General features: G+C 36.4%; 1 protein-coding gene across 1 annotated transcript; it reads right to left on the minus strand.

Moving 5' to 3' along the window:
- Positions 1 to 948: 948 nt before the first annotated feature.
- On the minus strand, positions 949 to 50,253 carry MDFIC (MyoD family inhibitor domain containing). The gene is made up of 5 exons (XM_039726653.1): positions 49,698 to 50,253; positions 49,303 to 49,458; positions 38,015 to 38,146; positions 17,272 to 17,547; positions 949 to 4,470 (listed from the first exon to the last, which is right to left on the minus strand). Exons 1-5 carry the CDS (start codon positions 50,236 to 50,238, stop codon positions 4,223 to 4,225), a joined length of 1,353 nt encoding a protein of 450 aa, XP_039582587.1. The 5' UTR covers positions 50,239 to 50,253; the 3' UTR covers positions 949 to 4,222.
- Positions 50,254 to 72,089: the final 21,836 nt, after the last annotated feature.

A 72,089-nucleotide genomic window follows, 5' to 3' on the forward strand; every position in this document is an offset into this window, starting at 1 on the left:
TATATCAATACAACTGGCACTGCTCTCCAAGAATATACATCAAATATTGCAACCATTAAAATAATATGAAAAAAAGCCTAAGTGTGTGAAGAGCTCAGAAAATTTTCTCATTTAAAATATTATAAAATCAGTGATTCATCCAAGTCATCACACAGTTCTTATTAAGAGAACTATGACTGAAATAGAGCCATTATTCAATAGCAAAGCTCCTGAATGATCCTGATCCTTCTTCACAGCAGCCATTTTTTTCTAGAAATCTTATGTATTAAGGATGCTGGCTAGAGCAACTAAAACAGGTGTCAAATGATGCTGTATTTCTATGCATTTATCAGTTCTTTTACCAAAACAATTATTTTGGTGCACAGTCTCAATGCAAAACTTCATTATACACACTCAAACACAATTTCTGCCAGTTTTATCATCTTTCCTCTGCAATGGCCAAGAAGCAAGTTTTTTTGACCCTCTATGGCAATACAGATGTAGAAAAATTAGTGCAAAAGACTGCAGACATACAGTTTCTGTAGTTTTAAAGTAGTATAAGGATGTTCACCCTTGGCTTAAGCCAACATGAAAAAAAACATATGAATACTAAGAGCTGATTACACTCTTGGTTCAGCTTGTTTTTAGTAAACTGAAGACTTGATGTGGATGTATTAAAATAACTTTTATTTTGATAGAATGTAATAATTACTGTAATTTTACCTAATTAATCCAATTTTACCAAGGAATTAATTTTCCCTCTTAATGACAAACTTTTTTACTACTAGAGGTTCATGCTAGCATAGCTTCTAGTGTCTGAGTTGGCTGAGCTCCACTTGTAAGACAACGTGTACACTGGTTCACCCTCTGTGCAAGTCACCCAAAGGACAACACCTCTAGGAAGGGTTAAAGTAGAAGAAAAAACACACAAAGAGTAACAAGGCAAGACTAGAAAAAAGTTACATCCAATAGTTTCAAAATAAAGATCTTTATTTCAAAATAGTGTTTGCAAGTAGCACATCCAATTGATATAAAATACAAACAGCATGTCTTTCAAATGGGCCAGTTTGCAGAATTATAAACTGAAACACTGTACAAGTTCACAAGAACTATTATAAAATAGACAAATTCTAATGTTTTCATTTTATTTAAACTCTATTTTCACATTTGACTTCTTATTCTGCTTTTTTTTATTACACAAGGTGTTTACAAAACTAATTATAGAGTGAAAATTACAAAAGAGAATTTAAGGATGTAAATATAGAAAGGAATTCCTTAAACTACATGTTAATATTCTCTGCTACAAAGATACATTTTTCAAAAGTGCTAATATCTCTATGACAAACAGTAGCAGATTACATTTAAATGTCAAACAAAATACATGATTTTTTAATTTTTTCAACTGTCTGTAATACTTTGATACTTCTAATCATTATGAGGTTTAATAACACTATTTTTATTTCCTAGTATTTCACAAATGAAGTGGGAAAAGACATATCTGTGTGTGTATGTCCATGTGTGTGAGAAAAACTATATACACATATACATGAACAAAGTTCTCGTAATTATTGTTTTTATAATTACAATAAATCAAAAACCCACTAAGTTCCAGTAAGTAGAAACAAGGGCTTGTGCAGGACAAACTCTGTAGAAAACTTTTACACAGGAAAATAACTCCCTAGATTGGTATTTTTAAATTTGTTTTTTAAAACCATATTAACCTGTGGTAAAAGTAATTTTTAGTAAGATCTAGCATTTACTAAAAGCAAATGTGCATTTTCCAAGCACAGTATTGGATCTGTTCCAGCAGGGCATGGATATTGGGGCAGGACAAGTGACTGGAAGTCCTCTTCCCTGTCCCAAAAGCACAATCAGACAAGAAACAGCCATAATTCACCTCTCTGTGACCAGAAGGACATGAGGAAAGACAGTTCATGGTGCTGTCTAGCCCCAGAGAACATGTTCCCACAACCACGGTGTCAACCACACACCTACAATGGACAAAGTACTGTCTAGACTTTTTCCAAGGTGCATTGAGTCCCAATGCTCACTGTGATGCCCCCAATTTCCCCAGAGGCATTATGCCTTACAAAGACAAAATGCCTCCAGGCAATGCCACTCAACCAAGGCACCTCTTCCCCCTTCCCAATGTGGTTCAGCCTTTTAGGAGTCATAATTGAGCCCCATGAGCCTGATTCTGAGCACTGGGAATTTATCAATTTAACTATATTATTCCTTATTAGCCTGCCTATTACCATAATATTTTTGTGCTCTCTAACTGGAATTTAACCAATAGAAAATTCTGACATGAATGGAAATGCACTTAGTTTACGGAATACAGATCAGAATCTGGCCCAATATATGGAAAGAATAAAAACCATAATAAGAATAATACTTGTAGTAACTATCAAAAAACAGATTAGGAAAACCTCTGAGGATGAATCTGCATTGCATCAGAATACACCACAGTATTGCATATGTTAAGGCAAAATGTAACACTTCCCAGCTCCCTAGCATAGTTAAGGATTTGGCTTCAGTGATAACTTGCAGTAGTAGGCACTACTAGTCAGTGTTCACAAGAAGAAGCTTTGGTTAATATCAGACCATTTGTCGACTTAGCTTCACACTCCTGTGATCTTTAGCTTGTCACATTTGCATAAATTGAATTCACTATAGTATAAAGTGACATTTATGGCCAATTCACTCAACACATGCTATTGGCTATTGATGACTCCTGTAACAAGAACTGAAATTAGGAGATCTACAAATCTATGCTCTACAAATGGAATACCTGGAGTGTAAACAGGAAAGTTTCTGTATGTGAGATCAACATGTGTGGGAGGTTTACAAAGAACATTTTGTGAGCTACAGACATGGAGGGTAGAAATTAGCAGATGGTAAAGAAAATGGGTAGGCTGATTTCCTAAATCTGGGAATGCCACACACCTCTTTACGTGTTCCACAATTACAATTACAAAAGAGAGATATTTCTTGGAGAACCTTAATGGTGTAATAGGGAATATACAGTTAGGTCCAACAGATCCTAACTGTATTTTTCAGATATTTTAAATACCAGTCCTTTTATTTTTAAAGCATATATGTTTTTTTTAAATATCTTTTTCTACACAGTTATTTAAAAATAACATTTAAAATTTATCTGAGAATAAACATTTTTTAATTTGCTTTTTGCATTTAATGACAGAATTCCTTGATCAAGTCAATTTAAATTTGTTTTTATACCCTTTTTAAATTCTACTACCCTCTGCAGATATTTCTTACACCATAAAGAAATAAATAGTAAGTTATATGACACTGGCTCCAAAGCCACAAACACTGACCAGGCCACTTCATGTACTAGCTTAGATTCTTGAGTTAACGTCTAATAATTTTCCTCTTACAGCCAAGTTTTGAAGTATCGTTAGTCTATCAGTTTGTTAATCTGAGGATATATTTCATGTATTTCCAAAGTCTCTTTTAAGAGAAAGCATTTCAAGTAATAATAGTACTGAACTAAAATGATATGGTGTCTATTCTGTCTTGATTGATGACAAAGAAATCCTGGTATTCTTCTAGCCCAGGGGAAAACTTATAATTTATTTTAGATTCTCAGATATGGAAAATACCATAGATTCTCAGCAATGGAAAATACCAGGAACTGCTCTCTAATCAATGAGATATTCAAAACAAAAGACATATTGCTGACACGACCATTGTAGCAAAACCAATGGAAGATTTCTAGATTTCTGATGCTAGTTTTTTAATTGAGTTTAAAACAATAGAGCAAAGTTGCTTTCAACCCAAAGAGAGAGAAATAGAAATATCTTGATTTTCAGAATGCCTGTAAAGGCATGTTATGCATGGATGCTTTTGAGTGTTGAAACATTAAAGTAGGTAAAGGCAAATACTTAAGGTTTGCCTGGCAGTCTGTTCTCTGACCAAAACCTATCACTCAATTCAAATGGGAATTTTGCCTTCATATGGCCTGCAGTATCAGGCCTATAATTCACTTTCAATAAACTCTTCCATTTGCAAAGCCAAAAGGAAGGTGGAATGTAGCTTTAGTTTCACATAAAAAACTATACAATTTGTGTTAGAATACAGATCTGAGGATTGCTTTTAAAAAAATATTTATATAAAGGGAATTAACAGTGCAAGTGTGAAAATCTTACCTTGTCTTTCTTCAAATGTATTTAAAGAAAAGCTCTCCAGTTTTACAGAGATAAAATAGAAAGGGATAAATATTTCATGATGGGAAGCAGATCCCACAGCATTCCATGCAGATCTCCAAGCAATCTGCAGATTCACAACAGGCATCCATTATGCCACAGTCCATGTCACAGGGGCAGTTACAGTCATCCCCCATCTCGTCCCCGCAGCAACAGCAGCATGCTTCCGACGTGCAGATGCCACAGGATGCTTGTCCCAGAACAATGTTACAGAGGGTGAGAAATTCACAGAACAAGCAAGCCAGGATACAGTGAACACAGCAATCTTCATAATTGTTCAGAAGCATGTCAGGAACAAACAAAACAATAAAAAAAAAGGCAAAGAAGAAAAGAGAAAATCATTAATATGTAATTCTAAATCCAGATACATCACAATGTCAAATAAGTAGCTGAATGAAAATGGTTCAGAGTAGACAAAATCTATGGCAAAAAACCCCATTTTGTATCTTCATGGTCACTTCTACAGTATCTACATTCTACTTCTGAAGTATCTACATTCTACTTCTACATCTCATCTCCAACTCCGTGCAAATTTCCTGTCACCACTTCACTTCATACAAATCTCAAGTACTAAACTGCTCGGAGCTGCTTAGAAAAATCTCACTAGTCATTTATTACGTAAGTATCCATATCTATTATCTTCAGTTATACATTCCTATAAAAACTGATAAAAAATAATTTTAGAAACAACGAATGAGGGAAACTAACTAATTTCCAGCCCTTCCCAGTTCATCTTGCCTTTCTGAAACTATTTTGTTTGCTTGATACATGTGAAGAAAAATGAAGAAGTTGCCTAAACATTGTTGCTTTCTTTATTGTTTTTTGGACAAATTAAAACCAGCATAACTGCATGTCATATGCATTTTTTACTTTCAACAATATATAAAATATTCAGTCAAAACACAGATTCTTCTCTTGCTTTAATATACAAATCTACTAAATAATTGCCATTCTTTTAATGTACTACTTCAATCTTCAAGAAGTCTTAACTATACCTGAACATCAATATCCAGCTTTTAGAAGTATTACTAAATTATATAGATAATTAAGGTGTCCCCCAAACTATCTGCAAAAAATACACCACCCAAAGAATAAATATATGGAATAACTTCAAACAATAATACATCCATGAGACAAGACAGGAAAACAAGGATTGGAACTAAACATGTGCCAGTGAGAATGAAACTGCAGGGATATACTCTATTTACATAATGTGTATAAATTCATATGTATGAACATATTTAATTTGTAAGAGGCAGTGAATAGTCATTCAGAAACAAAACAAAAAATTAAAAATACAAGATCTGTTCAGGATAGAGAAATACATTTCTTTCTTAACCTCAGTTTTTGTTCTTTTTACTGCCTGAAAACTTTGAACTCTTCAGCCACAGACAGGTGAAGATTGCAAAAATGTTCTGGGGAAAACATCCTGCACAACCTCACCCTATCTCTTGTCCCTACAGTCGAGTCCTGCAAGTCCCCGCAAGTATCCTCTACCAGGGTCTGTTAGGAACAACAGGATATTGAGCTATGTGGATGGCTGGTCTGAGCACCTACAGACACTCCGTTCTGTAGAGGTTAAGTTCTTACAGTTCACAGGCAAAGACTGCTGTCATAGGGGAAAATGCGCAATTACTTGCAAAAGTAATACTATATATGTAGACCTTCTAACCAAATTTCTAAATGTAAAAAATTGTGCAGTAGTCATGACAGGTGTGTTGATTGATTCCAAATACCACTAACATTGCAGAAACTCTGACTGCATGATCCTGCAGTGATAACTTACACAAGCAAGCATGAATACTTACAGCAATGCAGCAACAGAAGCTCACACTAGCCAAATCTGTCCCAAGAAGCAAAGGAACTACTTGAACCCTTAGCCCACTCCCAGTAACTATACTACTTCGATGCAAACTTAGCTTGGACATTTCTGTAGTGCAATGTGGCCACAGTAATAATGCACTACTGAACCCTTTTGCACAAAAGGAAAAAAATGGAAATTTCAGAAAAAGCAAGAAGAGGGGGAAATAACCCCGTAACTCTAACCTTAAGATCTCCCCACTACTGCGCAGGAAGCAAAACTGAGAGGAAACCACAGGTACATTTAAAGTGCTTTAAAGAAAATTGTTTCTTGTATTAAAAAGCTTCTATTCCCAAAGACATAATGTCACTAAATAAATGACCTTCATAGAAAACACAGAATATATGTGAAAAAAAGCTGGAGAGTATCAGTTCACTGAAGAGGACCAAAGCCAGACTGATAGCGATTAATTAGCTGGTTGTCATGGAGATGGTGTTAAATATACTCAGGTAAAATCTCCTTTCAGATTTTCTTTTAATATGAAGGAAAAAGATAAAGAAGCCAAGAGTTCTATCTAAGAAACCTTCATATTTGAGGAACTAAGGTTTTAGTATATCACGTCTTTAAAATACAGCTTGAAGAAGCTAATATAACAACAAATGTTGTTCTAAAAAATTTTTTTAGTACAACATAATGAAACTCTGAGTGTATACATATTGTAAATAAGATGTCTAAAAAAATCTTGCCTGCTTCATGCATGGATATGTAAAATTGTAGGAAGAGGAATACACATTCACAGACATTATAATATGTTTCTATTGATGGGCAAGGAATAGAGTTCATAGGTTATAAAACAGAGACTGTACTCAGAAAGCATTTTCTGGACCCACAAAAGAACTTTTCCCTCCTAATCTACAAAACCCATCAAATGAAGACTTAGAAGAAGAGGCCATGTTGATTGAAATGAACGTATTTCAAAGGTAAAAGGTATGAAAAATGGTCCAAGACACAGTAAAAAATTTTGTCCAGCAGTACTATTACAGAAACTCCACAGAGGGTCTTTTTTCCCATCTCTTCTTCAATGACTGAAACACTAAAAGTATTTATTTACCTCCTCTTTATTTTTATTTCCTTCTCCCCAGATGGCAAACCTAATATTCGATTCAAAAAATCTTTTATATAACAATTTTACTTAACCTCCACAAACAATTGAGGAAAAGTAGAGATACCCTTTAGTGCTCTCTTCATTCTTGCAATGACTCATTTGTACAATGAACATAAACTTTGATCCACATTTCAAGGACAAACCTGAAATAATCATGCTTTTATGTTCTTCATGTTATTGACTTTTAATAGCTATCCAGGTAGCAATTATTTAACACATGACAAAGCATGCTGTTACCTAGTCCTACCTAACTTGGTGAATTCAGAATCATGACTCTAAAGGGCTGTAATACAGTTGGATAAAATGGGTGGAAGAATAATTTCTTCCATGTATGACCTTTATTTCTTGGCTTCTGATCTACAGATGCAATTATAGAAAAAAGATACAGATACACTGTATTTTTGTAGTAATAACAAATGACCATGCCACACAAAACTCCTTCTTCTCTATTACCTACATTCCTACAGCAACCTGTCAGTTCCACAGAAGACCTCATACAGCTAAAACCGACTGCGGTTATGATCTGCGGAATCACAGCTGTGAAATACAGCCATGAAGGTACTATACAAAGTTCACTCCAAAAGAGATGATCACAGGTTTTTCATTACCATGTTGGAGACCACTGCAATATATTTCAATGCTTGCACAAGACGCTCCAGTAATTTTTTCCTGCTTATAAGACCAAGGAGACTATTTAAAATTATATATTATTCTAAACTTCAAAACTTATTAAGAATAACATTAGATTAACATTAATTAGATGTTAAGATTAACATTAAGAATAAAGATTATACTTAACTTTCACTCTTTAACCTCACCCATCAAAATTTGATTTTTTTTTTTCAGGTGACTGAGGAGTGGATCACTTTAATCAAACTAGAACTAAACATATTTTAAGTATTTGCAAACTTGGTTACTTTAATGTCTCAGAACGTTTTTCCTGGAAACTTTGAGTATATTCTAGTCTTTTCTAATAAGGAAATTATACAGCATTACCAGTTACGACACTGGTGCCGGCTTAAAATTATCCATTTCTTTAAGCTCTTTTTTGTTTGTTTGAGAATTAGAGGGTCTCATTCTTCTTTTCCCATTAGATATAGTAACACAATCAAGAGGGCACATCTTTATTATGGACAGAACTCCATTAGCCTTGACATTCTTGATGCACTATGATTGATAGTAAGTTAACTCTGAAGTTTCTGAAGTTTAAGTTTCCATTAAACCAATTTCCCTTTCTGTGGAAGTATTTAAGTTTCATCACATCACACAGGCAAATCATTAACGAAGATAAACTTTTTCTTAGGACTTCCACACTACATTCACACCAGTCTCAAATTTCCATTGTTTTTCAATTCTTACATTACACTTTTCTTTAATTGAGAAATGCTGCACTAGAGGCTATCACTACATAAAAGTGAGGATGTGGGGTGTGAACACTGTCTAGAGGCATACTTAAAAAAAATAAAATTCCAAACCACTATATCTATCTTAGTTGTTTTACCAAATGCTTCTGATTTCATCCAAACACTCTATCACATTTGTTGATCCAAGCTCTCATAAATTATGCTAATAAATTAGAACAGTCTTGATCTGTAGGCAGTGCTAGTACATTTTATTAGACCAACTTATGTTTGGGGAAAAACAGTGAGCTTTCAGACACTCAAGCTTATCTTCAATTATTTTTTCATTCTGTCTGGGATGAAAATTAGACCTGAAGTTAAAAGGGTCATCCCATCTGACATTTTTTAAAACCAACGTAAGTGAAGGTGTTTCCTTAATCCTTTGGCACATCCCCAAAAGGCACAGATTTGTTAGGGAACTTCATCAAAACGTTAAACAATGCCAAGGCAAATAGAACCCAACCAACATGTTCGAGTTTTTGCTGCTTTATATCATATACACACCCCCAACCATATGCTGATTTAACCAAAAAGTGGATATAATACATGTAACATCTACATTAACTGGGTTTTAAATGTTACCACAGACAAGATCCAGACAAGAAATAGGCCTAAGATCCCTTCAAACTGTTTACACAGTTAAAAAAGCCCAGAAGGCTCCATTTCTAACTTACCCCAGTTATAACAGCTAGACTCATTTAAGGAAAAGAAACAATATCAAAATAAAACTATTTTAATGTTTGTCCATTTCTTTAAACATTGGCATGTGCACACCACTTTTTACTTCTAAAACTTCTGCATACAGATATTACCATGGTATGCAATTTCTTTCAAATACTGAAATATAGAGTAAATTTTTTTATTTCAATTTCTCTTGTATTATCTCCTCTTCATTTTTAGGAAAAGATGCAGTTCCACTTAAAAAAAAAAAGATTTTTGAAGAGAACTATCAACCATCAAAACTGTACAGGAAATGCAGAAGGTAAAGTGAAAAATGCACAGAGAAATGCATGTGCAGGCTGCTATGTGCTGCTTTTGTAATGTTTGACATTACCCTGTCACAAACTGCCTCAAAAAGCTTTCATACCAAGCAGGCAGGTCACATATGATAAAAGTTTTTCATGTCTACAGTGATAAATAAGCTCACTTACAGGATGGTGACCTTGGTCAGCTTCTTACTAACTATATTCACCAAGTTCAGACCACTCAAAACAAATCTCCAGGCACTCTGCTGTCTCACAGAGAGAATCAAAAAGGGCAAACCCACAATCAAAGTGACAGCTGAGGTCTTCAGCAGGGGTTTAGTGCAGAGGGCCCCCGCAGAGCCCTGAACAGAAGCCCCAGCAGGCGCTACAGGCGTCCCGCAGTCCGGCAGCGCGGGCTGGCAGCGGCTGCCATGAGCACGCAGCCGGAGCGGCACAGCACCAGCCAGAAACCACCCCGGCACAAGGCTCCCAAAGGGCTGCAGAGGCACACAGCAAAATTCCCGAGCAGCAGCACACGCACTGTCACACCTCCCACTGCTCCTGGAATGGGGCTCCTGCACAGGGCTCATAGGCAGCCTCTGCGACCCACTGTCTATCTTTAGAAAAAAATCACTACACCCAGGAAAATGTTCACAGGAAAATAAGAAAAGGCTGAAAGAACAAACTGACATGTTGTATGGAGTATGGTTACTTCTAGATGAAAGACTGACATTTATTAAGACAGTGGAAAACATAGTTACAATGCCTAGCATACATTTCTATATGATATTTCACAATTTAAAATAAAAAACTATTACCTCTATTGAGCAAGAAAATTAATGTTACCTGAACAAGCAAATTACACTGAACACATGGAAACTTTCATCAAAGCTTATATTCTAAGCCCTCAGTACAGATATAACCTCAGAAGTAAAATGAGCCATTTCAAACATATAGGTATACTAAGAAATCTGCTAATTTCCAATACCTAAGACTGAGAATATGAAGTCTTCATTGCCACTGCTCACCACTGCAACAACCAAGACAAGTTAGGTCTAGCTAGACTATGCCCTGAGGTGCTAGCTAGACTATGTCCTTATAAAATAGATGCTGTTGAAAGACCCTTTTTCTGTTACAGGCCCTGTTTTCCACTCAGTCCTGTTAAAAAACAGGTAAATTACCTTTCAAGACTTCTGTGCAAAAAAACTGATGTAAACCATACTTAAAACACATCACTCCAAAATGCATTCTTATAAAACACACATTTGACCACATGATAATGTTATTTGCCCACTGCTTGACAACTGTGTTCTGATACAACCTTTTCTAACAAAAACCCACGTTTAGCACCTTATGCTCAGATACAAATCCACTTGGAACCAATTTCTAAAACACAACAAACAAAATTTTGGCTAAAGTAGAGAGATTGCAGGATACTGACAAGTAGCTGCCTAAATACTACTTAACGCTTCAGGATGGATTTCAGAAGTGTATGTATGTTTAAAAAAAAGCCAGGTTGAGAGATGGCCAACAGATACTTCTGCAATGTTAGGCTATTGATGCACACTTTTACTGAATTTCAGTAAACAATACCAATCAAACGACTGAACAGTATATAAAAGAAAACTTAGTGCTGCTCTGGTGTCACTCAAGAGGAAAAAAAACCAACACAATCTCCTACTGCAAATCATGCGCACTAAAGGGAAGTTTCCTGGAAACCATTTTTCCTTTATAAAGTTATAGAAACCAAAGTAAAACACTCCCACTTCAAACAGAAGTCTGCTAGCATGCTAAGACTCATGACTTTCCATGTACATGCACCTACTGGCTCTTAAGACCCTGGCTTAACACAAAAGCTATTTGTTGGACTTGCTTCATCTTCAGTTAAGCCATCAGTATCACTTGGGATATTACAGTACATTAATGTGGTCAGCAGCACGAGTTAAATAGTGTCCACCAACCCCATGCTTTGATTCAAAATCTAGAACAGATTAAGTTGCATAGGGGGAGGGGGAGAGTGATGTCTCCTTCAAATGTACCCTGAAATGTTGAATTTTATACACTGGATTTAAAAAAAAACACCCACACTTTCTTTCGGTGAAATAGTTCATTGCATCTCTAAGCTCAGCACCACAAGAAGCACAGTCTAGAAAGCTGAGGAAGGTTGCTTCAGGCTTTGCTTCTGGGAAAGCATGAGTGGTAACTTCAATGCGGTGGCAAGTCTGCACTGGCTGTCCTTCCCCATGCTGCGGGCTTTCCTTATTAGCTCACTTCCACATCTAGCCTTATTACACTTCCTAAAGACCTCTCCTGAAAGATACTCATTGCAAGGAAGATGCCTTCTAGTGCTTTTCTGATTTAGACAGCCTGGGAAGGAAAGAATAGAGTAGATCTCACTGCCCATACAGGAGGCAGGCTCATGATCTGTTCAGCATAGTTTAACAATCTACTGTTTTCAAATTAATACAGCAATTGTGTATGCTCAAAATCTTGTCTTTTGAGTACCACATTTAACTCACATTATTGAGTCACTGGAGTTGTGGGAATTTCCCTGCCAAACACAGTAACTTCTGAGGCTCTTGACCAGAAGCAAGAGCTTCATGTCAAAAACAAATTATAATCACAAGAACTTGACCAGAAGCAAGAGCTTCATGTCAAAAACAAATTATAACCTGTATTCCCTTTCTCCATCCTTAACTTTTCATAAATGATTGCTTTGATTCAAAAAAATGTATAACATCAAGCTTCCTAAGGACTTGGTGGGAAAACATGGTTTGGTTTTTAGAAAATAATAAGCACCTACTTTGGCCCCTCACTCCCTTAATTAGATTGCTCTTCCATGCTTCCCCCTGCCCAACTTCTTTCCTTTCCTCCTCCAACTCTGCATGTCATTATTACTTCTCTTCCACCACTCTGATACACATATGTATGTATTCAGTCACTCATCTGTCTTCATTTCCTGACATCTAGATCTACAGTTCTGCTGCCTCACTGCTGTCTTCTTTAGACCTCCTCTCTTCTTTGAGTTTCTCTGGACAAGTCTGTGTCTGGATCTGCATCAGGGCTCTGGATGGTCTGCATCTGAACACAGCAGCTAGGCTGCCTTCCATTTTACTCACAATTGCTTTTTCATGTTTCCAAGGTGTTTTTCTCCGCTGCTCATAACAAACTGGTGCAAAACAGTGCTAGTGGCCTACCAGCCAGAATTTTTGGAAGTACTGTGACACCTCTGGCATCAATAATTCAAAATGTTATTAAAATTTCTTTGAGCTAAATTTTTTTTTTATTCCCAATATTCACTGAAATGTATCCAGTCCCTTTGAAAAATCTTTAGAACTGAAACAGTGTTTAAAAACTGCTTTTTAGGAGTGACACTCCAACTATTTCGTAATTCCTTTGGTTTTTCTGTAGTGTAAGTTATGGAGCTGAGTAAGATTTCTTCAGGGACAATATGGATTAATAATAGATGTGGAGGAAAAGCAGAACTGGTGACTGCACGCACAACCTCCTAAGTCTCACTGGATGTGAAAGTGTTTCTAACCAGCATATTCTGGAATGCTGACATGGCCACATACACTACAGACTTATTTAAAAAAGTAGTTTTTAAAGCTTTTATACTATTGCTACTAAAATATCTGTTATATTTTAAGCCTTTCCTACACAAATTCAGTTCCAAAAGCTCACAAGATATGACCCACAGCACAAGTGGAGCTTTCAGTAGGAGCAATTATTAAAAGAGTTCTTAATTGTGGTGGGTGACTTTTTGAGGGGTGTCAGACTGGGAGGTTTCATAGCTTGTGTTAGGACTGCCTAGTACTTTGGAGATCAACAGGAGTAGCACCAATCTTCACAGGCAGATGTGCTAGCCAGGGTAAAGTAATACTGAACTTCATTTAGCTTTCTAGCATATATACTGAAATCTGCAGCACGAAGCAGCATGCTACATTTCAAATAAGCATGAGCCCAAATATTCTCCTGTGCAGGATGGGGGTCAAGCCCATCATGTTTCTTGATTCTATCCTGCTTCAAGCCCTTCCAGGCTTTCTGTTCTGTCAACAGATACAATATTCTAGAGCAAAGTACCAGATCTGGAGAAACTTTGCATTACAACCAAGTGTGGTGCTCCAGAAATATTAATATACTGTCTTTTAAGAAGAATCAAGAAGAATGCAGCTTTTAGGAAGGATAAAAATATTTTCTCTTTCCTATAAGCTAAGTTTAAACTCAGCTTGACAGACAAAATTTTTGCTTCTCTTCCTTCTGAGGACATAATCTACTCTGAATCAAGAAGAATGCCGCTTTTAGGAAGGATAAAAATAGTTTCTCTTTCCTATAGTTTAAACTCAGCTTGACAGACAAAATTTTTGCTTCTCTTCCTTCTGAGGACATAATCTACTCCTTTTCTCTGGCCACTTTCCTTCACTTAATTCTGCTAGTCTCCTGACTGACAACAGATCAAAACACTCAAGGAGGAAGACGAGGCAGATGAAATAAAAATACAGGGTGTGTATTTTCAGGTTTAAAAAAAACCAAACAAGGCTAGCAATTAAGAGTATAAAATCCAAAGTACTACATAAGGAATAGCAAAATTAAAGTGAATTGAAATATCTGAAAGTGTACAAGTTTACCTTACTTCTTTCTACTAGAACTTTCTGGATGCTATAGTAAACTAAGCAGGTGAGTTAATCCAGGTGATTTCTTACTTAAAAAGTAAATATAGTTTGTCTCTTTTTCTGTAAGACCATTTAACAAACAGCCTAGAAGTTCTATTATTATACTATACATATATGTGCCTGAATACAAATATACACCTTCAAGTAAATTCAAACCCAGCAACTCTTCAGCACTAACCAGTGGCTTATGAGGTTAACACGGTACAAGCTAAAGCAAGGCCAAGTAGTTCAGCAATGTCACAAATAATTTTCAATAGCTTTGTATCTTTTCTATCTTCCTGGAAGCTGTGTCAATAGCCTCTACAGAAATTCATCAAATCAGAAGAGGCAACTATTCAGAAAAAATGCCTCTTTGCCCAAAAATTATACAAAGAAGCTGCAGAAGTTAGGTTCAAATTAAATTGTCTACATCATTTTGAAAGAATGTCTATGCAATCCTCAGTCACTGAACTTGATAATATACTCTTTTGGCTTAGTATAATTAGATTTATTTATCAAGCATATCTATATCTATATATGCACATATATATTTATATGCATATATTCCTGATTTAAATACAATTACAGTCCTTTAAACAAGTAACTGGGCTAATTATATCCAGAAGTAGTCATAAGGGGTTAACATGACTTGTATTAATAACACAATCATTTTTAAGCTATCAATAAATAATTTTTCCTTTAAATAGTGTTAATTTTATTTAGATATTTAATGTTAATTTAGATATTTCAATTGACTGTTGTCAGACTTTCTGATTGTGCATCTTCTAAAAAATTGGGATGATCATTTTTCCTTTAAATAGTGTTAATTTGATTTAGATATTTAATGTTAATTGACTGTTGTCAGACTTTCTGATTGTGCATCTTCTAAAAAATTGGGATGATAGAATAAATGAAGTATATATTGATACTTCCTGAGAGGCAACAGCTTGATAAGCTGTACTTAAACACTACTTATAGTTTATAGTTCTGTCATGTAGCCCCATAGGGTACCTTACTGAGAAGCTGAAGAAGCTGTCAGAAAGCTCATACATGTGTGCATGCAGATGTGTTTACACAAATATAAAACATGCCTGTCAGAGAACTGTAAAGGAAAATAAATTTCAAAACCAGAAAATCACTTTTAAAAACAAATATTCCCTTATGGACATATTCCAATACACCAGACATACTTTAATCATTGCACGATAAAATCTGTGCTGTGCTCAGACTGAGTAACAGAAAAGTTAGAGCTGCAGACATTTGCAGAATGGGACAAGCTACTCAGAGCATATATCTAAGTTCTTACATTCAAAAGGAGAACATTAAAATGCCAGATGTACAGTGTTGACTTTATTTAACCTCAGCTTTCAGGTGACTTGTGAAATTGCCTGTGAAAATAAGGACTATCCTGTATTTCTGTGCTTTCAAAGAATGCAAGTTATACATTGTGACAACACAATTTAATTATCTATATTCTAATCAGATATGCCTTTATGGATAACGAAATTTCTACTGCATATAAAAATATTGTATGATGGCAGTTTCAGGCAAGTAACACAATTGTGTTGGATATTAAAATCAGACATTAGAATTTAAAGCTAAATCTGAAGATATTAAGAATTTTCTCCTCAATCACTTAGTAGTTTGACATAACTATATTTAGTTATTAGACAGGAAAAAAACCCCAATAACTGTTTTTATTACGGGATAATTTTAGAAGAAAAAAGGAAATGTTTGCCATAATTAATTGTATAGGGGAATGAAAAGGACAGGCACTGCCTCTGAAAAAACAGTTTGTTTTTTTTTATTTCGGAGATTGAATTTTTTAGAATTCAGAGGCCTGCACTTTGTTTCAGTCACATGAACAGATCTAGGATTCTTAAGATACAGTCTTTTCAAAGTGCACTAAGGATAACCAGATATTTCACGTAACATAAAAGGGAACACAGGAAGGATGAAGTTGTGATTTTGGAAAGAAATGTTGGAGGACTAAAAGTGCAACAGAAAAGTAACAGCAGGTTCTTGAAGATAAACATGAAAATAAACAATAGCTAGGGGGACCAGCCCATGGAAGGGTCTGACTGAAGCTGTTGTTGATATTACTACACAGATCCACTAAGTTTGACTAAAGTAGTTGAAGCCAAACGGAGTCACTCCACTGACATCAGTATCCTTTGTTCAGGCTGCTACATGCAATCCTTCTGATACCTCATCCTCTCATCTAGGCTGAGAATCCTCCCCATTTCACTGAACACTACCATCTCCCCATCTCCCATTTCTCTATGAATGTGTGTCTGTGTCCTCCCTCTAGAGGTGTTTTTTTTTAACCAGTGGCATCTATGCCTGCCTCAAGCCAATAAAATTTCTAGCGTCTCTACACTCTTGTTAAAGGCAGTAGCAAAGTCCATTGAGTATACTAGTGCTAATGGGAAGGCAGTGGACTGAGGAGCTCAGGAACTCTGGAACCATAAGTGTATATGCAAGCAGTGAGAGCAGAGAGACACACCTAAAACAAAAGAGAAATTATTTACTTTTGCTTATTTAAGCTATGCAGGAGTATGAAGCTTTTTCGTGCACATTATCTACCTCCCAAACATAACATAAGGCACAGTGAAGCACAGGTCACTGTTTTATTATCTAGTGTTTAGACCTCACAGCTAGTCAGGATATCAGCTAACAGAATATTTCAAAAGCAAAGTCTACCCTCATGGAGCCTGCCATTACTGGATTTAAATATTTACTATGCTTTGAACTAGTAGTACTTTAATGGGTTTTTTTCTGGTGTATGTGTGACAATGTTGACAGGAGTTTCTATCAGTTCAGGATACCAAGTACAGAGACTCAAACATTATCAGATCATGTTGACCAAACGTTTGAAAGCAAGAACTCTCCCAATCCTTTCTTTTTCTTCAAATACTTAATATTTTCCTTTGGGAAAGAAGCATGTCTTTTATCTTAATAAGTTCTGTTTGCTTCTGGTGCATGAGTCACACTCTTCAATTATTTTCAGTTGATTGTATAATTTTTACTAAGGTTTGGTTGGTCTATTCAAGTTTGGTATTTTAGTAAGAATATCAGCTTACCTTCTGGTGAAGTACCTGGCTTTTGAGAAAACACAGAGCTTATTTTACTCTTCTTACTGCTGTTGCTGTTGACAGACAAGGTGGACTGAATTTTTCTGTGCATTTTTTCTGAAACAGGAGACGAAAGCTTTCTGTTGTCTGCAGGCATATGCTTGACCCCATTGTGAATTCCACTTCCATTACTCAGGCCCGCATGGCCATTTTGGATTTTGCCACTTTCTTCCTCACTCCTTTCCAGTGCTGAAGCATTTGGCTGAGGCAAACGTTGAGGTTGTGCTTAAAGTACAAGAAAGAAAGGGTTAATTGAAATTGCTAATTGATAACTGAACACTTTAGGCTAGACTGGGAATGCAACTTTTGGTGCTCTTATTGATCTAAAGACAGACTGACAAGTTAACATTCCCCTATCAAGACAATACAGCAAAAAATATCTCTAGATTAAAAACAATTATTAGGTATTCAAAATAGTGACCTGGCTAAGTCTCCAAGAGTACATGCTACAAACTCATCCTAATGAGTAAGTATGAAACTTGGACATTTTGTGTTGAGCTAATGTATCATAAAGGAGAATATTTGTAATAACATGGAAAAGGGATTTCCTATGTATTCTTTAGTCTGTAACTAAAGAAAATATGCATAATTTTTAATGTAATGCTTTGTAATTAAAAAAGGGGGTTTCAATGTATCAATTCTTATTTAGAAAAAAAATTCAGATTTCATGGGGGAAAACTAGTTAAACTGTAAACACAGTAACACAACAAGATTTCACAACTGAAAAGCATCAGCCCAATCATCTCTCCTAATCAAAACACTACTGCATCATGCTTGGAAATAAAGTTTCCAGAGTCAAATCTTCACCTACTTAAAAATGTTATGTTAGAGAAGAAGTCCAGACTCTATTAGATACGCAATGGACGAGCAATTAGCACCAGAAGTAAGGAAAAACAATGCTGCAGTTCATTCTCTTTTCAGGTGATTCATATCCATTTTCTGGTGATTTCACAATATCAAGGTAAAAATACATAGAGATAATTATAGGTAGCTTGTTCTAAAAGAAACTACTCCACTGATCATTTCAGGTACAAGTTAACAAATTTTCCAACAAACACTACTGGGACAAACAGATCAACATGGTCTGTAAAAAGGACTAGGTTCTAAATTTGCATAACAAACCTTCAATGCTTTCTTTTCATCCAGAACACTAACACCATTCTCAGATTCCTTTCTCCACAATCATAAACTTTTCCAGATTAAACTTCACACAAATCTTAAACTTTATGTTCTTATGTCACGCACACAGGTGACAAAGGATTATTTTTCATAATAGTTTAAATATTAATTGGTTCATGCTTTTCTTGCCACTTGATATTTTAGCCACTGCCACTAACGTTTTCAGAAGACAGCCTTGACTGCCCACATTTATCTAGGTCAGAGTAACCCTGCTTGAACCTACTTGACCAAAGTGATAATTTTCTGTTGCAGGAAAGAAAAAGAGGGCTGGGGGAAACATTCATGTTTTAGACTCCCCGAAGACAATACAGGGAATGCAAAGATCAAAGATCATTCCCTTCCATTACTGGCAGTAGCTGCTCAGAAACCTCCAAGCCAACAAAACAGGAGCACACTATCTGAGACCTGAAGAAGTAACTGTTACCCAAAGGTTTTTTCATTGACAACTCAGAAACTGCTTCTCCTAAAATTTTGCATTAGTGCTTGTAAAATCTATGAACAGAAGCATAAGCAAGACACTTTCTTCGCTTTGGAATTCAATTTGTGCTCTTGAGAGGCTACCTAGAACAGAGGCTAGACAGTGTTAAAGGAATAAAGTAGCTGTTTATTAAAAGGCCTTCAAAGGATACACCTTGGGCAGTGCAAGAGCCTGGCTGAGGCTACACCCAAGATAGAACCTGGGTCGCACCTTTTCACACTTTTATAAGTTTTGGTCCATTTACATACTGGGATTAATTGTCCCATTACAGCTTCAGGGTATGCCGTCCCATCCTCCCAAACTGCTCTCCTCAATTCCCTGTTGTTTATACTTTTTGGGCCTGAAGCTGCAATGGTGTCTCAGGCTGGAAAAGGATTGTTTTCTCTAACTGAACTGTGAGGAGAACCTGCTAACACTTTATATGAGGTTCAGAGTTATACACTCATGCAGTACAGAATCTGGGAAATATGAAAGCTAAAACTTAAGGCATCACTATATATTTGGTTGAAATTTCCAAACTCTCATAAAGGTCCCAAACCAATTTTTTATGGAATTTTCCCCTATTTGAAGAAATATTATTAAAAGTATACTACCAGGAACCCTTTTGTGTAGATTCTCTTTCCATGTACGTGCAAAATAGTCAAAAATCTTTGCCAATATCAGAAATTAAAATTTAGTCTCTAAAATTCAGTGTTTATGTCTACAGCACCGCATAGTTTTATATTCATTATCCCACTTAAATGCAAATTTTGTAATTAAGGAACAGTGTTTTTCACTTTTCATGTAATGTTTCCTTACCCTGCATTGCCTATGATTCCCTGCTGCGGAATAGTGCAGTTGTACCAATGAACTAGAATTGCTGGGGAGCAGTTAACCTTCCTCAATAAAGAAAAGCAATAGACTTTTCTAAAAATTCTCTGTGTCTGAATGTCAGTTTATAAAACTGGCATTTATGACCTTTTTCTAAGCCAGTTAAATTGGTGGTGGTAGCTTACAAATTGTTTGTATATTTTTGGGGCTTTGCTACAATACAGTAACTTGACAAAATATCCAAAATTCATTCTTTAAAATCACGTGTGTTTTTGTCAAGCTGTGGATAAATGGAAAGTCTTGGAAATCTGAACAGTTATAGTTTTTTGCTTTTATTATTATTTTTACTAATGGTTTAGGGACTTTTCTATGGTGTTTTTTTTTTTTAATTTTAATTTTTTATTAAGTAATCCTGTTCCCAAAGTGCTCTTACTTGCGTCTTTTAGCATTAACATACAACTTTTTAGCTGACTGGCTTTACAGTATTCACATGTGATACACAGGTCAAATCAAAATGGAATAAAACCCCAAATGGATTAGTTATCTCAATTTAAATTTATTTTAACTTTATTGATAATTTTGCACTAGGGAGACTTGAATCTTATGGTTAAAACACACTTGAAACCAATTAGGAACCATATGACCGCATTCTAGCATAAAGAACAAAAGCAATTGACAGTTCCGAGATTAAACCACAACCACTTAGTTTAGAACAGAAATATTTTTACCTTATTTTTTAAAGGTTGTGTATATCTAAAAAAAAAAAAAAAAAAAAAAAAAAAAAGGTGTAATATGGAGAACGACACAATGCTTCTTAAAACACAGTGATACCCAGGGACTCTCACTCTCTCTTTAATGATCCACTGCTCTCATTCAGCTGTCTTTCTTTTTTCAAATCTTTACATATGTGACAGCTCTCAAAAGTAGACCATAGACCATCTGGCATTTTCCGAGGTGTAACTTGTGCAAATTCAGCTCTACTGGGAACACAATGCTATCTTCTGCCTGCGTTATAAAAGATACAATAGAATGTAGAACTTATGAGTTGTTTTGAATTATTCATTTTTTGCCTGTATATTCAAGAAATTTTACAAACTCTGCATTTTGTACTACATAATCACATGCGTTAAAGGTACAAAGAAACTTTTTGACACCTCTTTTCTACAGAAAGATGGCATTTTGTTTGATATGTGAACATTCAGCGCCTGTTATATCATTCTAAACAGGCCGTGTGCTGCTACAAAAGATCCCATTTTACACTCTATGTATGAGCAAAAATGTTATTCTTGATATTCACTAACTAATGCAATACACATCAAAATTTCAAATGTGTGTTGGATGAACATTCAGCATCATCAAATCAGGATGGTACTGGTCACTTACTCTATGTTAAAGATTTAAGAAAAAAATCATTCCTCAGACAACATAGAAAAATTGTCATTTCAAACATCTACAATGAGTAGTTTCAAAATGTCCTAAGAAATACCATGCTTTTCAGGTTAATATGTTTTTAATCTTTAGCAAAACCAGTAGATTTAAGTCAATATTTTATACAGTGCTAACACTAGTGGATTTTCAATAAGAATGATAAATATTAGATTAATGATTCAATAGACTGAATCTTTTTTGATAGAAAACTAGCAGATAATATAGGTAGTAATAACTGCACATGAATCTGCTGCCTTGGAAAAGCAATAAAAAGGCAATATATTGCTATAGCATATAATCTATTAGTGTGTTTCACACTTCCTTGTCATTGGTTTTCTTGCAAAGTGGGCCTTAATACACTAACTTCTGCTGTTATTTAACTGACTTTGCACAATAATTTAATTGTGAGGTTACTATCTGGTGAATTCAAGTAGTAAACATGTGTTATGGTTTTTGATGGTTTTGAAGTAACTATGCATGTTCTGCTTCAGACTGTAAAACCCGTAGCACATTTTAAAGGAATATGCACATAGATATGCACCCTAATTGCACACTGATTTACACCTTGCAAAGTCCCAGCTGTTTTTAAAAGAAAAATTCTGATGCATGCATTTAACAGGAAAATGTATGTCAACAGAGGGAAACTCTCAACCAAAAGAGGACCAAAGGAAGACAGTCTAAGCTATCATTAGGGATTTAATACAAAACACAAAAACAAACATACACTGAATGCAGACTCCTCTGAGTCAAAGTGAATCAAAACAAAACATCAGGCGGGAGAAAAGAATTGAGACAGTTAATTAGTAGCTTAATCACATCAAAAGCAATTCCAAGGCAGCTGATACAGACACCCGTGGAGTTTGCTAGTCTGGCCAATGAAAGTGATGGGAAAAAAACTTTCCAGTTTACAGCCTGACTTATCTGACTACACACCCAGAGAGGGAAGAACAATTTTTTTTCTTTAGGTATGACACAATAGTTTATGATAACAAATCAGGCCACAGTAACAGTATTTTTTCAGGTGGATGTGGGAAGAATAAAATGCACAACTCCTGGTTGTAAAAACTGTAATGGTATTTTCAAATATTGAGAAAATACAACATATTGTTTCACTTGACAGTATTCTTAACACTTCTCTCTTCCCAAAACAGTTGCAACTCCAATAAGAAGATGAGCTTTTTTGGAAATACAGAGGTCCTGATCAGTTCCACTAACATTGAAAGTCAAGAGTTACATATTAATTTGAGCTGGAAGAAGTGTTTGGTCTCAGTGGACACTGCTCCTACTCCCTCTGCATGAATCACATGGAACAGACCATATGTAAGGCAGGTAAGAATCAGGCCTCTGGTTTTTATCAGTGCTTCTTCCAACACTGATTTAAGCTTAAGGGGCAAAAATAAAGCAGATGACTGTCAAGAGTCGCACAGTTAAAATAGGGGCTGCCTCAATTCCATTCAGAGTAAAATTAAGGTTTGATTCTAAATTACTTCTGGAGAAAACATGAATTCTTTAGATATAAAAGGCAACATCTCCCACTGACAAAAGCAAAAAATCTTAACTTTTCAAAAATATTATATATTGTATGTTATTGTCTCAATAAGAATAACATTTTACTGAAAGTGGGAGAACTCAAGTATCTCAATTCTTCTCCATCCCCAGTTTCTAACTAAATCCTGACTAGTCTCTAATATGATCTTCAAACTACATCAATAGTTTTCTCTGTCTAGCTATCCAGAATATTAACATTCAAATTACAAGACGTACCTCTGAGTCAACCTGTGAAGTGGCTTTTGTCAGCAATTATTTTAGAATATTTTCTGGGACATAAATAGCATATACTGCAGCTACCATATCACAGAAGGCATACATTAACTAAATAACAAGGTACCATCAAGGCACCATCTATCTTTTAAAATCATTTTTTTACACTGAATTTTTTATACCATGCTGACTTTACAAGGAAAACAAAGTATCAACTAACAGCATCAACCACCTTTTTAGAATTCCTTCTTGTAAGACGTGAGGACATCTTCAAAACGAATACAATATATTATTATGAAACAAGATGTCCTTTGTAATGAAAATACTGTAGTAAAATTGCTGGTACGAGTTTTACAGGACCCACACTGAGAACACTTTGTTAGAATACATCTGAGAGCACATCCAGGGAACACCTGGTATAACAGAAACAAGGCTGGCAGGGGACAAAGGGAAAAGACATTTTATCCTGTCAGCTTTCAGTTGGTTAAGGCTGGACAAGAATGGCAAACGTGTGCATGTGTGTCTCTGGGTTGAGAAGCAACACAAGTGCACAAGGCCCACAGTACTCTTATATCTGTGCAAAGACACCTGCAGTGCCTTCCTTTGGAATCACTGCAGGACTTTACACACTGTTTGAAGGGTTGCAGGAATTGTATAAAGATGTCTTTGACATACCCAGATTGATGCAGTTAGTACAGGGAAGCCTGAAAAGGGCTCATAGCCAGGGTTTACAAAGTTGATAAGCATTCCAAATGACAATATGGAGTGACTTCCTCTATTTACAAATCCTACCTCCTTCCTGATGTGATTTTGCAAAATGAACAAATACCCACTGATTTTCTTTAATGATTGCAACAGCAAATTTTAAATCTTTGTTAAACTGAGTAAATCCCCTAACATTTTTAGTTACCTATCTTGTAACAATTATCTCAGAATCAAAATACCCTTTGGCTTCTAATTACCATTAGACTGTCAGCAAGTTCTTCTTTATCAAACATACATCTTGCTGTCATTAGCAATGTTTTTTCTGAGACTGCAAATATTGTCACCTATGATCAACTTTGCAGATAATCTGGGAGTTTTTGGTAGATCACAATATAATTAGAAATAAAGAGAGTTCACATAATGCACTGATTATTAAACTACATGTATATAAAGCTGAATATAGTTCTTACTGTAGCATAGTTTGTCACTTCTTGAGAACAAACAACAGGAACTCAAAATACCAAGATACCAACAACAAAATACCAAGAGCCAAACACAAACCAGGGCATTATAGGTAACAGACACGCATACACCTGGGGAATAAATCCCTACATAATGTTGCATTCAAAGGTGGGAAATTTTACCAACTTTCCACTTGCAACATTTCTGTATCCATTTTTTTTCTCAAGCATTCTTCTAGGACAGGAAAAGAATTGTACTGTATTTGCTCTTATGTTTCATAGCATTACAACTATGTGCTACAGTGGTAACAGTTGCACAGACATGTGGAATGGCAGGTGTACTCCTGGTCACCATTCCAACACTCTTAGGGCATATTTATGGAGTTTAATAGATTCATTAGTTACTTCTGCAACTAGTTTGTTGTATGCTGTTGCAGCTAGTTTGTGGGTTGGTTTTGGGGTTTTTTAATTTAAGATTTTTTTCTTATTTAAGGTGAGATGTTTAGTTATTTTGTCCTGTGTTTTTTACAGAGGTAATTTATTAAGAGGCATCTTCATCTACTTGGGGGCTTTTTTGTTTGATTGGTTGTTGTTACATCTTCCTTTATAAAGCACAGTGACTTGTAAAACACTGCATCTCAGAAGTGAATAGTCAGTGCATTAAGAATGAGAAAATTAGCTTTTTGCTAATTCTTCAAGTAATAAAATAGATCTATTTCTTGAACACAAATAATCCTAAATGCGAAGACAGGCCCTGAAATTATAAAGGGCACTAGAAGTGCAATACAATCCATCTTACTGAGGAACAGAATGCTTTGCTTCTGGAGCTCCAATTTTAAAAGTTTGTCAACCACTAAAGGTAATCCAGGCTGTTGGTGTGACATTACAGCAGTTATGCTATTTGTATCTGCTACAACATACAGTAACCACTGCATGAAGACACACTGGTGTCCCACACAATTTGACACATTAAGTCTCAAATATTTGAAATAGTTTTGATGCCCCTCACTATTGTGTTACTTGCTCCCAAATAAAGTAAAAAAGATCAAAGAGAAGCTACAAACAACAGGATATCGCTTGCTGGGTTTTGCCTCATAAGCGGCACAGCAGGATGCACCAGACAGGAGAGATAACCTCAATGTCATTAACAGCCGTAACCTGAGCAAGTGCACAAACAGGTCCTCTTGCCTCCAGCACCTCCTGCTCTCTTCCTCAAAACCCCTAGAACCACTGACAAACGAGACTCTGTTTCACCACAGGAAAAAATGCAGGATGGTGAGGTAACAGCTTCTCAGCCAAGCCCATCCTGCATTCACCTCTGAGTGAGAAGATATTCTGAGGTCAGGTTTATTTTCCACTGACCATATGTACCAAGTGTCCACACGTCAAGATTATGAGTTTAGCTGACCATGTCAAGTGGTCAGCTAAACTCATACAAAAAAAAATTGCATATAAACTGGCTGTACTTGGTTTAAAAGAAAAACTTGAAAGGAAATGCTTGGAATGAGCAATTCCCTTAATGTTCACTGCTCCCTTGATTTCTAGTCCTCAGCTCATGTAAGTGACAGAATTTCAGATGATTCTAGAAAGTGTTCAACCTCAAGTGTGATTACCTGCTCTCAGTGCACCATCTTTTGTAATCTCTATAATTTTAATACCCAATGTTACAATTAACAAAACTAATTGCAGAAATCAAAAACAGGAATGAAAACATAGTAACAGCAATAGAGAGGATTATATAAGTAATGGCAGGAAAACCCAGAACATGAGTACAAATATAGTAATACATATATTGATAGCTGAGTTTTTGATTCCATTGCTGCACTTATTTTCTCTCTGCTATTATTTCTTGCAACTTACAGCTGACGCTAAGTTTGGCATTGGCTGACACAAAGTACCAGAAAACCAAAGAAAGAAAAAAATTAAAAAGCACAGCTGCAAGAAAAATATAACAGGGGAAGCAAATGGACTCCAAATAACAGGCCAAAACTTGGGATTTTACATTATTAAAACAATAGTAGGGCAAAAACATCAAAAGCAAAAACAGCCGATAGGAACCACCCAGAAGAAGAGAACACTGGAAGGGAAGGACACAAAGAGAAATAATACATAGTGAGCTGAACCACTTCACTTCTGTAAGGGCAGAAAAGAGTATGGAAGAAGAAACAAAAAAATTTCACAAGTAAAATCCCAGCAAATCTGAAGCATTTGCTACAGATTTTATAAGTAAGAAAAGAATTAAATTATAACTCATTAGTTGATAAGCAGTGAAATATAACAAAGATAAACACTTCATACTTAAACAGTGATCAGGGGGTGAAGCAATAGCTCCCCTTCTGCTTGAGGTCAGAAAGGATCCTGGAGTCCAGGCCAAAAATCAGCCACACTCAGCATAATGGAAAATGGAAATTCTGTGTCAGAAACCAGGGTGAGGACTTGAGGTCCACAACAATAACTCTTCCTGACCCATCATTTCAGAACTGCAGACTTCATAGTTAACAGAGTGATTGCCAGTAGGAGAAAAAATATGTGGAAAAATGGTTGAGAGAGCAGCAAATGTCCATCTATTTCCTGATCCTGAAAAGATGAAGTGGGAGGAGAAAGAGAAGCACCATCTATCTGCACAGACAACACACTGAGAAGATTTAGTCTCATTTATGGATGTTCTTCAGCTGCAAGAATTCCCTTAGGCAAGCAGGGTCCAGCAGATGGATACAGGATACCCCTCACCAATCCACCAGGTTTCTAAGTCCATGGGCTGGATGAGTGGGGCTTTCCCATTCCAAAGCACTCCAGGGACCTCAGATCACCAAAGGATTTTGAATCATCCGCAAAGTCCAGGCAGAGCTCCTGTTGCCACTGCTACCTCATGGGCCGCTGAATGCCACTAATGCACCAGCTTGGCATGAAGATGACCCAGAAATGAGAGCTCTTTTTCCACCTTTGAACTAAGTCTTTGGTGTATCTTGAAGTGATAAGGCACCATCTAACTCAAAATTTTTTTTGTGAAGCTGTACATGTAAGATTCTTGAGAATATACTTTGAAAACTGTGCTTTTTAGAGTCCTTGAAATATCTACATTCTCTTTTTTTCTTCCTTAGATTCAAATCCACAAGCAACCATGGACTAAAAGGCTGAATCTCTGTATCAGCTCACTGTCTTTTCCCTTCCCCACCCCACCCCACAGGCAGTTTAACTTTGACTCAAAAATGGTTATTTCATATGCTAAGGGAAAAGGCAATGGAGTCTTTCTGAACATAAACCTTTTTCAACTGAGAGATTTGTGTGTTAAGTTCAAAACTGAATGCACTCAACATGCAATCATTGTCACCAATACTAAGGAAAAAAGGCAAAATTTTTTTACCTAACTGCTTATTTATCACGTTCTACCAAAATGATCTAGCAATACCTCTTTCTGACTTGGCTGGAAAAATCCACACATCCTGGCCAAGTTTTTATAATGACCTCGATTACATGAATTCAATACAGTAATAAAAAGAAAAGCTAAATGAGCTTTTGCCAGTTGCTCACAGGTCCATCCCTTAAAGCAGAGCAAAAGTCAGACTGCTGGCCGTGCCTGCTGAAGACCAAACTTCCTGTAAAAACGATTCACTTGGTTTCCTGAAAGGAAGCAAAGCATAAGCTGCTCAAACAATACATAAGAAAGCTCTGATATCTGAGCCACAAAGTTACAAATCTGTCCTGTTAGAAAAATACAGTGTCACATCAGTGACCAACAGCAACAACCACAAAAATTCAGAGAAACAAATGCATTAACTCAATGGGAAAGCATCAGATTAATTGAAAAAAATAGATAAATTGTTTTAATGGGATGAAATTACCTGTAAAACATTTTTCTTTCATTCCACAACTGAGCTAAAATTCTGTTTCTCCACTCTGTTCATGAAACAAGATATAATTCCCTATGAAATTGTTGTACCCAAATGATATCAACAGTAAAATACTAGTTTTTATCTCTAACATGCAGATAGGGATTATTCTTATTCTAGCACATTTAAAAGCATTCAGCATTACCTATGGAATTATTTTCATTCTCTATTAAAAATAGTTCTTTCAACTTACAAAACAATGCAAATTGACCCACTGAAGTTTATTTGGTTCATCTTTTGGTTTAAAATATTTTTAACTAGCATTTAAATTTGAGTGAGCTCCATGCTTGGCATCAATGTGTCTTGCAACACAGTTGTTTTGTTTTAAAACTTTTTGTTTTGTCTTATTTAGAAGACATACTTCTCTTTATTCACAGAAAAAAAATCCTTCTGCACTAATCACAATTACTTTTTTTTAATGGAGTGCAGATACAGCAATGAAATCTGTGCTGTGTCAGTATTATTCACAATACCGAAAAATGTCCATTTATACATTTAAAAAACATTTTATTAGAAGCTTTTACAATAAGGTGAAGGATTTCAAGAAAAGAAACAGCATTTTAAGTGAAAGCATTAGAATTTAGCTAATTTTTTGTCCTTTTACAGCTTAAGAGCTTTATAAAGTCACAGCCGAGACAGCAAGTTTCTCTTACCCACAAAGATCCAACATACAGCACAGCAACTCCATCAAACACAACCCACCTTCCCTTGCTGCTTACACAAGACTTCAGCCACACAAAAGCAAAAAAATTCGACAAAATGTAAATAATGAGGCCTGAACTTCTTGCCCTGTTCCAGCTATCACAGCAGAATTTGTGGTGTGGATGCTGATTTGATAATGAACAAAAGCTTTTGCCAGGTTATTTTCTCTTGCTCAAGGAGGGAGCATAGCACAGCAAATGGGATCTCGCTGTTCTTCTGAAAATGCTAGAGTAGCAGATGTTCTATAATAACACAAACAGTCAAAACCAAATAGTGATCTACTTAAAATTAATCAACTAAACTGTAAGAAAAAGATTCCTCAGACATAACACTATGCTACAAATGGGAATCAGAAAATCAAGTGGACCAAGAAGTATATCAAGTAACAGTCAAAGGAGTGGAACAAGAAGAGGAGTGGATAAAAAACAGACACCTTTTACTAGAATTTCTCCTTTAAAAAATGTTCTGAGTTGTTTTTTTCCCTTCCATATTTCCAAAGTTAAACACTGTCTTATTTGTTGTAAACACAAAACTCACACTAGTTGCAAGTTTCCAGGATTTGATCCAGCAGAGAACAGCTTACAGAAGGGCTATGCAGAAGGACAGAAGACTCACGAAGCACAGAGACCTTACAGCTGCTTCAGCTGCCTTCATGTATGCTGTCAGTTACTTCATAGCATGATTAGCATACAGTCCCTCTGAATGATCTATCCATGGCTGGACAAAAATATTTACCAATACTGACTTTACATTATAAATATGACAGTGATTTATCACTAAAAAGTCATCACATAGTAAAAAGAATGTGAAGTAGGAAAATACTTCATGAAGTCATAGTTACAAAGTGAGCTACAAAATACTAAATGAGATTATGTAATTTGATAAATTCACCTATAAGAAACTACACGTACACTAACCAAGGTTAGCTTTGTATCCAAATATTTTTCAAATAAATTTCATCACCTCTGTGAAAAACTGAGGTTGATCCCTCAGACAAGTTTTTCCAGGTGGGTTAATCCCATATCTTCCCACCAAAACTTATTTTCTTTCATTTTGAAATTCAAACAGAAAAAGTATTGTACACTGCTCTCCTGTATTCCTGAATTGTACGGAGCTAAAGCATGTTTTATCTTGGTTTAACACTGCTCTTACAGCCAGTTCTGGTCAGCACAATAATCTTTCATTGCTTTTCTGTCAAAATGTGAATTTTATTTCAACTTGCAACTTATGGAATACAGTCAAAATATGCACCTGTCCTACTGAAGAAAGGAGACTTGAAAAGGTAGATGCCTTCTAACTGGCTAAGAGGTTTTATTTTTGAAGACGTACTACCGAGTTACCCATACCTGAAGACAGGTGTGCCCCTGATCTGCCGAAGAACAGGCAATAGTTTATGCTGTCTCTCAGTAGCAAAAACTTGCCCTGAAGGTCAAATCTGACTCATAGGCCATTTTTTAATAGGTTTGCCTAACTCCTTGCTCTACTTGACTTGTCTCAAAAGCAAACTTCTTAACATTTTATACAAACATTATACAACTTTGAGTTATAAATCAATAAAACTCACTTAAACGTAAGGAACCCTTTCAACAGGAAATAGTCTCTTAGCTGAAATTCTGCTTAAATTAACATTAGCATTGCTAAATTTTCTCCAAACAAGTGTCATAATATTTATAGTTCAAAGAGAAAACATGGTAATTGAGATACTGCATAGAATTGAGGGAAGAAAGTTTACAAGTAAAATTTAAGCCTCTAAAAATCATGGGTCCAGACAAACTCAGAATTTGAAAAGTTCTTCTGGTAGGATGTATGAGTTTGCATTTTATAATCACAAACTTCAAGAGCAGTCTCCACACAAAAATGTTTCTCACACACCAGGACACTACAGTTCACTCGAAAAGAGTTAAGGCTCAGGTAGCAAATAATCAATCATTCTCTTAAATCAAGCCTCAACATATCTGGAAGCCTACTTTGCCAGTAAAATGATTTAAAAAAATTAGTATTACAAATAGCCTGAGTGACCACAGCTGTTTGACATTTTAATGTTTTCCAAAACGCTCCTTGGGTTTGGATTCTGAAGAATTTTTTAAGGGAAAACAGAAAACCACACCACAACAAGACACCAATAGGTCATAGGCTCCTGTTTCTCCTTGTCTTTTATAAATACCTTCAAGAAAAGGTACTTGTGGGTTCTTTTGCACTATAGGTGTCATATTATCAGAATGCATAAGAAGTAGGCAGTATTCAGACCTCTCTTTCCTCTATGTAGCTACATAAAGGAAAGAAATGTTTAACTGTGATTACTTAAGCAGTATTCAGATACTTTCCTCTATGTAGCTACATAAAGGAAAGAAATGTTTAACTGTGATTACTTAGCTATGGCTTATCTTGTGTCCATGAGTCCCTCTCTCCCTCTTTCACTTTTTGTATCAGTAAACAAAAAAATTTAAAAATATTTAAAACTCTTTTTACTCTTAAATTTGACTGTGTCCATGAGTCCCTCTCTCCCTCTTTAACGTTTTTTATCAGTAAATAAAAAATTTAAAAATATTTAAAACTCTTTTTACTCTTAAATTTGAAGAGTTTATTTAATTATTTTGATGTAAACACAATATACAATACTGCCTTTAAGCTGTATAAACCTACACCATGCTTTTCACAACAATGAGAGCAAATACAAAATTAAATGTAAAATGAGAAAAAAAGAACTTTTGCCATGGTTTAAAATTCATTACATTTTTGCCAACAGACAGGTTCCTCAAAGTATGTCTCAGATGCTGATACTTTCTTACACTTTGTAATTTAGGGTTTTCTTTGCTAAATATGGCTAACTAAATACTGTTAGTACTGATAACAGAAGAGTAAAACCACACTAACTCATTGGCTTGGTAGTATAATATTTCACATAGAATGCAGTCAAGAATTTTATTATTCCTTCTCTTTAAGGAACTACTACAAGCATATTCTACTTTTTTCCCTATAAGAGGAAATAATTAGAAAAAGAACGCAACTATTCTTTCCCATATAGGCATAACAGCATGATTAATTCTGAGACAGTACCAATACAACACAGGAAAATATGAAATTAAGATACAATTTACTTCAGGCCCAAACACAGCAAGCACAGTAATCTTCATGTTACTTGAAGAATTTCACCTTTGTCTGGTACTGATGATTACTGCCATGCAAACTTCCTCAGCCTCAGACCATAAATTCAGATAACATTTTGAGAGTCACAAGTAAAATAAAACAGAAACCAAAAGGCTCCAAGTAATTCTGGCTATTAGTGATATGCAGAATACATACACCTATCTTACAGCCATCTGGAACAATTTAAACTTCCCACTGAAGTTTGACTACTGTTCTGTAAATGGATCAACAACAGCAAGAAGTTTATTTCTTGACCTGGAGTGACAACAAGAGTATACAAATTCCTCATCTATCTCAGTCCATCATTAGCTGCAATGCAGAGTTGAAGGGAAGAGAATACGCAGAAAACCCATACACCTGGCAGCAGCTCAGTGTACAGCAACACTCGGGTCATTTCACAGTGACTTCTGTACACACAGAAACACACAGGATCAATTAGGTTAGAAAAGACTTCTGAGATCATTGAGTCCAACTTATGACAGACCACCACCATGTCAACTAGATCATCGCACTAAGTGCCATGTCCAGGCTCTCCTTAAATATCTCCAGGGACGCTTAACTTCTCTACCTCCCTGGGCAGTCCATTCCCACACCCGATCTTCCTTTCTGTGAAGAAATTCTTCCTGATGACCAGCCTAAACTCCCCTGGTGCAGCTTGAGACTGTGTTCACTTGTCCTGGGAGAAGAGACCAACTCCCACCTGGCACAACCTCCTTTCAGGCAGGTGTAAAGAGGGATAAGGTCTTCCCTGAGCCTTCTTTTTTCCAGGCTAACACCAAAGACCCTGTCAGACTCCAAAGACTGTGACTACAATGGTACAGCTACCTGTGAAAATCCCTCTCCACCCAGGAGAAGGTAAAGTGAAGATCAAAGGGAAAGGCTTTGATTGTGCCACTCACCAGGCCCCTCAACAGGCCTGAGAAGGTTTTCGAAGACTTTTGGAGCCGCTGTAGTAAAAGAACTGCCAGGTCAGGGGAGAAACAGAAACAACACAGTCCTGTGATGGGGAGAGGATTAGAAAATCTCTGGGAGAGGAGTTCTCAGGAAAGACCTTTTTACATCTACTAGCCAGATTTGTCAAAGATTAATCTTTTTTTCAAGAAGGTTCTAAATATCAAATACTGTGCTGCTGTATAAATATTGAACTGATTAAGTTTTGTTCATTCATAGGTTAACAGATTTTTATACCTGGGTCTATTTGGAACATTGTACATAAATCACTTCTTTAACTAATAGAATACACCTTTCAAACCCAGTAATATATTTTGAATAATTTCCATTAATTTATTCTGCACAATTTCTGTAGTCACACATTGTATGCTGCAAGAAGACTGTATTTGTCATACTTTCTAGCTTTGAAAAGAACAATTTAAGTTAACTCAAGCACTTTGCACTATTTTATAGACAGAATAAACAGGATCATCTGAAATCACAGTAATTGTAAGGTGATTGTGCATCATAGAACAGCCAAGAAAAGATATCTGGATTAATATCAAACAAAACAGATTCTAACAGCAGATTAGCTACTTCTTGTTGGAAAAAAAAACCCAAAAAACAAACATAAACAGCATAACAAACTACAGAAATCACTCACTTAGCCAGACAAAGAAAGGAATTTCCAAACCTTAAAATTAAATAAATAATCATGTAAAGTGAAAATGTCAACATAAAATACAGAAAAGAAAAAGATAAAAATATTTAGGCATTTAGGTTTTAACTCCAGAAGAATATAGCAAATAAAATAGTGGCCACAAGACCATGTAAAATTGATCCCCACAGAGCTGAAAGAAGCATCCCTTTCTCTGAAGAGCCACTCTTATCAGGAGGGTGTTCCATGGAGGAGAAATAGACAATTGAAGCTAGAAAATGATGGATAGCAATGACCTTTCTACCTGTAAAACATGGGCATATTTTAGGTATTTAATCTTCAGAATTGGATTATTATTAATCAATTATTCATGACAATTTGAATCTATGGTAGATGTTTTTTGTTTTCTTAAATATCACATAGCTAAGCTTCTGCTTGAGAACTGGAAAGGAGATTAAATCCTCACAAGCAAATAGTGTTCAAGACTGGCATTTTACTCCCTCCTAAACATTCCCTTCCCTGCATAGCAACACACACTGAAGATAACCTAGTGCCCTCTGCAAAAATCCTGCCTAAATATTCTAAAATCCATCTTTATAGCCTTTTTTTCTCTAAGAGGGAAAAAAATCCCATACCTCTTCCAGAGAACAAAGAAGAGCATTGTGGTAACACAGAGCAGCAAAAACTGCTATGGCTTCATTCCTATAGGCACAGGTGACCCTGCTGCATGTTTAACATGCACTCCTCCTCACGTGCCAACAGTGAGTGATAACAGAAGCAGAACCACACCATTATGGGCCACCAGACCATGCAATGAAAATAAGCAGAAGGTGTTTGCAGATATTTAAAATGTACTGCCAAAAAACGATAGCAGATGAAGTTGTTCTAAAGCTCTTTTGAAAAGCAGAACCCCTACATTCAGAAATAATATAAAAATACGTATGTGTCTGTGAAGAGAAGGGAACAGGTATCAACATTTTTTAGAAGAATAACTGTACTGAAAAATATGTGTCTTCCCAGCTGGGGGGAACCACTATGGAAAGACTCTCCTTTACTCAGGTTCTAAAATTGAAGGATATGGATAACAGTTGACAACTATGATGACTAAACCAAATTTAACACACATAAAGCCACCAAGGATTCAGCAGTTTTTCCTTTTCTCAAATACTCTGTTAAAAAAGTACACCTTATTCCTAGTCTAACTGAACTTTCTGACATTATATTTAGTTCTCCCTTTGTCTTGCTATAGTTGAAGAACTGTCTTAAAAAATTTCTGTTTGTTGTGGCATGGTTCTTAGGGACTAGGCAAAGCCCCTCTTTATTTCCTTTGTTAACACCAAACAGATTGAATTCCAGGAGGTTTTCCACAACATGGCACATTTTCAACTACTCCAGTCATTCCTGAGATATTTGTGGTTCTCCCCTGACCCCTCTCCAACTGCACAGTCTTCCAGTAACAGTTATGCAAGTGTATTAACGACAATTACTACAGAAAGGTAACACAACTTCCTTCTTATACAGCCCTTCATTGTTTATATGTCAGTATACACTAATCTTTTGATTCTCAAACTCTCTTCAAAACCAATAAATTCCCTGGTTGAGGCTTCCTGTAAGATTAACTGTTTACCCAGGACATTATGAACATTTTCATTAATGGGGAGAAGGGATGCTCCAAAGGAGGTAGGGAAAAGGCTAATCTGGAGGAAATCTCTGGAGGTCAAAAAAGGGAGCTTGAAAAAAGACTGAAAGGGCAAAGCAAGGTGAACATAAAACATCTTACTGTGGAAAACGGGGGCAGTGTTTTAGTTTATTGATGTTGCCTGGTAAACTGAGTTCACAAGTGCAAATGAGAAATCATACATAATGAAGTCATTACAGGGGCTCGAACACTGGACTTCGTTGTTAGTGTGCCAGTAAATCTGCCTGATTAATCTAATTCCATATAACAGCAGGATAAAACAGCTGCAAACAAGAAAAACCTTGGAAATTAAATGCTGGAAACATTTATAAAGTAAAAGCTAATGCTAAGACAAATGGAGTATGTATCAACTGTGGGGATGGAAAACAATCTGTATGGGAAAAAAGAAACTGAATCATTAGGATAGTGTGGAACAGTTGTGAAGTATGCACTGTCTAAAACAATTTTTAGAAAGAGTTTTAAAATATACTGTAATAATCAAAACACTGTTTATTTCTGACCTCAAAGTTCTTTCAATATGCAACAGTCTGTGAACTTTAGTTTGGTGGGGTAATAGATCTGGTTGAATCAAGACCATTTTGAGCTACAATACTGATTTCTTATATTAAATACCCAAGTAGTGTTTGTGATAAGAAAGCTTATGTTTGCTGCACTTGTTCTAGTTTTCATCTTGGCTACTAGGTATATTGAGTTGTAAACTTCTAAACTTCTGCAAACTTCAAAATGTGTAACTGAGTCAAGCACAGTTCCTCAGTTTTTAAAAGGAGAACAAACTTCCCTAGTCATAAGCTTCTCACCCCAAAAAAAACCCAAAAAACCAACCAAACAAAAAAAAAACACAAAAAAGAAAAAAAAACTGCTTTGATTTCATCATTTTTGTTTCTTCCATCTAGAAGACTTTAAACTAAAGGTTATGTGAAGCAAAGAGAGAGGTTTGCATCATAGCATCTAATCAAATAAGACTCATAATAAAGCCTCTACTACAGTCTTATTAAAACCAAGTGTTTTAGAAACTTACAGCTTTCAGCTAAACTTGCTTTCCACAAAGTCTCAGAGTGCTACTCTAACTCAAAGTCAGAGTAAAACTACTCATGACTCCAGGATGAGGACAGTCATACACACAGGAACAGTACTTTTTACCTGTACATTTGGTCTTATCTTCCCCCCTTTCCCTGTTTCCTTTTTTTTTTTTTAATTCAGCAGCAACTAACCCTTTCATCACAGAGATATAACAACATATAATCATCAAGTCACTTTACCAGGGGTTCCCACTATCTGCCACAAATTCTACTATATGTTGAAAAAAATGTATCATCAAAACTCCCTGGTGCAGCCACTGCAGTACGTCTTGGTGGTGAACAGACTAGAGGATGCACAGAATCACCCTACAGTCCTTGGTCCTTTCCTCCATGGTTTAGGCATGCTGCTAACTGCTATGAAATAAATCTGCTTTCTCACACATTTGGGAATAAGGAAACTTCTAGGAAGAGGGAATGAGAAGGAGGCTCCTCCAAAAGCAGAAGATGCCACACACACCTTTCCATATCATCAACATAAGCACAAAACAATTGCTTGTCCAAGGACAGTTAGGTTTAAAGCAATAATCTTTTGGGACTAAGTAAATTCTCAAGCTGTGCAGGACAATTCTCCCTGCTTGTAGCCCTTTAAGAATTATTTTAAATTGTCAGATAAATATCTGACATGTTAAATTCAAGTCTCCTGTAAATGATAAAGATAACTATTCAACACATCAGAAGTGTAAGTATTTACCGGGATTAATAATTTAGGAAAAAAAAAAGGATTGACTAAGGTTTGAAAATAATTTCAAATGCTAACACAAAGTTCTAGAGAAGATAAATGTATAGATAAGACTAAAAAACAACTAAGCAAAATAACAAAACAAATGACAAAAAAACAACCTAAAAAGAAACAAATAACTGCAGCAAAAAATCACCAGTTTTGACAACAGCAGATTCAGAAATATGAATTTACCCCACTGTAACAGTACAGTGTGCATTGTAAAGAGAGACTAATGCTGAAATATGTGATCAGACAACCTCAAGAGAGCCAGAGCACCACTCTGCACTTAGTTCATTTTCTTTCTGAATACACCCAATAATTAGAGAATAGTTCTTCATGCTGCCCCTCCCTTAAACAACTAACATTCAAGCATTCACAGAATTTTAGAGCATTACAGAGTACTACCTCTGGCAGTTGACAGAAATATCTTTGCCTTAAGAGGGTACAATGGATAGCATATGATCTTCAATCCAAGATAGGAAAATAGGAATGATCTTGCATACCTTTTTTATGTTTTAAAGCACACAGGACATACACTAGGAATGTGGACCTGTAAAAACTAATTTAAAAACTCCACAGATCCATAGCATGGGTCTACTACTTCAAGACTCAAAACCCTTAAAAAACTTACACCTGACCAGTACTCAGTGCATCTGGAAGCAACTGCTCTCAGCATAGTTTACTCTGTTGCTTATATATATGCATTACCTGGGAAACTGAGGGTGATGACACCTAGCACAGCTGCATAAATGCAGTACTAACTATTGTACTATTAATGATCAGAGAAGAATGTAACACTAAGGCTTAAAAAGCTTAGATGCTACCGAGGTCTGTACCACACTGCACCACTCGAATCCCACCTTTCTTTATACTTGTTGCTTATGCATGCTGACAGGAGTCAATCTGGGAAATAAATTCAGTAGATGTGCATTACAGTTGCAACACAATTGCATTTGACACACATTTAACAGAGTCAACAGGCAGTATCCCATTACACTGTGAAAGCAAGCCTCAACGGCAGCAATTTGTTCTGGAAATACTTACTTCTGATGAGGTCACCATCAGTGCGATTTCCCCAGATGGACTGCTCTTGTATCTCTGCTTGTATACTTTGATTACTGGAAGGTTGGTTTATGTCTTTATCTCCTGCCACAGCAGTCTCTTGGTCAGTTTTTCCTAAGTCAAAAGAAATTTCAAAATATTAATTTCTACAGTATTTTTTCTCTATGTTAGCAAAGCTAATTTTGAAAATTAAAAGTAAGGTGGCATAAATTATAACTTTTCTTAGCATCACCTTTTTTTTTCCTTAGAATTAGCTTCCAAGTTGATTTTCCATTTGCTTTCTGGCCTAGATCACTATAATGTCTTGTTTAGAAAGACTTTTAGTCATATTGTATCCAATTATGCAAAATAATACTCAGCAACTCCGCAGCTTCTGTAAAAAATTAAATTTTGGTGGGGGGGGTGGGATATTTTCTTATTTAGTTACCTTACACAAAGCTTTCATATAAAAATTTTAATAGTTTTGTCACACAAAAACCATTACTTTTTACCTACATATATGTGGCTCTAGCACATAAAAGCTATAGTAATTTTACAAAATTTTCCTCTCTATTTTTTATAATTAAGCACATAATCAAAGAAAAATACAATTGAAAGTTCAAAAGTGACTAGTACAAAAATCCAGAAAAATTATTATAACACAATTACCTATTTTTTCTTTAAAAACATAGTTTCAAAAGGCCATTGCTGATTAAAAGTTAACATTTAGCCAATAATGAAAAGAAAAAGTATTTCTTCTGTCCAAGTATACATAAGATGCAGGAAAAATTTCATAGTAAGGTTATTTGAGGGATTCTCCAGCTTATTTCACAATGTAACAGATGTTGTTTTGATGATGTTGCCAGTTATCTCAAGGAGACCAGAACTTCCTCAAACCAAGGCAAGTGACAGTTTTCATCTTCACTGTTATTAATGTTTTAATAATCAAATCTGCACACACAAATCTTTCTGTTCTTGATTGTTACACATTTTTTCCTACTGGCATTCAAGGAAACATCTTTAAATCTTGATTTACTTTGTTCATTATTCACAGCAACAGATAATCAGTTTATATTAATTACTCAAGGGATCTGTAAAACACTAAATATTGTCAGTCTCATGGTTTGTTTTTTTTGAGAATATCTATAACATTTAATATTTACAGTGAACCTAGATGAGCAACTGCTGAAAAGTCTATTAACTTTATTTATTTGTTTCAAACAAATACATTTATAAATCCCTTATTACAGTTTTATATACTGTATCCTCTAATAAAGCAATTATTCCAGTCCCAAGACACAGGAAAAAAATCACTTTTTGCTACTGTGGCATAGTAAATGTTAGTTTCTTCAAGTAACCCACAGCACTTTGATTTTAAATCCTAACTTTCTGCCTTTGTTATCCATCCTATCAAACTGAGGCACTGGACATCACTCAAAATAAAATATGCCATCTTGTGTGTATAGTAGCATATGCCTTCAAGCACTGCTGCTCCCCTTCTATCAATTTCTACCTCTGAAATGTCTGACTTAGCTACCTCCATGGTACTTTGCTCCCAGTCCTCCCTCCCACCAACTTTCCTCAAGCCCACCCTGAGAGGAACTGTTTCACTGGGATTGGTGTAGTTATTGAAATGAATGGGAAGATACTGACTTTAATGATTTTTGCCCCTTGCCCTGATGACTTAATATTACCTATACAATCATCCTATTAACATTAAAAAACAAACAAACAAAAAAAAACCACCACAAAGCCCACAACAACAAAAAATAAAACAAAACAAAAAAACCAAATAAAAAACTCCCACCAAATTAAAAAAAGCAATAAACCAAAACACAGAGTGCTTCAACCCCTTTGACAGACATCAGACAGAAATTGTTTCTGTCCAGTATCTATCAAATACAAAGTGACTGCATTGAAGTATGACGATTTAGCCTGTGCACTAAAGCATTAGGTGCAAATGTTTATCAAAAGTGTTTGAAAAGTGTTCTGGAATAGACTGAATAAAAATAAGTAGTGTCCTGACAGAGCTAGTGTACAAGCACTCTGCTTTCCACAAATACTAAGATTAAATGAGCTATTTTAGGAGATTTTGCTCTTAAATTACTTTACTACAGTGATGACACCAAAATTACAATATGTACCCAGCAGTGCTAGTTCAGACCCGGAGAGGAGCTGTATACAATACTCTCATATAGGATATGACTTTGCAGAACCCTATTATTTCATCTAGTAAACAATGAATGGCTATAAGGAAACAATAATGTTAATATTATGGGGCCCTTAGTGCTCTAGATTACATTTTTATCTAAGAAATCTGAAGGAGTGCAGAATCCAATCCGTCATCATCATTGATATGGATTTATTTTTCATCCCTCTGCTTGTTTTCAGTTCAGTATATTTTTCTCTTTTTTTCTTCTCATTGTCTAGGCTGTATGTGTATTTTTCATGTACACTTTTACTATTCTAGCTGGGTATAGTAAATGGCCAGTCAAGACCATGTAAGCAATAGCAGAAGTTAACAAGAAAAAAGAAGCACTATTAAAAAGTTTTAACAGAAGCACTGTTGCAACTGAACACCAAACATTTTTGATAGGAAGTTCAAAACAATTAACATTAATTATCTCTTCTTTGATCTATTGAATTCACATGCAGAATGCATAAATGTGAGTAACAGAAACCTACACCATTAAAAATGTGTTTGGTATCTTACTTTGCACTCCAGAATTACCCACTGGAGCAGCTCATCCTGAAAGGTGCTGCTCCATGGTGTGGTGAGCTCACCCTGGGCAGCAGCTAAGGACCATGCAGCCTCTCCTCCCTTCCCCAGCCCCCAGCAGGTCAAGGGGAGAGAACAGAAAGACGCAAGGGAAAAAACCTGTGTGTCAAGATGTAGTTTAATAAGTGAAGAAACGATGAAGAAAAGTAAAACATGAGATGCAAAGTCAATCACTTGCCATCTCCCACAAGTAGACCAATGCCCAAGCTAGTCTCTAAGCAATGACTACCTCCCCTAAAACCTCCTCCTATTTTTATTGCTGAGCATGACATTCTGTGGCATGGAATGGCTAATGGGTACCGTGTCCCCTCCCAGTCCTATGCCTACCCTCAATCTAGTCACTGGAGAGTCAAGTGGGAAAAGAGAAAACTTTGACGGATGCTGTGCAAGTGTTGCTCAGCAATAGCCAACCCACTGGTGTGCTACCAACCTTGCTTGAGTCACTGATCCCAAACACAGCACCACAGGGGTTGCTATGAAGAAAATTAACCCCAGCACACCCAATGGGGCTTTAGAAACAGTAGACCTTATGATCTCTTTTATATATTTGAGCATTTTTTCATTAATTGCTCCTGGTGCATCAGACTACTGAAAACAGACACACACTGGTGTCTTGATTCAGTTGCTTTTTCTTGAATATGTACCTTGTCTCAGTCTTTGTACAAAGAAATTTATTGATTATTCCCTTATAACAAACAGTTGATAATGGGATCATATTTTCTTTTCTTAGTAGAGATTCCACTAGAACATACCAGTTACAACCAATCACACATGAAGACAGCCTCAAGACCATTCCTGTCTTTTGTTGATGCCATTACTTTTATGTTAGGTACCTAAGAATTTTCACAACAGTAGTTTATGAAGAATCAACACAAAGACCTTACTCTGACAGAAATACTAATGACTGGATCTGGCCATAGAAAAGTATGACTTTTTTTCCACTGCATCTTCAAGTAAATTTGTAACACCTTTCTGTTTCAATCAAGCTTACCCTTAAGAATTCTTTCTGTAAGACTTCCTTAGTATTTTAGCTTTTGCTTCCTTTAGCACACCCTTCCACTCTCATGTGGCTAACCTCCAATACTGACAGCCAAGAAAAAAAAAAGAGATGCTCTTCTTAACAGTTCAAATAATGGAAAGAAAAGACTCATTATGTTCTGAGTCTGGCAGAGCTAAAGTATAAATCCAATCTCTCTTCAAAACCACAGTAAGTTACTCTAGGTCATGTCACAAAAGCAACACAGACTTCTTACCTACCACAGTTCAGCCCCAAACCAGCAACTTGTGTGGCTCTGTACTTCTCCTAAACTAACAGCAGTGCCAGGGCTGAAAAGCTTCTAGTCAAAAGCCCCAGGGAGTGACACCCACACAGAACACTGTGTGATTTATCCCAAAGGTAAGCATAGGCAGAAACTCTCCTTGTCCAGGGACTAATGCAAGATTTAAATAGTAAGAGATATGACATGCCTGTGAAGTATAGAATTGAGATGGCTAAAAGCCAAATCATATCTATGATACGGACAACTGGCAAGCCACTTAGCGAAAAAAAATTAAAATTTTAATCACATCTCAAAATTACTGCTTCATTAAATAAGTGAATCAAGTGAATTACTGATTTTTCTCTATGGAATCGTTTAAGTACATATAAATAATTTCTATAGTACATAGATTAATTTTACTATAATTTTGTTATATTTATTTTTAAATTACACAGCAATACACATATTCCATAGAATAAAATTCAATTTTCACCTTCGAGACTATTGTAATATTGATTGTTAACTTTTGTTCTAGTTTGGAGAATATGCCTCTGGTTACACACACTTCTTTGCAACATGACAAATACATTCTGCAAGACTCCACCAACTAAATAATGTCAGCAGTCTGGATTAGCAACAAGGCTACTATTACAACAGCCCCATCAAAAAGTAAACTTAACAAAGAGTCAGAGCTGTCAAGAAATACCCATGTATATTAGGCAAAACAGGTATACAGGGCAATCTCCCTAGATTCCTTCCAATTCTGCATCCTATGCCTTTGAGAAGTTGTTGGAACATATGTGAAACTAATTACTGAAAAATTCTTAGACCATCCCAGTGAATAATCTCTCTTTCCAGAGCTACATTTGTGTATCTTTCTCTACAATGTGAAGCATATTAAGTGAAGATGAAATTAATACACAAAACTGATAGAAAATACAAAAAAGATAGGTAATGGATGTGTACTTGGAAGACACACCTCGAAGAGCTCAAGTCTTTGACAAATAACCAACTTTTCTTCTCCGAGGGTTTATCTATGTGCACATTCACACACCAGCTGGCCCCAAGAGCGTCACCACATATTCTTGTTCAGAAATGGGTCTCTGTGTGTTCATACATGTGCTATCATATATCATGAAGTATGTAACATACACAAAATAAAAATGGAAACAAATGACCCCATTAAGTGGATTGCACGTCCTCAGAGTTTAATTGGCAGTTGATTTCTGTTCATAAGATGACACATAACCTGACTCAGCCATCGCTTCCAAGAATGTCAATCATTAGAGTGCATGACTAACAAAATGACAGACTGGACTTGAGAAACAGGTTTGGAGTTTGTCTGTAAAATTTAGGAGCTTGTATATAAAATTAATTCAGTGAATTCTGCTGCAACAACTGAAGCCTTTGCTGCCATGACAAATTAATTTTCTGTTCACCAGCAACATGGTGGACTGCTCCAAACAGCATATAAAGAAAACACAACTGATGGGAAAAGTTTATGGAAACTTGAGTGCATCATTCTCATCAAGGAGAGAGAAATAAGCAAAATGGACTGGCACAGTGATCACTGATGTCCAAAAATGCAATCACAAACAGTCAAACAGTTTTATTGCACAGGGGCACAGGAAAAATTTGGAAGCACAGGGCAAAGTTACTTAGGCACCTAAAGCTGACCTAGTTCTTGGGATGAACCATCAGAAGGCCTGAGTTTTTCCTCCAACAAGCAGATGCAGATTTAAAAATAAATGTGCCAAGTTCAAATCATCCCAAATGAAATTTTGTCCTTCAAAGGAAAGAGCAATTACAAAAGAAAATCAATTGCCACAAAACACAAACATATAAGTAGATCTATGAGGAATAAAAAAAGTCAAAGAATGTTCCCAAAAGGAAATGTAACAATCAGTTCTCTGTCTCAAGCCTACAATTGTTGGGAGGGATTGAAGAGCATGTGGCAAACACTGTATTTCTAACACTTCCTTTGTTCATTAATAACCTTGCTGGCAAGGAACCACTAAGGATGCTACTTCCTACTGAAAATTCCACTGTTCACAACAACAACACAAAGAAACCCTGATAAAATCACATTTCACATCATTGTATATCATTAACAGTAATGCCTGCCACCTACTTCATGAAATGCCTAAAACTTTTAGGCATTTTATACAACAAATAAATTCAACAGTTTCTGTAACAGAATGCCTATTCCAGCATTTACCTGAAACAATCCCATTTCATTAAGGACATCTAATACTGATAATCCACAAATTATGGAGTTGGAAGCCTCCAATTAAATGTTTGATTGTTTTGAAACAAAACAAAAAAAACCCAACTTATTTGCATTCATTTAATTTCAGTGGCTTTCACTTAAATGTCTTGTTGCCACTTTAAATGGCTTCAGTAAAGTGGCTTCAGAAATGCCACAGAAAAAACCAGTTTTTCAAAATTAGAGCAATGTAGCTGAGCAATTTTTTGGAAAACTCTTACAAAGAATTTTCCAGGTGCATGCTATGGCACTAGAAGTTTGACAGCCCTGAACAAATTTGAGTCAGGATAAATCAAAAATGAACAGCAACGTGCAAATAGGTATTCTGCATTATTTTAAGTGTTAAAAAGGTCAAATACATAAATGAAGCCTTTTCACAAATAATCGTACTAATTATACAGTCAGCTATGCACGTATGTCATTCATCCAGAGAAGTTTCACATGTATACAAAACCACTTTCATGGAAGTGCTAAGCAATACTTGGCAGCTATGGCTGTATTAGCATGACTAATAGAACTGGGCCTGTACAGTGAAAGAGTTAACTTTAAGAATATTCCATGTAATACATGTTCCAGGGGCTTTCTACTTTGAACTAGTTCTCAGATATAATCTTAAAGATTCAAGGCTTACTAGTGGTCGGGAGTGTATTAGGCACATTCCTACAGCTTTCACATTATTTTGAGCTAAAGGAATGCCATCCAGGTCACTCCCTAGGATCACTCCGCAATGCAAATCAAAGTAGAGGTGAACAGATTTATTTCAAAACTGCATGGCTGATCCAAATAAAAAAAGTAGGATAACACACTCATTGCTGAATGTTAATTACAAAAAAAAAAAGGTGTTTAAAGCAAAGAGAAATCTAACTTCTGAGAGCCCAAAGCTGGACTTAAGAAGAATTACTGTGATATAAAATAAACCTGTGATGTAAGATGGAACAAAAATATTTTAAACTTGATACAAGATCTTTACAGTCAACTCTATGAAATACAAGTGCATCACACCCATGAGGGCATGAATCACTTGACTGTAACCGTATGCACATGAAACTGAAAGCAGGCGTATGCTTTCATGACAAACTAGAGTCAGACATCTATTTACCAAAGTTTTAGATATTTTAGTCAGTAATATTAAATAAATGCCTCAGTACTGGCCCACAGCAATGAAATAAATTAATACAGCTTCTCTCAACTCTTGTCAGATAGCAAGAGGAAATAAAATTATAGAGGAAATATTTGGTAAGTTTGAGCAATCCAAGTACACTGGTTAACTGTTAGAAAAATATATATTACTCATAACACTGAGGCATTGCTGGTAAATTGCAGTAATTGTTGTGATAGCAATCACTGTTGCCTCAAGAATGTCCAAACATTCCCTACATAAAGTCTTCTGTCACCCAATCTCATCTAACCATCAGATTCCTTTCCTGCTCCTCATCATGAAAACAGTTAAGCAGGGAAAACATGAAGATTAGAATCACATTCTTGAAGAGGAGTACTTTGTACATTTTCTGAATGGAAGTATTAGTTGCTACATATGGTTTCTTGAGACACCAAATCAGAACAGCCTCTCCATCCAGCAACAGTGAGATGATTTGCACCAGAGAGAACAGTCCTTATAGAATCTGATCCTTTGTATTTCTACTGTATTTCTCCATCCTCTCCACCCCACTAAAATAAAAAGTTCTAGTGAATTTCCATCATCTAAAGATTTATTATAGTGAAATTATCAATCTCAATTTTGTAATAAGTTGTTAATTATTATAGTTATTTTTACTTTCTTTCTTAATTGAGAAAGCTAAGTATTATTCCTTTGTTATTCTAGGTTACAGTTAGTTACCAAAAAGCAAAGATAAAAGCATTCCAAACAATTTATAGATGACAGCCCTGAATTTATCTCTTGTATTCCACGGTTTATTCAAATGCAGAGGATTTTACTGCCATAGTCCAGGCAATAATCACACCATAACTTCTAATACATGAAACATTTTCCTAAAAGCAGAGAGTCTAATGGTCATGAATTGTCACATTCCTTCCTCAGGGACATTATTCTGGTACCTATGGGTTGAGAACTACCTGATCACTGAAGTAGTCTGAGCAGAGACATGGCACTATTCACTGACTACATCACACAAGTAGATGTAATCATAATTTGGTTCCAAGGTCCATGAGCTGCAGCAAAGAAAGAAGACATCACAAAGATCTTCAACAAGGGTGCACAAGCAGAACTACACTTTTGGAAGGATGTGGCAGAAATTAACATGTTTGCAGAAATTAGATTAAACCTTCCATCCTGCAGTGTGTCTCTTAGAGCAGCAGACCACACTGACATAGATAATGGTTTAAAGACTGAAGTTGAATTTTGACATTACCACAAAAGAAGATCCCATGATTTCATTTGCTCTCTCTCACAACACACTAATTGTGGATGGGTGGCATCCAGATTGTCACTAATATTTATGCATTTATTCAAAAATGAACTAACAACTAAGAACAGTGACAGGGGATATGTTGAGAAAGCATAGTAGTTAAAGTAACACAGAAAAATTCTTTAAAATTGTGAAAGCCAGAGCATACCACATCTATAGACCAAACTGCCTCAACCCAGTTTTCATCATGTCCAAACTGATGAATATCCCTGCATACTGCCTAAGCTTTATTAAGTTTGTCTGATCTTTAATTACGTTGTGAAATAGCTATTTTTGAATATTCAAAATTCAACTGAAGTTTCTTTTCCTTTAATGGAAAAATATAACTAATCTTCAGCATCAGAATGGATATGATAGCAAGCAAAAGGAACACTTTGTATATGTGGATTTCTTGATGATACCTCGCAGAACTACAGAAGAGGAAAAGTTTGTTCCCAGGATAAGATATCTGTATCAGTTAAACATTTACAGAGCACATTAAAGTATGCTGTTACAAATGAGAAATTCCTTCTCATTAGAATGCACTTAATACTTTATTATACATACAAGATAAGCCATCTTTTCCTGATTAAGGAATCTTTAATTCTAGGTCAACCCAGATTTCAGGTATCTCACTGTAAACACATGAAGTAATTTATATATCAATAATATGAATTTCAATCAAAGCTTTTAAAATTCTCACCAAATTCTAGAGAAGTCAGTCAGTCTCCTGGGGGCAGAATAGATAGGGGATAGGGGCTGTTCAAAGTCCCAGACATACTATCTTAGTTTTTCAGCCCTGGAATATCTGAATTACCTTACCCTGTAACCACACACCACAAAGCTGACAACAGAAATGCTGGAATATAGACTGGAAATGTTATGAACTCACCTTTTCCTCTTTCCACCCCCACTTCCCCAACAAACTTAGACTAGAAAAAAGCAACAAATATCCACATTAAAAATCCATATTATCCTTAAATTTAAGTTCATTAGAATAAAAATAATGTATTTGAATGCTGAACTTTGCTTTGTCTTTATGTGAACTCTACATAAGCTTTAAAATTGAGCATGTGCCTTGATAGGTGTGGCCAGTGAACAAACTATAATCATAATGCTTGTTTGTATCTTACTGATCCCTGAGAAAGCTGTGAGGTTTAGTTGTGTCATTCAGACTTTCTGCACATTACTTGTCAGGGACAGATCAGTATTTGTTTCCCAACTTTTCATTAAAAAAAGAGCATGTATTTACAATCATACCTAGGACTTTCACTTCATAGTGAACACTCAGTTTGAAGTGGTACTGTGAGAAAGAGACCACTTCCATGCTAGTTAGTTCACTGACTGACAACTGCAGTAACTTTGATGTATGTCCTACATGCAGAATTTAACAGGTGTGGCCAGTTGACCACATGACAAATAAAAACAATACCCTGAAAATAAACACATATCACAGGTACTGATGTTTCTGACAAAAATGTGATTCTAGCAGTTCAGTTCTGCATGCTTCATCTTCTGCATTTAATCTTTTTTATTATTTTTTTTTTTACTGTTTAGAAGTTATGAGTCATTCTCTAGAACAAAAAAAACCCAAAACCCATCCAACAATAAGATAAGTATAAGCCAACTTGCTGGGCCCCCACGCCAAAACATTTTTTTATTTAGCTACAGATACTTTCTGGTTTCTATAACAAGTATTCAGCTTTGATTGCACATAGCTATTGATTTTCTTAGTTACAAAAACAAGACTGCATTTTTAATCCACAGTTGCACAACTGTATTACCAGGCTCTGCTCCTGTGAACCAGTCATGAATAAAGTCACAGTTCTTGAGCAAGATTATTTGTCTGTTTTTCAGAGACTTTTTAAACTCCTGTCAGAACTCTGGAAAATCATAAACAAAGAAAAGTCTCATCTTCACAGACCAGGACTTGACAGGCAAACATACTCCCCAATTTTGAGGATAACCTAAAATATACTTTGTCAAATTTCCCTACATGAAGGTTATCAGAGTTATCAGTGTATTTTGTTCAAAAGCAAATAAGACATATCTTAAATAATTTATCTTTAAGATGAACATACTTTTAAACAACCTTTTGAACAGCTGATATGAAACAAGTTATATTCTCAGAGATTGATTTTAGCTACAGCATCACAGAGTAATTAAGAAAAAAAAAAGCAAAGTGACTTCCAACCTGAACAAGGCTCTCGCTATTGGATCAAACTTTCGTAATTTACTTCAAGAGCTGGAAGGACAGCTTTACAGGAAAGAATTCCTAAACATAAACACAAAGCTGAGAAAAACAAAAGCGATTTTTAAGGAGCAACATCTGCCTCTGAATGGCAGTTTTTCAAGTACTGAAAATCAGGGCTGAGAGCAACGCATTGCTCCTTTTTATTTTTTTTGTTCATTTTTTTAATGGGAATTTTGGGTTAAAGCAAAATGGTGAAGTGAAAGTGCTAGAGATACACTACAGAGGGGAGGGGCAAAAAAAGAGGGGTTAAAACCCAGCAGTCAAATCAGTAAATGTATCATTCAAATATAACGCGCAACAATTACAGAGAAACTTTAAAGCAACTTACCTCGAGGGAGAGAGATCAAAGAGCTGTTTTCAGTCGGAGCTTGCTCTGGCCCTCCAGGCCCCGGAGGAAGAGGTTCTCTCACTTGGGACATCTGCCAGCTCTCTCGCCGAGTAACAGAGAGCCTGCACCCCTCTCCAACAAAACTAACACGCGACCCTGAAGGAACAACCAAATGAAAGGACTCGTTAACGTATTTTATGCAGAAAACTCACGGCTCGGGGCGAGGGACCGAAGAGGGACAGTAGGGAAGCGGCGGCAACTTTCCGGCGCGGCGGCGGCGGCGGGCGCGCCCCCCGCCCCCTGCAGCGAGCACCCGCGGGGCCGGGGGGCGGGAGCCGCCCGCCCCGCGCCCGCGGGCCTTCCCCCGGCAGTGGCGCGCACAGCCTGGCACTCACACCGCTGTCCCAGCGCCGCCACAGTCACTCCTTCTCCATCATTTCCGGACAATGAAACATCCCGCTCCGGCTGGCGGCGGCTGCGGCTCGGCGCGGCGCTTGTGCAGCTCCTGCCGCCCGCCAGCGACCGGCCCGCGGGCTGGGCCGGACCGGGCCGGGCTGCGCGGGGCCGGCCGGCCGCGGGGCGCCGCGCTGCCTCCGGCCGGGCCTCCAGCCATGGAAATTCCCCCGGGAGGCCATAACCCGTCGGACAGAAGTAGGCAAAAAGGGGAAAGAAAGGCCCCAGGAGAATGTGAAGGGAGGCTTTCCAGGCCGGGCAGAGTGTGCAGCTGCAGCGCTGGCGGCGGTGCGGGGCACGCAGCGTGGCGCAGCCGCTGGCTCCAGGCTGGCCGCGGAGCGCCCGCCACCAGTTGCGCCTCGGAGCGCGGGGCGGCACGTGGGGCACCCAGGCCCCGGCCTGTGCTCCCCCGCCGGGCCCCGCCGCGCCTAGGAGCTTTCTGCCCCTGCCCGGTAACGTGCATGTATATCTGTGTATATCCATTAAAAGGATTTCACAGCCGGCACACAGAAATACTCAAAGAACACAAAGAATAGAACAAGCAGTTTTCAAAAGTAGTACCCTAAAGTGCAAACTACTTCCTCTGCTACCATCTGCCAAGTAGTGTTACGTGGACTTTCTCCAAATAGGAAATAACACTTCTTTCCCATGGCACAGTCTGATGTGATCATCCGTCTTATGCTCTGTTCTTGTCCACAACACAGGGTACTGCAATTATTGCTCACACATGTGCTGGTGTCCATAAGCTACATGTTTTGCCTTGCTTATGGAAACACAGTATGTCACCTTTCTCAATTGAAGTGTGTCCATGTTTAAAATGTATTTTCCTTAAAATTTACAAGCAGATTATTTTATTATGGTTTAGTAAATATGTTAGCTTTACTGGTATGTCTCATGACACTGAGATATTTAGATATATTTTTTGAGGAAAAAAATAGTAGGAACATAAGTTATAGACTATCAGCATCCTAACATAAGAGACTATAGCTGATAGATATTTATTTTGATATCACACATGTTAAGCAATATACTCACTTTTTAAAAGTTAACTTCTTAAAGTTTAGCCTTTCCCTGACATGCTTGCAAAACAACCAGGACGAAGTGTAAATACCTGACTAGGAGCCAGTTCTGTGTGAACTCCACACCCTTCAGAGCTAACTCTTATGTCAGAAGTCATCAGTAATTTTGCACCACACTACAGTTTTTATATTTTTGTGATTGCTGGTGCAAAAGAGAAGTGTGATGAAAGGTGCACATGCTTTCCTCTGAAAAATACTATAATTTTTCAGTATTTCAGTAACCTAAGGTGTTTTTTGGTGCAGCATAGTCTTTCTTTAAACATTTATATGGAAAATGTAGGGGGAAGAAGATGTTTTAAGTAGGAAAGAAGCTGTGTGAAAAAAATCCATTTGGGGCAAACAAAGCTATTATTTAACTGTGTAATAATAATATTGGTCTCTATATCTACACTTTTCATCTATGAAAACATTGCATAACTTTCCATAGACCCCTCCTTGCTGTCCTGGGGGCAGAGTGATCAAAACATAAGGTAGAATTACTTACCTCAAACTCCCAAGTGAGTCAGTAGCAGAAGAAAGGTTATGACTCACTCTCAACATACAAGCTTGTGTTTTTCCCTCTGAAACTGGAAACATAGCAGAGAGCTGTGGGAGGAGCAATAATTTAGCCAACCACACCCTGCTTCCAAAATATTTAATTGGATAGTAAATGCATATGGAGAGCTGATACCACCCCAGGTTGGTATTTTGGTGGGTTTTTTTAACCTTATCTATGAAACCCACATGGTAAACTCCCATGACGTTCAGTTTATCTTCTTTAAAAAGATCATGGGGCCACTCACCCTGGCAAGGTTCAGTTGTAGAGTTTAAAGCAGCTAAGTGAATTTAAAGGATCTTCAGCAGACAGTACAACAGATGCATTGGAGGCAGTCCTAAACAAAATCAGATTAAGAAAAGGTATGAGAATTCAATACACAAAAAGCACAATTCACTGAAATTGTACATAAAAAATATTGTGCAATAGGCAACACATTGCATACCAAAGGCTGTGATTGTAAAAAGATGGGTCCAGATGTGGTTCCTGTTAATGAGATACCACAGATAGGCAAAGCTCATTGGCATACGCACTTCCTGACAGTACTTCATACTTCTAACAAATACTCAGCAAATTTCAAATATTTGTTGGATTACTTTCCTGTAAAATACATATCATTCTAAAATATTATTGACAATTCCAAGGAAATGAACAGTTCAGATACTAACACAAGCAGACTTTCAAGTAGGCTACAAATTTGAGATATACTGTATCTTACTGTAGCAACCAAGTTACTGGCTGATGCACGTATGTATTCCAATATAGTCTTCCATTGCTAAACTATAAAATTCAGGTCTTGTAGGCAATTGATGGCAAATCTTGGGATTGCTGTGAAGAGAAATTCAAAACCTTGTAAATAGAAAATAAATACAGTTTGTAGGCAAGCTAAAATTTCATGAAAGAGAACAAAAAACAAACAAAAAAAAAACCACAAACAAACAAACAAAAAAAACCCTGACCAAAGCAAACAAACAAACAAAACAGAAAACCCAAAAAACCCCTACAAAACCATACCTGGCAAAAAACCCCACACACCACCATTACCATGAAAAAACCCTCCAAGTGTCTTTCTCTATTAAAAAGATTCTTTAAAACACCCTTCTATTAAAAGTGCACAACATGTACAATATAATCCCATGTCTTCGGGACAAAATTGTTTTTCACCAGTTCCTAGACTGAGCTCCTACACAAGCTATACAAAAGATATTACCTGCAGTCAAAATAGACTCATCACTGAGCAGAATAAAGTTTTTTAGAAAGATGCAAGTTGTTTATTTAAATAAGCCCACAATGTTCCAAAAGTAACTGCTGCAGAGGTTGTTTACTCACATTATTAAAAATTCAAGATATATTTTGAGCTTGAATTTTCCAAGGCAAAGTCTTAGTGTTTGTGTGGTTTTGGATTTTAACTAGTTTGTGTTGGAGGATGTTGTGGATAGCAGATGCCCATCTCAGGAATGCTGTAGGAAAACTGTGCATAAGTCTTCAAATAAAAATGTGGTCAATAACTATTACTTAAGGATCAATGAAAGTCTAGGTTCTCAAATTTTCCCTCCATCCTAATACTACCCTTTCCTTCCCCAAGGCTATTCTTTAACTGGTGTTGATTTCCTTCTGTCAGGAGGAACAGAGGAAACTGAAGATATTTTACTTGCCTTTTAACATCCTTAAATAGTTCTGAATAATGAAAATAACATTATTGAATCTTTTTGTGATTGCTTGTACCTCAGTACCTATGAGTTCATCTCTTAACATCCTTAAATAGTTCTGAATAATGGACAATAATATTATTGAATCTTTTTGTGATTGCTTGTACCTCAGTACCTATGAGTTCAAGTTATTCTTCTGCTATGCCTGAGAACATGATTTTCAACTTTATAATATGTAATTTTAACATATGTGTATTGTTTTAAACTTCACCAGCTTTTTCAATATTAGGATCATGGCAGGATCTCTGTCCTAAATATTTTATAGCACAGCAATGCTGAAATGGAAAGACAGCTATACTTAAAAGGCCTAAATAAAAAACTTGGAATTAAAACCAAATTATATTGTAAAATAACATAATTACAAGTGAAGCTTATAGTTTTTTTAAAATATTTTTTTAAATATAGATTAAAAGCAGAAATACCTACAATATATGCATAAAAGGGCAGGAAAAGAGAATTTGATGATCACTATTATGCTTGGTTTGGAGTACTTTTGGTTCCTGGAGTTCACGACCTAGCTTTTATATTACCCTTCTGTAAAGCATCCTGTAAAAAGCCATGTAAATTGTCAGGTGCCAGGGCATAGGTGGTTGCAGCTGTGTTGTAGATGAGGATTTGTACTTCATAAAGCGTTAAGTGCTGTGGGATTGATGGTACCTTAGACACCAGCTGGTCCTAACAGGGCAACCACCCCCTTTAAGGCCAAGGAAATCCACCTCCAAAGAGCACTAACAGAAACAAATAAACAGTTGAATGTCTAAAATGAAACTAGAGACATGCGGATTTAACTCCTGTAACTAGAACTGAAATAAAGATATACATTATCTTTTAAAAGAGCATCTTGTTCCAGTTGTGCTGTACCTGGGAGCAAGAGTTTTTTCTACAATAAAGAATCCTTATCCAGGTTTGATGCTTTTCTGCCATGGGATGGACTCTGCAGTGGGGAGAAAGGGAATATGAGGCTTAATGATTTCTGCCAGCTCGAGGTATTTTTCTCCATTTTGTTTTTCTGTTTAGATCAAGTATAAGAAATATACTAGTATAAGAAATAGTTTCTTTAAAATATTGTCTAACACAGGTGGTAAAGATTTCATTAAAATTGATAAACTATTAAGTAAAGCAAAGAAGATTCACCAAGATTAATTTTTTCTAATGTACCTCTAATGAAGTTCAAGGAGTTGCATGAAGATGAATTCGGCTCAGCAAGCTTTGTCCTGCTTAGGGCAAAGCACATCACATGGCCTGGCTTATGGTAGTTTCAGCTATTCCTTAGCAAGCTCAAGCAAGTAGCTCACTCAAGCAGGTAATAGATCTCATGAAAAATAACAGATCATATATTGAGGCATGGAAAATGATGTTTCATCACAACAAAATGTCAACTAGTAATTCATTACATTCCTACAAATAAGTCAATAAGCATTCAGTATACAATTACAGCTGTGCTGGATTGCAACAGTTAATTAATTTGCATATATTTCTTCAGTTATTCAGCTTTTCCCTTTACAGTTAATATTGTTCCTTCATTAATAAAAAACTTATTTAGGACATCAGAAGAAACAAAATTGAACAAAATCTAATTTTTCAAAATCTGTACTGATTTTTAAGGCGTTGAATATTATCTGGAACTTTCAGTGACATTAAAGATCATCTCAGCAAAGGCAGGTGATGGACAGCAGCATCTTTTGAGTTAACTGGGTAGGAATTTTAAGAGAATATTGATTAAAAAGTGTAGCTAGCTTAACACAGAATATTGTAATATGAGTTTTATAGAGACATAGTGAATTTATAATCACTTAATGAATTTGCCTGCAATATTTAGTCCTCATAATCCTAGAGGCTGTATTTATAACATACAAAAAAAAATTGAACTAAATATTTCTGATGCTTTTAAGGTTAACAAGGCTCCTTATGCTTTTGCACCCTGAGAAGTATCTGGATCTGGCATTATTCTACATTAGTATTTCATGCACATTCCTTACAATTGTGAGTATTCATGAAATTTACATTACCTTTTCTCAGCAGTATCAAACTAATCACCAATATCAAATGATGTTTTAAAAAAATATCTTATCTAGAATTCTACAAAACCAAAAATATTTCCATGTGAAAAGAGTATCTAATCAATCTGTTACCAAAGATTTTAAATCTGAAATACTAAACCAAGTATGTTTTAAAATAGTATAAATAATGCAGGGGAACAGAAGACTATATGTTATATTGCTGTGTAAGGACAGGGTAACACATCCTGAGATCTATAAAAATTTAGCTAATTCTGTACATCTTTAATACGAGCTCATAATGCAGAGTACAGATTCACCTTTTGAGCTGCAAGAGACTACACTGTGATTGAGTATTAAAAATACTGTGCATTCTATTTTATATTTTCATAATATAGAATGCTCTTACTTACATATTGTGTATTATTCCTCATACATATTCAGAGCATAAATTGTAACAGTTCCTTTGGAATCACTAACATGTAAGCTGCGAATGTGTATTAACAGCCAAATGCATTTGCATATTATGAGCACATAATACTGAATGCACAGCCAAATTGTTGATAAAAAGTCATTGCTATACATAGAAACAGAATTTGTTTTCTCATGCTTCTCACTTGCAACTGTACTATCATGCAGTTATTTCTCACCCATATGTTAATAACTGAAAAAAAGAAAAAAATGCCAATACAACAACAATTGGGAATTATAGTTTTCTTGAAGTAAAATATTTTGGAAGGGTTTTTGCTCTGTATCATCAATATTTCGTTTAATTGCCTGAATATATATGCTCCTGGTGTTTCATTTTGGTATCCATATAGATGACTGGACCAAACCCTTAGGATCACGTGCTCATTCAGATAGTACATGTAAAATGCAGATCATAGGAATAAGCAAACATAAATATTATCTTCAGTCAGTTCCACTAGTATTTTTAACTGTCATAACTTTGTTTATTTGTGTATTTGCCTAAAATAAGGCGGGGGGGGCAGCCAGGAGAATGCAATTCTCTACATTGGACAGAAGGAAATTTACAGAATAATATTACACAATAACATAATTACAAAACTTCATTTGTATCAAAAACTTATTGTCTGTCTACATTGACAGATGACCATTCTGGCAACCCATGCAAGTAAGGATGGAAAAAGACACCATTTTACTTTTCTGAAACAGGGAATGGAGGAAAATAGTTTTCTGCCTCCATTTCTTACTTAGAAAAATGAAAGTTATGCAAATCTTAGGTCCAGGTCTGATCTAATTCTGTGACTGTGCTGCTAGGATTGGTATTTTCCCCAGGAAGAAAAAGAAAAACTAAGGACCAATTGCCTTTAGTTCCCCTTTTAATTCTATAGAGTTGCTGAAATAACTGGAAAGACACAAGAGGAAATTACTTACACCATTTCAAGGACTGCATAGTTGTCATACCGACCATTAGTTTTAGAATAATTTCAGATGTATTATTTTAATAAGCAGTAATGAAAGCTACTTTATATCTCTGATATCACAACAGAGATATTAACTCCAAAAAGTATTCAGTTATACCTTCTGCCAATTAATGGCAATTCGGTCTAAACCACCTACCATGCAAGAACAGAATATTTACACAAAGTCTCATAATACCTCAGCTAAAATATTGATAAAAACAGAAAACACAAATGAGGTTTCACGTGACTCCCAGAGAGCTGGTAGTTTTGTATCCCATCTAGGAGATGCAGTTCTGCCTGGTGAATGGTGGCACAATGATACTGTTCACTAATATGTGCAATATCTGCCACATATCATTGAGAGAGAAAGAATGTATGTATGTATGTTTGTATGTGGACATAAAATCACTGAATTTTTTGTGGTTTGCTTTTAAAAGAAGTTATTACATTTTAGTTTACTGTAGGAGCTTATTAAAGTGTAAAATTCTTTTATTTCTCTTTTACTTTTTCTGTAGTTTGTTTCAAACATTTTAAATTATTAATGAAAATGCTGTATAAGTCATAATGTTAGAGTGTAATTTTATACCGTATTGTTTTATAAGATGTATAAACAGACTCCTGTAAACTTATAAAGTCAATTATTTTGAGGTTGGAGCTGTGGGGGTTTCTTTCTTTTATTATTGTAAATAAAATAAGATTGTTTGTACTTGGTTGTTTTATACTTCTAACATACTAGCTGCTCTCTCAGAGAATGTTTCAAAATATCAATGCCAGCAGATGAAATTACCTTGATAACCAGTGCCAGTGATCAACATAAGCAAGTGAAATATTTTTTCTGAAGCTTTCCAAAGTGGTCTTTATAATTTCTCAATAAATTATTTGCATTTTTTGACTTAATTTAATTTTTTATAGCCAAAGTAAAATTCTGGTAACCATGAACAACAGACAAGGAAGTTTAAGCAGTTGTGGTATGGCTGCTTTCACTTTCAAGTCTCTGGTGTTCCAGTCCTGGATCTCTGACCACTTCCCTAATTTTTTGCCTAATTTTGTTATGTCAGTAATTTAATTTTTTTTAAAGTCAGATTTGATTGTTTAACAGTAGTAGCCAATCCTGACCTCATCCAGTCCTCTCCAGTGGCTTTTTAAACTTTCAAGCACCACTGCTCTGGTCTTCAAAAAGATTTGACACCTGTTTTTTAGAATAAAAGGTACATTTTTAGTCAGTTTGTACCATAAATATAATTAAGGATTAAACCAAGTGAGTAGCAAAAATGCTGGTACCATTTTCTCTCATGACTTTGTCACTTGCAGTGGTGGGAGCAGAGGATCCCACCCACTCCACTTTTCCAAAATATACACCTGGAAGTTTATGTAAAGGAGCACTCAAGGCTCCTTTACATAAATGTATGTATTCCATGCATATTTCATTCTGCCTGCCATTGTATATGGGATCAAGTATGCTAAGAATTAAAAAAAAAAAAAAAAAAAGAAAACCTTGCTACAGTGGGAAAAATATGGAAGTTCATATTCAGAAACATAGAATTTATCAGCCATTTAATTTTCTTATTATAAAACTGTAGTTGGGAAATACAAAACATGAGGGTAAGCAGAAAAACTAAAAATGCTGGTTTCCCCCATTTAATACCAACAAATAACTCTCTTCTATGGCATCCAAACCTTCACCTGTCTTAACACATATTGAATTCTCCTCTGGTGTGAGATTTCTTATTGAATGAGAACTGATAAATAGCACCAAGGTGTCATGACATGACACAGGAGAGCTTCTTAAAATAAAGCAGAAGATATTTTGTCTTTTTCTCAATGTAAATGGTTGAACTTGGTAACAGTAGAGTGACTTAGGCCTCACACTGACCAAAAAAAATCAGATTCCTGACCCACGGATACAGCAATTTGAAAACTACTACAATAGTTTCCTCTACAGTTTGCAGGGAAATACACAATTGGGGAATTTGGTAAAACAAAGTGAAGAAAATACATGTCAGATTTCTGTTCATGCTCTGTAATGTTTGTGTAAGTATCTGTCAAGACACCCGTAGTTAACTACTCTCACAGTGTGCATGCATAAGGGATATGCTACAGTAGACCATGAGATTATACATTTATCCTCATTTGTGAAGGTGGATGCCTAGAACTCACGAATGGAAAAGGATATGTTATAAAGTATTTAATCCTAATCAATATTTATTAAAGGAGACAAAGTAACAGTAGCACAAACCTACGGTACTTCACTAAAAAACCCAGCAATCTGGACTTCTTATCATGCAGTAATTAATGAAGTTTTATGATTTATTTTGACCCTGAAGTGGGTTTTTAAAACTCTAATTATATTAATGTGCTAAAAGAAATACAAAAGTCACTTAGTTTCATTAAGCATGGCAGGTAACAGTTTCAAAGACAAATACTGAAACTTGTGAAAATTACAAGTTCAGGTTGAAGTGACAGTATGGTACCAATGGGATGGAATTGTGCTTCTCACTGTATTAATCAATACTAAAATTTATTTTTTAATGTGTGAAGGATGTTTAGTTTCATTAATGACTAGGTTCTTTCTACTTATGTAGAGTTCTGGATTGGATTTCTGTCCTTCATTTTAAAAATATTTTGTCTGTTTATAAATCCACAGCCAGTCTCATAAAATATTATAACTCTTGGGAAAGAATCAGTTTTCTGCATGCCATCTGCAGTTTGTGATATTGATCACGCAACTAAGTCAATTAAAGGAGACATAGTTCTGTTAAAACTGGAAAAGCACTATTGTCACCTGTGGTATACTCTGCAAAAATCAGAAGATCTACATTTGTTCAGTTATGATATCTCACTCGTCTTTACAAACCACAGGCTATACCTGCAATTCCCTAGCATAACCCAGATTTTTAATTTCTAGTTCTGAATACATAAACTACTGAACCAAGTCAGCATTGTCTTAGCTTAGCAGAGCCTGTATCATAGGTCACAGATCTGGTGCTCTTGAGATAGAACTGAGAGGATCCTGCCATAAAATATTTTCATTACAGCTTTATGGTTCAAAACACAAACACACACATGCTGCATGCTGCTGTCCATAGATGGGGTTTCCTTATGTTGCACTTTGTGATAGCCCATGTAGTGAAATTTTAGTACTTTGGGATAAGTGAGCAGTTAAAGACTTTAATTTCCAATGCAGTTAATGAGCAGTGGTAAGGTGTGTGTACAGTAGACTTTTATGGACAGCTATCAGAAAGAATGCTTACAGCACCTGAACAGAATAGAATAAACAAATATTTGCACTACTTTCTCTAAGTGGGGGTAAATAATATATGGATAATTGATACATAAATTTAAAATTCAGAATGACACCATTTAATCAATTTCTTCCACAATACTATAAAGTCAACACATGAAAGGTTTCTAGAGCAAATTATTAGTTCTGTGTTGGGATACAAGGGCCTTTCCAAGTGAAAATATAGTTAGTACCAATAATCAGACAGTGCTGAACTTACCCCTGTCAACAGGTCTAAGCTTGCTAGGGGCAAGACATAATCTAAACATTTTCATGTTGAATGTAAATGACTATGAACCTGTTGGTAGCTTTCTCTGCTAACAGCGCGTACTTCTGCTCTCTGCAGGCTGTGTAAGCTCTAGGATATGGACTTACAACTTATATTGCTCTTTCCATTTTCTGTATACCTAGCTCACTATTCCCATAACGAGCCAAAATTCACACATATTGCATGTATTGTCTCTTAAACTTATTAATCCAGTTTGTTTAAGAGACAATGTTCATAGTGGAGGAGTACATGGGGCAATTTATGGCTTTTGAGAGTGATTAAATGCTGAAATGAAGCCGAGGCATTTGATAATCACAAGAGCTATTTGGTGTTGGAATATTCCAGACACATGACTGTTTTCCCATCAGCCAGTAAGGAAAGCACATTTAAAAAATAACATTAAAAAGACAGATTTTTCTGGGTAAATGAAGGTCTGAAAGCAGTTGAGAGCCCCAGCTCATCTCCCATGAAGGGCAGGCATCAGTAAAGTTTGTCTAGAATTTGGAAGGAGTATGTTCCTCTCCCTAAAAGCAGGGGTAAGGACAGATAATTGCCCAAGGGAGTTACGTGCATAGAAACTGAGGGCTGAGACTGAGGTGTGGACGTACGTGATTTGAGTTAGGATTCATGACTCATTTTCATATTGCCACTGCAAGAGGGTAACAATTACCATCTGCCAGACTGGCCTGTTAGCACATGCTGGAAACGAGTCCAGCGTGGTGGCAATTCTCCAGTCTCATGGGAACAAGCCTGTTTTGTTTATAGCCCCACAAGTATAGATGAAGTAAGGATTGACACCTAGGAAGAGGCCATTAGAGAATTAGAAGGGAGGTTCTGGTGGAAAAATCAAAAATCTCCTAAGAGCTTGGAGAGGAAAGTTGAAGTTGAGTTTGAAGGATTTTTTTTTTTTTTTGTAAGTTAATGTTGTGAGTTATAAGTAAAAGGCCAGTGCAAGGATATTACTTCATATTTATTTAGACAGCGAATACCAAGAAACTCAAATCATTCCCACACAGTAGTCTGCTATATACAAAACAGCCATGATTGGTTAATATGGGGGTTTCTACAAAGAAGGATTTGCTGGTACTCAGGTTAAAAGGAGGTAATGTCTTCTGCAGTTGAACAACTAAACCCCAGAACATTAGTTTGTAATCTGGTGATTTCCAGAACTGAGGAAACTAATCTGATTACATTTCTGATTATTATTCTCCCTCTTCCTCTGAACTCATATGGATCTGTCTAAAGCTATATAAAATTCGACCCTTTTAATTTAATGGAAATGAAGAAGGAAAGTGGAAGATCCTGAAAAGTTGGGCAGGCAGGTTTGGAGAGTCTCTCTAAGCAGGAAACAGGTAGCTTTGATCCATTGGCAAGCTGGCACTTCCTTGCATGTTAGTCAGAAAAGAAATATAACATGTTTGTCCTTTTCACTGACCATTATGGAAAAAAAAAAACGAATAGAAGGCCTTCAACACTCCAACAGTTTTCTGTCTTCAGCGTTCTGATGTTCTCACTTCATATCCACAAATGATTCACAGAGACAACAGGGAGGAAATCTGAATTGGTGAACATACTTAATAGTATTTTTTTAAAAAGCATACTGGCAAGGACAGGAGATGGACTTCGACTGCACAGTAAAATAAATAAGCACTTTTATTATAAAATTCTGAGTCCCAGCTGCATTTCTTTAAACCTAGTTTCTTCTGCATTTTTTTAACACAGGAAACCTCAACTCTTCTAAAATCTACCACAAACTTTCACTGCATCTATAAGCAAAACACTTAATCTTTGCATGTCTCATTTAATTACCTATAAAATAAAAATGGCAGTATTTGCTTCCTAGAAAGGTTAAATTTGCCTGGGATCCTGGGATGCCATGATCTAATGAATTCCAAGCAGTTATTATTTGTTAAAACTCTCAAGGCAAAAATTTGCAGAATCGGTGAACACACCTGTAAATAATCTTCACCAGGACCATGTCAGGGGGTCTCCATTAGGAGGCACCATTACCAGATTTTGAGTCTTGCCTGAATATCAGCGTTCTAGTTTGGCCATTCTCAGCTGTGGTATTATTGACAGAGGGCTTCACCCACTTTCACTTTCCTCAGGCAGTCAGAAAGGATGTGGTGACAAAATCAGAGCTTCCACCAAGATAGCAGGGTAGTTATCTCTGAAAGCATACTGGGCCACGGTTTCAGAACAATCCCACAACATGATTTAGAAGTTGACGGGGCTCTTGTTAAAGACATAACAAATCAGCTTGTTCATTCTTGGGATGATAATGCCATTTCAGTGAAGTACAACTGAGCTCCTTTTACGTTTTTTGTGTGCAGCAAAAAACTCCATAACAATGCTGTTGAGCCTTCTGAAATGAATGCCTCTTGAAGCAATAAATCCGTTAAAGAAAAAAAAAAATAGTTTCTGGGCACCTGGGCTCTGTGTTTAAGGATTTGAACTTTCCTAATGCCTAAAATCTGGGGGAAAAGTCCAGAAAGGACACCCAATTAGAAAGATATTGACTCATCCTGACAAAGAGGTGGGGGGAGGGAGAAAGGGAGAAGGAGGGAAGAGATCAAGGCTCACAACAAAGGGCCTATTCATTTATAACAGCTTGGCTGTGGAACCATTCTAGCATGCTTAAAAATACTTTATCCATTAGTTGGGAGCTCTTTTCTAAATGACGACTTGCTGCCCACATCTGACCACAACCAGCTCCCTTTTCACACTGAACACAGTAAGGTTCACGTTGTCAAAAGCAGCTTGCCACCTCTTCTGGACGTTGTAAGGAGGTGAGGCAGAGTAAAGCAAAGGTGCTCTGTGAGAAACAAAAATCCTTGACCTCCAGCATATAGCGAGGGGGAGGACAATGACATTCAGTTCCTCCCAGACTATTTAAAAAAAAGAGAACAAGTGAATACAGTATTTAACTAGAGTCTTCCTTGCACAAAAAAAACCAAAAAAAAACAAGGAAGAGCATTTTAGGTCAATCAAGCTATTAAAAATAAGATAATTTATTGCCTCAGTGTATGAACTCAGCAATAGTCCTTTGCAATTTTATATGAGGCTTTTTATGCTAAGCTCTGATCACACACCTGAATAAAATAATCAAACATATCTCACCAATGTTCCTACATATTAGCCAAGAGATATACATTTTTAATTACAAATACTAAATACTTGTTGAACATCAGGATTTTTTTAATCAAATTATTCTCTCCTAGGAACACTTCCTCCTCAGTTATAAAGCAGTATATCTGGAACTATTAATATTTTATGCTGGGGACTGTGGGTACAACTTCATACAAAAGCTTTTCTTTATCTGAAATGTGACTCTTGCTGTAAAATTTCCACTCCTATCTTTTTCACAGTATTTTGTTGCATATGATTTCAGAGTGTAGTTTGAGGAAAATGAATGTCTGGTTTAATGTGTGTTTATTTCTCTTGACACATACGTTGTGTCCTTATGTTAGTTTGCATTGAGACTCTGGAGAAGATTCTGGGAGAATACTGTGCAGTTGATCTTCTCATCAAAGTATCAGCTTTTCTAAATGTGTCATTCAGCTACAGCAAAAAGTACTCTATATTACAATATATGCTATCTGATTCACCTTCTTACAAGGATCATCTTTGTAACCTTCTCTCATGTGGATATTCTTAATAACACCAGCTTTATGTAAATGTAAAAAGACTACATCTGTATCTACAGTATCTGTTTAAAGTAAAAATATGGGGGAAAATACTTAGGTTCTTATAACAAAGTATTCAATAATTTATATTTGGAGTTTAGATTTTAGATATAGAACAATAAGGTTTGTGAGAATTCCTTGTTTTCTTTTCTTTGTTTAGTTGTTTACTTTCAAGCTAGCATACAGAAGCAGTGGTTAAAGTTGACATTGTAAATAAATATTCATATGTGTCCACTTAGTTACTCCTGAACATGGTTTTAGTGTAAAGAACTGAGTGTACAATAGCTGTCTTTTCAGTTTCCTAAGACAAGGTAGCTCTTAACCTAGGTTTGCAGGTACCTTGATATGTGTATGAGCAATACAGTATGGATTCTAAAATATATTTCCTTTAATGAATACTGGCATGTTGTAACCCAGCTTTGCAGAAGGCGTAAGAAAAATGGCAGGGCAAGATCAAACATTTATTTACATCTTACTTCCAACAAAATATTTTACATATTGGCTGGTCTTTAAGTGGATTACAAAATTACATAATGCAGTAAACCACAAGCCAGATAGGAAAGAGAGACCACAGGTCACACTATCCAAAATGAAGAAACAAAGTCTGGTTAGAGTTTTATCATGAGAGGTGCTATCTATGTTTTATGTGCAGTGCTGGGCTTGTAAATGTTTCTAATTTAATGGGGCAATGTATCCAGACTTTAATAGCTCATTTCATTTTCTAGACTACATCAAAGAGCAAGATGACCTCTATGCAATAGCAGGAATGAAAAGATTTCCTGAATTCTGAGCCTAGATGCAAGGCAATTTCAGAAGCCTTCCTGTCACTGCCTGTCTCCTGTCTTCTGATGAGTTGGCTGGTTGGGTTTTTTTATTTAAGAGCAACATTTACCTACTGCATAGGAATGCTCTGAAAATTAATGCATTCCCATGAACATGTGAAATATGAAATATGCTAGGAAACAGGTTTCAGTTGTGGAAGTTAAGGTGCTTCTATCAAGCTGTGAAGGAGAAACTATCTGGTGGTGTCGCTTGACTTCAAGGTCCTTGCTCTGTCACTTCTCAGGAGACATTCAGGGCAGAAGGAAGGGGCTCGGAGACAGTGTCCACTTTCTAATCCACAGTGGGAAATGCCCTGTGCCCCTCAGCCAGAGGGCATTTCTGCAGACTGCTTCCATGTCCTTATGGCAGGTGAGGTGTTGAGCCTTGCATAAAGTTCTCGTTCCCACTTGGGCTTCTCTGTCAAAAGTACTTTTGGCTGAGGTTGGATCTTAATGTATATGCACAGATGTTAACCAGACAAATTGGACCCTCAAGCAAAACAGAGAATGATCAGCTTGTCTGTATGGGTGTAGCTCATATATCATGTTCCACTTTCTTATTGAATTCTAATTTGTGGGGATAATTAACTCCTTAAAACAAAGAAACGCTTAGAAATCCCTGACTCATCAAACCTAAGCAGTCTTAAACCATATCTTAGTACCAAAAAGAAGCTGATTATTAATAACAATATTACAGTGAATACCTCAAAACCAAAATGTCACTATTCTTTTTGTCTACAGTAACAATGTCCTGTTCTCCATCCATAGCACGAGACTTGAGGTGCATTTGCAGATCTTAATAAATTAAATTAACTTTTCTAGAAATAAAACTATACCAAATACAACATGAAGCAGAACTGAGCACCTATTAATCCTGTTTATAGGAATATATAAGGAAGTCAATGGTTCTTTTAATGAAATATGTAAAATAAGGAGAGAACATAATAGAACACTCATCCCTGAATCAGGTAAGACCAAGTTCAAAGTACCTCATTACCTTGTCTCTAATATTAGCCTAGGGAAGATGCCTCTGTAAAAACAATTATATTTCATAGAATAATAGGATGTTAAGAGGTTGGAATGGATCTTAAAGATCATCTATTCCTAACCCCCACTGCCATGCACAGGGACACCTCCCACTAGCCATTACTCAAGGTATTATCCAACCTGGCCTTAAACATTGCCAGGGCTGGGTCACACACTGCCCTCCCTGGGCAGCCTCTTCCAGTGTCACACCACCCTCATAGAAAATAATTTCTTCTTAATATTTAACCTAAATTAGAGGACTGGGCAATCATCAACCATATTAATTTCAACCAAGAAAAGTGACAGATTCTGCACCTGGGATAGGGCAACCCTGGATGTAGGTACTATCTGGGGAATGGAATACTGGAAAGCAGTGTCATGGAAAGGGTCCTGGGCGATGGCAAGTTGAACTTGAGTCAGCAGTTCAACAGCTGGCAGCCTCCTGACAGCCAGGAGGGTCATCTGTGTCCTGGGGTTCATCAGGCACAACATTGCCAACCAGGCAAGGGAGGGAGTTTCCCAGCTCTACTCTGCACTGGGGCAGCCTCACATTGAATATTTTGTGCACTTTGGGGCACCACAGTATAGGAAAGTTATTAAGCTGTGAGTGTCCAAAGGAGGGCAGTGAAGATGGTGAAGGACTCTGAGGGGAAGCCATGTGAGGAGTGGCTGAGATCACTTGATCTGTTCAGCCTGGAGGAGACTGAGGGGAGACCTCACTGCAGTCACAGCTTCCTCCTGAGGGGAAGAGGAGGAGCAGGTACTGATCTCTTCTCTATGGTGTCCAAGAGAATGGCCTGAAGTTGTGTCAGGGGAGATGTAGACTGGGTATTAGAAAAAGTTTCTCCACACAGAGGGTGTTTGGGTACTTACCCAGGGAAATAGTCACAGCACCAAGCCTGATGGAGTTCAAGATATATTTGGGCAATACTCTCAGGCACTTTGTGTGGCTCTTGGTCTCCTGTACTGGGCTGAGACTTGGACTTAAAAATCCATTTGGGTATCTTCCAATACAACTTATTCTGTAATTCTGTGATTTGTACCCATCATTCCTTGTTCTATCACTAAAGTGCCTGATCAAGTGTCCCTCTCCAGCTTCCCTGTAAAACACCTTCAGATGCTGGAAGGTTGCTATGAGGTCTCCACCCAAAATTTTCTTCTCCAGCCTGAACAGTCCCAGCTTTCTCAGCCTGTCTTCTGAGGGAAAGGGCACCAGTTCTCTTATCAGCCTCAGGCCCTCCTCTGGACTTGTTCCAACAGTTCTGTGTTCTTATATTGGGGACGCCAGAACTGTATGCAGTACTCCAGGTGGAGGCTCACAAAAGCAGAGTAGAGCAGGGGAATCACCTCTGATCCACCAGCCATGCTGCTTTTGGAGCTGCCCAGGATTTGGTTGATTTTCTGCACTGCAACTACACACTGCCAGCTCATGTTGATTTTTTTATCTAGCATCACCCCCAAGTATTCCTCAGCAGGCTGTGGAGAAAGTTATTACATTATATGTCCTAAGTCTACTCTAGCAGGCCACACATATTGGCAGTTTATAAGTAGCCCAACTCAGTAATTGTTATTATTCAGTAGCTTTTTTGAGTAGATCATTCTTCCAATTCTTTTTCAAGCTTATATCAACTTCTAACACCACAAATGTCTTGTAATAACTTCATTACATGAAGAGGATTTTTGTTGTTTCAAACTTGCCTTATTCAAACTTCATCTCATAGCTGCTATTTCTCTATGGAAAAGACACTGTGTAATCATGCCCTTTTTAGCTCCTTCGTAATCTTGATGATTTTATAAACTATTGTTACATTAATAATGTCCTTTTTTTTTCTAGCCTGAAGAGTAATAAGATGTTTAATTTACAATCGTATAGAAACTGTTTCATACTTCTAATCATCCTTGTTGTCTTCTCTGTATCTTTCTGATTGGAGAGTGAGGAGAGCGAGGAGAGAAAACTGAACAAAAAGTATATACAGTGCTCAAGACAAGCTCACACTGTGAAATTACAGAGAAGTGCAACAATATTTTCTGTTTTGAGATGACTCTTTCTTAGAACTGCTTCTCTACAGTTATCTACTCTTTGTAACTTGGAGATATCATTCCTGATTTAAAGGTTGTGTTTGTTAAGCTAGGGTTTATATAGGCAGGTAGAGCTGAAGTTATTTTTCTCCATGAACATTACTTAACATTTATTTGCATTTCATTTCAGTTGTTTTTTTATTAACAAGGATTATGTTCTTCAACTCTTCTCAGTTGGTCCTCATCCTTGTTGTCCTGAATAAATTTGTAATACTAGCAAACTTTATTGCCTCTCTTTCCACCCACCTCTTCACTTCATTTTCTACTATGTTTAAGATCACAGATACAGCACACAATTTTATAGTTCTTTGCTAGCACACATCCTCAACTGAGAAAGTAGACTGTATAAACTTATTTTGTCTCCAACTTTTCAGCAATTATCCATCTATTCAAAGACTTCCCCTGCTACTCAGTGGCAGTGTAGCCTGTTTTACAGGAGCATTCTAAAAAGGGCAAGGAACATTGTAAAAAGCTTTTTGGCACAAAGTTGTAAGACAACTTTGGCAGCTGGATTGCTCTTGTCCGTGTGGTTGCTGACGCCTCTCGTGAATTGTATGCAAAATTTTAGATGTGGCTTTTCTTTACAAAAGCAACACTAATTCTGCCCAAATAGATATTTGTTGCATGTCTACTAATACTTTTCTTCTATTCTGTTTGTAATTCCCCAGTTCAAATGAGAAAAAATTGATTCATTGATCCTCCTCAGATTTTTTTTTTTAACAGCAGCATATATGTAGATTCCATTCATTGGGTAGCAAAGCAGTTTAAAAAAAGGTTGCACTCTGTCATAAAGAATCTGGCATATTCATACCTAAATTACTCTAAGTTCTTAATTTCAGAAATGCTAATTTGTCTTTTATTCTTAACTTAGTACTTTTGTTCCATGAACTCTTTTGTTGAAAGAGACACTTTGATGTCAGAACCTGTTTTTCAAGGTCTTCAGACATGATACCAAGTTTCTCCACAGTTAACACAGATACTAAAAGTAGTTTCATCTTTATTTTCCCTATTTTTTCACATACCCTGATTGTGTAATATCTCTACAAACTCTTATTTACTTCTTGCAAGCTTCTTGTTCTTTATAAGTGTAAAAATATCTTTTTATATATTTTGCAAGTTTGTTTTTAATTCATATTGTTTCCAGTTCATTATTTTTTAGAAGTTTCTTCATTCTCCTGTAGTTCCATTTTTCCAAAATTAATGGGGTTTTTGCTCTGTTTTTCTGTCAGTGATTTTGAAATTAGGTGCATTATAGCCACTGTCATGTTAAGCTTCTGTGATGATTGCAAAACAAGACTAAGCAGTTAAAGCCTGATATCTTTCTATTGCACAAACATTTGTATTAATACCTTTTAATATAGGGGGAGATTAAATGAACTCCTGATATACCTAGTAAAGAACATGCACATAGTAAGGCAGTAGTGGGAGATCGTGGTACAAGGCTGTTAGGACAGAATACTGGAATTTAAAATTGTTCTTGGTCATTCCAAAGATAAAGAGTGACAGTAGCCAAAAACTAGTATGACTCTGTGCAAGTGACCTTCACATCAGCTACAGCCAGTGGCAGTGGGACAGTGTCCCATGCATATTGCTGAGCTGAGGACCATTGTCAGCATCAGTTTCCAATTCTCTGGCCCAGGGATGAACAGATGATTGCTCCCAGAGCAAACACTTGGATACTGCCTCAAATGACAACACATTCAGTGCTTTCCCAGAGCTCTGCTTGTTTTTGACTCCTTCCTCTGATCTTTATTGTCTTGCCACACTATCCTGGGGCAGACAGTCACTGTGGTGGTGAAGAGCAGTGACAGGCAGAGTACCTCTACAGAGCTGCTTGCTGAGGTGGTGGGTTGAACACAGTATAGAAAATATGTCTACTAAAGAGATATAAAGAACAACATGTTAGAGTTCAGCTGTTGTATTGGGCCTTTCATGAGCACAGCCAACCTGCAGTCCGGATGTCAAGATGACCCTACTGCATAAAAGAATCTGTATGTGGCCTCTCACCCCCACAGATGGGACAATGAATGACCTCTACAGATTAAACTGTGTGAAAGTGGCCAAACTATTAAACCAAATACAGTAGGCAACACTGACTGTAAAGAGGAAATTTGGATTACACTGGCAAAACTAACATCACATGAGTCAGAGATGGCCATTGACTTTTATTCAGAAAGGTTAAACAAAAATAAGGGTTGCTACAGTATGGTTAGTACCTGACAGGGTGCTAAATTTTACTCACCTTATAGGCAAGCCAGAATTTGGACACAGATGTTTGGCTGATGTGATATCATTCAATGTTCACTGCAACAGTGTCACTCTGTATTTAGGAGGACTGCCAAAGAGAAGTTTGGAATTTAGTCAGTCATGGAGCAGGTTTAACATTTGGCTTACAATCTGAAGAATCACAGCCAGATCTACAACAGCGGGCTCTCCATGACTCATCCTTGTGGCTGTTACCTGCATCATTTGCAGTCTCAATCAGCTGTTAATGCTTCTACTGTAAGATTATAAAATAATTGCAAATAGCTCAGATTAGGAGGTGTAAATGTCACTTAAAGCTCATTTCTGTTTCATGTTCTATCCAGCATTCTCTGTAGGCAGCAGATGAGCATCTACAGAAAAACAGGATCCTAGAAACAAACAATAATAACAAGACCTAATCAGAGTGTAATAATCTTTTGAATTGCACTTATGTTGGAAGGTAATCACTGATATTCACACGAAGCTGAATAAGTAGCGTTTCATATGGACTTCATAGTTACAGAAAGAAAATAAAGAATTTGATTTCCTAAAGAGCATCAGGAACAAAATATGAAGAAAACACAGCTCTGAAGTTTTACCACTGGCTTTCAGAAGAGCTGTATTTTCTCTGTTATGCCATAAGATCTGGTGCAGTCCTAAGCAAATTTTGTGTCAGTTCTTTACAAACACTGTGCTCGAACACATTTTTCAGTTGCAATATTGCAGCAATGGGTCCACTGGGTCAACAGTTTGCCTATTTGCAAACAGGCATTTAGGTATCTTAGCTGGTGGAAACTTTTGTTAGGGAGTTATAAGCACCACCCTGATTAGATCCCGCATGGGGGATTGCCAGGATAGGTTTCACGACAAAGGTCCTGAGAGGCATCACCAAGGTAAGGAGTTGTCACCCCATGTCTCTTGTTCCAGTGGCAGCAGGGTTTGCCATCCACAGGAAAGCTGCTATTACCACTGCCTCCATATGTCAGCATGTACCTTGAGAGGGCTTTCAGCACAGACCTGCACTTAGACACCTGCATCTGGGGGTATTACACTATGTCCTACACTGTCTCGCTTCTTGTGGTTTTAAAATACAGTAGTAATACCTACTTCACCAGTGAGTGCAAAAATAAACTTCCATTTTATGTGACGTACTTGAAGAAAGGACGTTGTTGAGTAAGAATTACCTTTTTATTTATTCATCAAAGATGTCATTCACAATTAAGATTTCTTCACAAAATTGAGATGCCTGAATAAAGTTAGACATTAGTAGCAGAAAATAAAACACTAATTCCAGATATAAAAGACCAGCATTTTTCACAAAATAAATACAGAAAGAAAATAACATTTCAAACCTCTGCTCTTTTTTATTTAATATACATACATTAAAGCAATATATATACATTACACATATGCATGGGCATAATGCACATGTCTTAGCCACTTGAAAGCTTTTTATCTGCTTAAAAAAATGTGTCTGCAATATGACACAATGTATACATTTTGTACAGGTTTATTTTTTTTTTAATTAAGATAAAAAAATTATGCTTTGGGGTCTAAAATGTAGCAATTAAAATTCTGAAAGGAATAAAGTATCCAGTATATTATTTATAGGTTTATCATACTCTATCACATAATCTTTGCATTCATAAATATGGTAATCAAGGACTGTGGACTTTAAAATCACCATATAGCAGAACGTCAAAAGTAGTATTTTAGTGGTTCATGATAACAACCATAGTGTGATATGAGATTCTTTATATACACAAATATGATCTTTAAAATGGCCTCTATCAGCTTAAAAATGGACAATATCATGAAACTTGTTAAAGCCAAGGTGAACTGTGGCACCATATCCAAATGCAGAAAAAGACAATCACATTTTTCGACATTTCTACTGCTGATGGCATTGAAATGTCAGCAAAGCTCAAAGCAAAAGTACACAATAAATTTGATATTACACCACATGTTTGATTAAGCCCAAGGGTGAAATTGTAACCTGCAATTTTATTCTGAGTCAGTGGATTTCTGACACATTTTGATTTTTAACAAAGGGAAGCTCAGTCTTAAGGCTTCACAGAATTCAGCAGGACTGTCATTGTTTTATTCAGACTCTGCTAGAAATTGGTCTCTACAAGCCCAGTGGACACAAATACATTAATAAATTTTATTATTGTAAAAACTGT

This window comes from Passer montanus, unplaced genomic scaffold, assembly GCF_014805655.1.
Source record: "Passer montanus isolate IOZ18808 unplaced genomic scaffold, ASM1480565v1 scaffold6, whole genome shotgun sequence".
Taxonomy (NCBI): domain Eukaryota; kingdom Metazoa; phylum Chordata; class Aves; order Passeriformes; family Passeridae; genus Passer; species Passer montanus.

Coding starts and splice junctions, on each gene's coding strand:
- MDFIC (XM_039726653.1), bottom strand. CDS start 50,238: ATGGATATACACAGATATACATGCACGTTACCGGGCAGGGGCAGAAAG. Junction 38,147..49,302: donor TTTGATCTCTCTCCCTCGAG/GTAAGTTGCTTT, acceptor CTTTTGACTTAG/GAAAAACTGACCAAGAGACT. Junction 4,471..17,271: donor GCCAGGTACTTCACCAGAAG/GTAAGCTGATAT, acceptor ACAATTATGAAG/ATTGCTGTGTTCACTGTATC.